The 72,089-nt window shown below is 40.3% G+C and overlaps 1 long non-coding RNA gene across 1 annotated transcript; it reads left to right on the top strand.

Moving 5' to 3' along the window:
* The first annotated feature begins 39,156 nt into the window (after nt 1-39,156).
* LOC103095192 (uncharacterized) lies at nt 39,157-64,717 on the top strand. The gene is made up of 3 exons (XR_008917286.1): nt 39,157-39,315; nt 57,886-58,062; nt 61,671-64,717. It is a non-coding gene; the product is annotated as an uncharacterized LOC103095192 (long non-coding RNA).
* The last annotated feature ends 7,372 nt before the right edge of the window (nt 64,718-72,089 follow it).

The following is a 72,089-nucleotide window of genomic DNA, read 5'->3' as shown; positions in this document are numbered from 1 at the left end:
TGGTGGGTCAAAGAAGGCTTCCGGAGGCTAGATTTCCTCATCTGAGCCTTCATGGAAAGAAGGGGCAAGAGGAGAAGTGAGTATGGGTCAAGGATGTGGCCAGGTATGTGATTATGGTGGTGGGAAGTGCCCTATCATGTTGGGTTCACATCAGCGTGCCCAAGGTGGAACAACCTGTAATTGGAAGAGCAGAGATTCGAATCCAGGGTTTCACATTCCAAAGTCAGTCTACTGTCTACCAGTATCAACTATAAATGTGAAGAGGGATGCAGGGAAGTATGTGTGTGACTCCCAGCCCTTGTCTCTCTCCTACCTTGGCACCGGCAATAGCCAACTGGAGCCTCCCCACCTGGGTGACACACTCAACACATCCCAGATGGACTCATTATATGCCTCACTATACCCACCCCAATCACTTTCCCTGTTCAGTCAGGGGTGCCATCATCACCCTTCCAGACCATCCAGTGGGCATCCTCAGAGTCATCTCTAACTCAGTGATCTCCATCCTTCCCCACATCCCATTGGTTCCCAAGGCTTGTTGGTTTCTCCACCCCCCCCTCTCCCTCTCTCTCTGTCTCTGTCTGTCTGTCTGTCTCTCTGTGTGTCTCTCTCTGTCTCTCTGTGTATCTCTCTCTGTTCCTCTCTCTGTCTCTGTTTCTGTCTCTCTCTGTCTCTGTCTGTCTGTCTGTCTGTCTGTCTGTCTCTCTCTCTCTCTCTCTCTCACACACATACACACACACACACACCATTTCTCACACCCATCTTATTTCTACTCACATAGAAACTAGGTCCTGATCCCCTCTCATGGGACTATTACTATATAAGATCCACTAAGCCTGAACTGCAGCTGCTTCTCTAGTCCATCCTTCATACAACTGCCAAATCAATGTAACAAAGCATAAGCTGGACCATTTCCCTCCCTCACTCAAGAAACTTCAGTGACTCCCTATGTCCACTATTAGAAAATATGAAATTTCCTCTCGGACATTTAAACTCCCTCATGATGTGGTCCTGACCTATATTTCCAGGCTTATTTTGCATTATTTCTCCCTCCTCATGCATTCTTTTTTTTTCAATAGCAAGGCAAAATTGAATCACATTACACAATCTCAGCTATTACAATGATTTCCTACCCCCCCCCATCATACATTTCCCACAGAGGAAGACTTGGATAGACTCTCTGCAACCTGAGTCAGGGATAGACACTTCAGTGAAGGCATCATTTATATTCTTGGATTCGGCTGTTTCATGGAAGCTAAGATCTCATGCATTCTATATTCCAGTCCCTAGATGTGGCATTCTCCTCTGATATCTTTGTCCAGGCTGTGCCCCATGTTGAATGCCAGGCTCTACAGAGATTTTTCCCAATAAATTATTTTGTGCACATTTCATATTTGCCTTTCGGTGTACTTCCTTGCTATTTTCTTCAGTAGAATATAATGCTGCTTGGTTCAGTTGGCAGAGTAATAGGCTTGAAGTCAAAGACCTGTGTTCAAATCCAGGTTCAGACATTTATCATCTGTGTAACCCTGGGCAAGTCACTTAATCACTGTCTTCAATTGCTTTATCTGTCTGTTATGAGATTTCATGAATGCACATATCACCTAAGATAGAGGTGTCCTGGGAGAGACATCAAGGACCTGCTTCTTGGAGAAGACATTCTAAGTTTCCTTAAAATGTTGAGAGATTGAGGAGCAAACTCTTTCCATTTCCGTTTCCAACAATAGATCCATCTTAGCTTTGTGTCTACTTGAAGAACCCTCTCCTTTGTCCCAGGTGCATCCAGGAGGAAAGGTTCCATTCACCCACAGCACAGACACAAGGCACTAGTTGTGTGACCCCAGAAACTGGGTTTGGAGCTTTGAGGTTTTTTTTGTTATTTTGTTTTCCTCTGGATGTTATCAGAGGAGTCCTAGACCTGCAAGCTCAAGCTATGATGCCCTTGAGAGCAGGATCTGGGCCAGATTTTGCTGTCAGCTTAGTACCCCCAAATGAGTTTAAGCCCCCCTGCAGAAATCTGTCAGTTTTTTTGACCCTGGAAAATCAACCTTTCTGGACCACAATTTCTTCATCTGCAAAGGGGAGGAGTTGGAATAGATGGCATCGAAAAGGCTTTGCACCTCTACATCTTTGATTCTCTGACAGATGGAGGTGCAATCAAAGACTGATGCTTTAGAATATAAGCTGGACTGAGAGCCAAAGGACCTGGTTACCTCTGTGTCCTCCGGTAACTCTTCTCTTGTTCAGTTTACAAATATCCCCAATCTAAACAGAGCTGAGCCCTCACTGGGAATACTGGGGGATTGGTTAGACAGAGTTTGGGGAAGAATCCTCGTCTAATTTATAAGATTTCTGCCAAGAATGAACTTTATTTGGCCAGAGGAAAACACTGACAGGCTTGTAACTGAGGCAACTGGTAATATATCCATTGATCCCAACTGATTTTCATCAGGATTTATGAATGACCCGCAAGAGGAAGAACTCCTAAAGAAATCATGTCCCCAACCTCTACTCCCCACAGGGACCTATGCTTCAAGTAAGGAGAAGGCATTAACTAGCTCAATGGGAAATGGGCAAACTCCAACCTGGTTTACTTTGGGTCTGGGGCCATCCCACCTCCTGCACAAGGGCTTATCCATTAACAGCAACTGGATCCAGAGCACCCAGATAGAGCTCTGTCCTTTACTGTCTGAAGGGTCTTAAACAAGTCACTCTTCTCTGGGACCCTACTTTCCTCTTCTACAAAATGAGGATGTCCAGGGAGGTTAGATGATTCCGAAAGTCCTTTCTAGACCTTGTAATCACATCTTCCTCCATTCATCCCTTTACCAGGCAACACTTCCCAGTGCATTCCTGAGCTTTTGGCAAAGAACTTATTGTTCAGTCATTTTCTGATTGTTCCAAGGAGTTTACTTTTGTCTTCTTGATTAGATGACAAGTTTCCCCAGGCCAGGGATATTACATTTTAGGATTCTCGTATCTGAAAAGACCCATTGAACAGACAAACGTTGAAACTCAAAGCAGGACAAGAACAGAGACTATCAGAGCTGACAAGAACCTTAAAACAGGAAATGTCAGAGCTGTGAGGGAGCTTAGAACACAATGCCAGTGCTAAAAAGGACTTTATGTCAGATAAATATAAAAAAGAAAATATAAATAAAATAGAGACAATAGAAATAATAGTCTAACTACATCATTGTATTTGTTGTGTAGTTGTTTCCAGTTCTGTTTGACTCTGGGACTCACTTGGGGTTTTCTTGGCAAAAATTCTGGAGTGGTTTTCTATTTCCTTTTCCAATTCATTTTACAGATGAGGAAACTGAGACAAGCAAAGTTAAGTGACTGACCCAGGGTCACACAGTTAGTGTCTGATGTCATAAAAATGTGTTTCTGATTCCGGAGTAGGTGCTTAATCCAATGTGCTGCCCATCTCTCTGTACAGATGAGGAATTTGAAGATGAGAGAAGGAACACACAGAGTTAAGATGGAAACTTAAGTCCTCTGACTCCAGATTAGGTCACCAGGGAAAGCCTAAGGCAGACTGGCTCAAGTCCAGACACAGATAAGGTTATAGTTTGCCAATTTGAGCATCATAATAATGAGTGTGTACTTCTGCCTTTAAGCTCATGCCCCCTCAGGGGAGTATAGGTCAAAGAAATGATCTCGCTAAGAACTCTCTATCTTACTGGCCATTCATAAACACTGACACATCTATTGATCCCAACCAACTTCAGACACCTGGGTTCAAGCTATCTACTGACTTTTTCCTCCTCCAATTAAAACTAACCCTTGGCAAAAATCCTATAAATCGTGGTAGAATCTTCAGCATGCTGTGCCTCACTGATCTTGTAGCATCCTGAACGAAGGCTTAGCTCAGCTTGGGGATGTTTGCCAGTTTGGCACAAGAAGAACTATACATGGCACATTTTTCCTTCATCATTTTCTTTCTGCTGAATAAATTATCCCACAGCCTTAGTGGAATGTAGGAAATACAGGTTTTCTTGCTAAAAAAGAGCCTTTAGTTGTAGCAGCTGGGATACCTCCTTTCACATGCAGAACCCGGAAAAGCTATTCCAGGTTTGAGGCATCTCATTAGTTAGCACCCACTCAAAACCCTATCTCAGGAGACCCCATTAATATATTTACTTTTCAGGCCAGATTGGGGAGGAAAACATTAAACACAAAGCATATCATCAAACAGCATTGCAAATAATGTAACCAGAGAAGATTCCTGGGAGATGGTACATTCTCCCACAGATTAGACACTCCCGATGCAAGAAGACAGACACACATACACAGAGCACATATAATCAGGAATTACACAAAGGTTATATTGAGAGGGACCATCATAGAGGACACATAAATAGCAATGATGTGTTGCTGAAGTATAACTCCGACCTCTAACAGTATGGAGCTTCTAATGTATTTTAGTGATGTTATCTCCTTGTTTCTTGCTGGACAAATTATTTCCACTGGATAGATGGGAGGGTGAACAAGCATCTCTCTGCCCATTTCTGAGCTCCACAACTTTAGGGACATTTTCTGGCTATCTTGGCTCCCATTTTCTAAAACAAGCACAGTGACTAGGAAGCCTCTCCCTGATCAAGGCAGGCTGAAATGTCTCCCAAAGCTGATGAAATCAAAATCAGGATATTCAGCAAAGGAAGCCTCAAATAAAAGCAGATACTCTGTCACAAGGCTAAGATTCTATCTATTCTTTTGACTGCCTGTGACCACTGCTGATTCAAAGTCCAGCATCCTTGACGTCTTCATTTTAAGTTCATAATAATTCCCTGATAGATATTTTTGTATTGTCATTTCCAAAGCAAGAATCATTCTTCTTAGGATAGAATACAAGAAAAATAAGAGTTTTAGAAGTCTTGTCTTCTTTCAGTCATAGGTTATCATCCTTTATTTACTCCTCAGCAAGAATCCAAACTCCTTTCTTCTTCCTCTTTCCCCCAGGAGGAATAAGGGCTGCATCTGTGATTTTTCCCTAATTCATGATTTCTTCCCCAAGCCCTACCCTCTTCCCAACTTTCATAATATCATCTAAGGCAGTGGTATCAAACTCAACTAGAAATGGAGAGCCATTAAACTATACAAAAGTAGCCTTGTGAACTGCATGGGACAGCTAGGTGACATAGTAAATAGAGTACTGGACCTGTTCCGGAAGAGTCATCTTCTTGAAATAAAATCTGGCCTCAAAAATTTAGTAGTTGTATGACCCTGGACAAGTCACCTAAAAAAATTTACCTTCTTTTTTCAAAGATATTTTATTTTTCTGATTACATGAAATAACAATATTCAACATATGTTTTCCAAAATTCTAAGATCCAAGTTGTTTCCCTTCCTCCCTCTTCCCTCTGTCCTCTCAGAGATGGTAAGCAATTTGATCTGGGTTATACATGCATTATAATGCAAAAAAATAAATCCACATTAGTCATTGATATAAAAGAATCTTCAGCCTAAGCATGAATTCCAAAGGAGTAAGACAGTAAGGGCTAGGCAACTGAGATTAAGTGATTTGCCCAGTGTCACAAGCTAGGAAATTCTAGAGTTAGATTTGAATTCAGGACCTTGTGTCTCTATCAGCTGAGTTACCTAGCTACCCCTTGGGCAAATCATTTAATCCTGTTTGTCTCGATTTCTTCATCTTCAAAATGATCCAGGGAAGGAAATGGCAAACAACTGCAGGATCTTTATCAAGAAAACCCCAATGGGGTCACAAAGAGTGGGATGCGACTGAAAACAACTGAACAACAGTGTGGACTTCATATTGACTTGGAAAACAAGAAATGGATATTTCCTGTGTTTTCTTATCTTTTTACTTATTTTGGTAAATGTCTCATCATTACATTTCAAATACCTTCAGAACATCACAGTGCCATCAGTGGGAGGCTTCTGGTTTAAGGCTCCGCCATCTTCCCTGCTAATGAGGTTCTCGAGCTTGGTGGATGGGCTTACATCCCAACACTTGGGTTCAAGTACAAAAAAATGAAACCAAGAAAACCAACCAGTTCTTTTGTCTGGCTGCATGGAACGTTAAACATAAAAGAATAATAGCACGGCAACTTGTCCTTGGACCATTTCTATATGAGCTCCATTGAAAAAGATGAGAGATAAAAATAATACCAATCTCTTCTCTTTCAAAAGCAATGCCTTCAAAGTTTTACTAACTAAGCTCATTGCATTGAACTGACTTCTCCCAACAACCATATCGAGTAGGGAGTGCAGAGATTATGAATCTCACCATACAGCTAAGACAGCTGAGGCTCAGAGACTGGCCAGTGGTCACACAGCTCATAAGTATCAGAGCCAGGATTTGAATCTATATCCTGATTCAATTGGATCAACATTAAAAAAAAACACCTGTTTTAGATCACCCTAATGCAAATATTAATAATATGGAAATAGGTCTTGATCATTGACACCTGTAAAACCCAGTGGAATTGCTGGGTGGCTACGGTGAGAGGAAAGAACATGAATCATGTAACCATGGAAGAATATTCTAAATTAATTAATTAAATCCTTTTTTCAATTAAAAAAATAAAATGAGATTGGACTAGATGATCTCTAAACAAAAATAAAAATTCTTACCTGTTTTAGTATCAGTCCCAAGACAGAAGAGTAGTAAGGGTTAGGTAATGGGGGTTAAGTGACTTGCCCAAGATCATATAGCTAGGAAGTGTCTGAGGTCAGATTTGAATTCAGGACTTCCTGTTGGTGCTCTATAAGCTGTACTACTTAGCTGTTCCTCATTAAACATTTATTAAGCACTTACTATGTGTCATGTACTGTTCTAGGCACTGGGGATACAAATAAGAAAAAGGAAAGATAGTTCCTGCCCTCAGGGAGCTTATCACCCAATAGAGAAGACAACACAAAAAAAAAAAAACAGGGGGAGCATCCAAGGCAACTTTGGTGGATTTGTTCATTCATTCAAACCAAGGAGAGCTGCTAAATGACAGTGGAAAAGTTCTTATCCCAGCCCTCTAGAAAGGATAACTTTGGGAAGAGTTCATGGTCCAGCCTTCAGCCCTCCAATCAAGGAGGAGAGGAGGCTGAGAGAGTTGACAAGGGACTGAGGATCCCAGGAAGAGTCAATTAGCATGCTGATGAGGTGACAGGGGGTCAGCCTATCCTGAGTGGGGCATGATATTCCATGGAGTCCAAACCAAGGGTAGCCACTGATAGAAATTGATGGGATGTCTTCCTAACTCCTGGTCCCTGACTCTGTCACGCCAGAGATGTCAAACATGGGGTTGACCTGATTTGTATTAAAATTGGATTAAAATGTAACAAATTTAAGAAATTAAAATAAAACATAGGTTATGCTAATATGTGGTTTTCTAAGTCAATATGCAAACCAAAGAGATTTTTGTGTACAGTTTAATGGCCTATTTCTCCTTGAGTTTGATACCACTGGGCTATTCCACCATGTTCCCAGGATGGAAGATCTGAGGCCCTGAGACACTGGGCAAAGTTGCTCAGGTTCACCTTATCCTGAGATTTGAACCTGGGACCCTTGACTTTCAGCCACAAGGCCTTTCCATCACCACCTCCCCCATTCCATGAGCCGACTCCCAGAACAACTAATGACTGTGTCTTACAGCCTTGTCTCCAGGAGCCCAGCGGAGCCATTCTGAACAGCCAGATAATAAATATTTATATATTTTTTCTAAAGGCAAATGATTTCCTGGAGATGCTGAATTACTTTCAAAGGAGCCACTCCAGCCTGTCGTGTAAATACATGAATTTGAGTATTTGAGGACACCCTATTTACCCAGCAGACCAGAACCCTGGGACTTGCAGAATATAAATATTCAGTACCAGGCTTTGTTTCTTGGCATCTGGCCCATCTTTATGACTGAGCTCCCACCCATCCTCTCAGCCATTCAGGGCCCTAGGCTGCAGGGCCTTCCAAATGCTAGCATCAGCAGACTTGGAGCTGGCAGAGGTCTTAAGGTCCTGTCCAGCACCCTGGCCTCAGTTAGTTAAAGAGGCATTGTGGCTTAATGGACTGAGGAATAGATTTGTCCTTACATGGGTTCAAGTCAAGTCCTAGATTTGTCGCTTATTGTCTCTGTGACCTCGAGCAGGCTGCTTCCCCTCTATTGGCCTCAGTTTCCCCATCTATAAAATGAGAGAGTCAGACTAGCTAGTCCCCAAGGTTGCTTCCAGTCCTAGACTTTTGAGCCTGCCTTCCAGCAATTATTGTCTTAATTGGAAAACAAGTGCAAACTCACTATATCTAGGCAGGTCCAGAATATTCTAGCCCACTGTCAGCCCTGACCATATTGCCCCTGCATCCTCCTCTTTTTCTCCATTTCTCCATTTCCATTCTCTTACATTAGGCACAGTAATCAAATAAATATGACCATTGTTTTGGAAAGGGTCTGAATCAACTCACCATTCATGTGACTTCCCAGGCTAAAACTCATCTCCTTAGCCAAATGTACTCTCTCCCTGTTGGAATATAAGCTCCCTGAGGGCAGTGGCTGTCTTGATTTTTCATTTGTATCCCTAATGTTTACATTACATTCATTCATTCATTCATTCATGATCATCCTACAATCCTATTTTCTCTCAGCATCTTCCCCATCATTAACCTATTTACCCAAAGGCAATCAGTGCCCAGAGAAAAATGGACTTGTCCAAGGTCACACATTGATGGAGATCCCGTGAACCCAGATTTCTGAAGTGTCTGGGAGTTTTAACTCACTGCTATAGTGAAGTTCAAAGATTTTAGTTTTTCAGTTGCTTTGATACACAGTGTGGGTGGGGAGTTGGTCAGTCAGCAGACATTTAGTAAGTGCCTACTGGCTAGGAATTGTGCTGGGGATGCAAAGAGAGGTAAGTGAGACAGTCCTGAATCTCAAGAAGCTCAATGTCTCATGGACTGTGGGCAACTCAGTCACTAGGGCCAACCTGTCTAAATCAAAGATCAAAGGCATCGGGAGGCAGTAGACTAAGGCCCATGGGGTCCTTTGGGACCTTCTGGAATGGGCACCATGTCTTTTTCCCCCCTCTATGCACTCTGTGTTCCAGTTAGAGTAGATTCCATTCATTCCTCTCAAATCAACACCATGAATTTTCTTGGTGTGACAGATAGGATTCCCTCCCCATCTTCTCCTGTTGAATTGTCACTAGACCTAAAAGCCCACTTCAAATACTACTTCCTCCAGGAAGCTGCCCCTTACATTCTGAGTGGTCTTCCTGGACCCCATGGCCCTACATAACATTTGTAGCTCTCCCATGAACTCACAATCCCATAAGGACTTCCATTATTGCATATATGTTTGATTTTTATTTTCTCCCATTAGATTGGAAGCTCCTTGAGTACAGGGACTATCTTTTTACCTTTTTTTCAAATATTCCTAGTATTTAGCATGGTGCCTGGCATAGGGTAGGTGTTTAATAAATGTTTATTGAATTAAACTTGAACTGAATCTTCTGTGTTAGAGTTTATCTACTTATTAGACAGAACTCCTGAATGTAGGGAACCAGTGAATAAAGAGACCAGTGTTTAACCTACATTTTTCTCTCCCACAGACCCAGCTCAAATTTCTGTATACAGTAGACACTCAATAAATGTTTGTTAGTGGAGGTATAGTGACAAGAGCACTGAATTTAGAATCAAGATACCTGATATTTACCACATCATTATTAAAATTGTCCAACATTATAATGGGCTGCCTCAAAAGGTGGTGGGCTCCCTCTCCTTGGAGCTCTTCTAGTGTAAGAAAAACACTCTTTCTGCAAATAATATACCAAACAGTTGAAAAAAATCCAGGAATAGAGGTAGTTTCTATCCCTAGAAGCAAGGAAAGAGCTTCTTCCAGTCCTCAGGTCCAGGAAAGAGTTCCCCTTGAGAGCCACTGTCACTCTCCAAGTCTCCCCTAACCCCCTCCAACTGCCTTCATTGTCAATCTTCACTCCAACATTTCAAACCAATTCTAGGCAATTTTCCCCACACAAGCAGGATCTGAATGACCATTTATGAAGGATGTTATAGTAGGGATTTCTTTTATATGAGTTGGATAGGGAAGCTAGATGGCACAGTGGGTAGAATGCCATCCTGGAGTCAGGAAGACCTGAGTTCAAATCCAACCTCAGATACTTACTAGCTATCCAACCCTGGGCAAGTCACTTAACACAATTGGCTGAAATTTCTTCATTGACAAAATGAGCTCTAGGCTCTCTGCCAAGAAAACCCCAAACAGAGTAATAAAGAATTGAACATGACTGAAAAAATAACCAAACAACAGCATGGGTTGGACAAGATGGCTTCTGAGGTCCTTTCTAATTCTCGAAATCTATAATACTTGTGTGCCTGTGGGCAAGCTGCTTCCCCTCATTGGCCTCAATTTCTTTCTCTGTAAAATGAAGGGAGATGGACTTTCTCATCTTCCAGCTCTTGATCTTTTCCAGATCTTGACCTTTTGATTCTCTCAGTTTTATCTGTAAAGGATGAAATTGGGCTAGATGTTGTCTCAGGGTCTTTCTAACTCTGAATCAGTGATTTTATACTCTTCCCATTGAAGCCACCAGAGAATAACTTACCAATCCTCAGCAAATATTTTCCTTTGATCTTCCTCTCCTTTTCTCCTACTTTCTGGGTGTTTATGTCCCAAAGCTGAACCTCCCAAAGTTCAGTTTCCCCTGGATCCCATTATGGTATCTGAATTTCCTTCCACTTGAAAGTCAAACTCTGCTTCTGTGACCCTGGGCAAAACATTCTCTTCCATGATCGAGGAAAAACTCTAAGATTATAAGGGTCAGAGCAGGTCCTGCCCCAGGATTGGGAGAGGAATTTCACTGGTGAGAAGTTCCTGGCACCAATGAAATCACATATCTGGTCAAAAGAATAATGAATCATAATCATAACAACTTATATTTACATTATAGAGAAGAGAGGATGGAGAAAGGACTGATCCATGGAGGGGAGATTTAGAATAATTGTCTTCTGTCAAAGTAGGGACCAGAAAGGCAAGGATCCAGGTGGGGAATTAGTATAGTTAGTAGTAGCAGTGGTAGTCTCTCGGTGACCGAGAATGACTATTGTCTTTGTGCAGTTTCATCTACGGTGTACCCTCATGTGGCTTTGGAGTCCAAAGGCTGAGGCGCACTGTTTGTGGCACATGGGGCCTGGGACGCCAGTTGTTACGGGTGGTGTAGTTGTGGCCTGGTGTCGGCGTTCACGGGCAGCGGCAAGACGTCGACGTCGCTCATCTTCAAAGGTGGTGGCGGCATGGTGAATGTGGGTTCGCCAGCTGCTTCTGTCAGAGGCAGCGAGTTCTAGTTGCTTTGGTGTCATGCCAGCCCACTTCAAGTTGGACTTTAGCTGATCCTTGAATCTTCTCTTTGGTCGGCCTTGTTTCCCGAGTCCAGCTGACAGTTCACCATAGAATACCTGTCTTGGTATTCACTGTGGGTCCATGCGGATGGCGTGTCCAGACCATCGGAGCTGGGTTTTGAGGACCAGGACTTCGATGCTGGTGGAGTTGGCTCTGTCGAGGACTTCCTGATTGGTGATTCGGTCCTGCCATCGGATGCTCATGATTGACCGGAGGGAGTGTTGGTGGAATTGCTCCAGCTGTTTCATGTGCTTCTGGTACAGTGTCCATGTCTCACAACCATACAGGAGCAAGCTGAGGACCACTGCGTTGTACACTTTGAGCTTCGTCACAGTGCTTACACCGCTGTGTTGGAGGACTTTGCAGCGCAGCCGCCCAAGTGCCTGGCTGGCCTTTTGGATCCTGGCATTGATCTCATGGTCTAGGGACCCGTCGTTGGTGATGGTGCTGCCCAGGTACTTGAAAGTGTTGACGTTGGAAAGCTGCGTGCCGTCGATTGTAATGCATGGCTAGTTAGTTGGCCTCCCTGGTACAAGTTGGAGCAGCACCTCTGTTTTGCTGAGGCTGATAGTCAGGCCAAACAGTTTTGTTGCGGTGGAGAACCTGTCCACAATGGTTTGGAGATGATTTTCTTGGTGGGCCATGAGAGCACAGTCATCTGCAAAGAGAGCTTCCAGGAGGAGTCTCTCTGTTGTCTTTGTTTTTACAGTCAGGCGGCGAAGGTCGAATAGTGAGCCATCCAGTCGGTATTTGATGTAGACGCCCAGGTCTAGATCCATCACAGCATGTCGTAATACCTGGGTGAAAAATAGGTTGAATAGTACCAGAGCGAGGACACAGCCTTGTTTCATGCCATTGGAGATGTTGAAGCGATCAGAAGTCTCTCCACCAGATAGGACTTCCCCTGTCATGTCGACATGAAAGAGCTGGATCAGTTTGATGAATTTTGCTGGGCAACCGAGCTTGCTAAGGATCACCCACAATGCGTCCCTGTTCACTGTGTCGAACGCCTTTGTCAGGTCTATGAAGACAATGTAGAGACTCAGGTTCTGCTCAAGGCATTTTTCCTGCATTTGCCTCACTGTGAAGACCATGTTGATGGTGCTGCGATCTGGTTGGAAGCCACATTGTGATTCAGGCAGGTTCTGCTCTGAAACAGATGACAGGGGTCTGTTGAGTATAACACGGGTGAGGACCTTTCCGGCAGTGGAGAGTAGTGAGATGCCTCTGTAGTTGTCACAGGCTGCTCATGTGCCTTTGTTCTTGTATAGGGCTATGATGGAGGCATCTCTGAGTTCTGGGGGCATGTCTTCCTCTTCCCATATGCTGGTCAGCACTATGTGGAATACCTGGAGCGCCTTTCCATTTAAGACCTTGTACACCTTGGTTGGGATTCCGTCTTTACCTTGCCTGCACTCATTTGTTTGATGGCTTTTTGGACTTCCTCTATTGAAGGAGGGACATCAAGTTGTTCAATGGAGCGGTTTTGGGGGATCTGGTCAAGGGCACTTTGGTCGACTGAAGAGGGTCGGTTGAGAAGCTGACTGAAGTGTTCTTTCCACCTGTTGCTGATGCCTTTTTTATCTTTTATGAGAATGTCACCGTCAGAGGATAGCAAGGGAGTGGTGGTGGGTTTTGATGGCCCATAGACAGTCTTGAGGGCACTGAAAAATTGTTTGTAGTTTTCATATCAGCAAACCACTGGATTTCTTCTGCCTTTTTTTCCCACTATCGGTTTTGCATCTTCCTGATCTCACGCTGCGCCATGGCTTGGAGAGACTTGAATCTGTCCTTTTTAGGAGCAGAGTTTGGGTTATTTTGCCACTCCATAAAGGCTTTGTTCTGGGGATGGAATTGAACTCATGGACATGGCTAGTAAGTGTCTGAGGATGGAATTGAACTCACATCTTCTTGTCTCCAGGGCCAGCACTCCATGCATATGGCACTACCTAGCTACCTCTACCAATACAAGTGGAACTTCCCTACAAACTATCCTCCTTGAGAGTTGTCTGTAGCATTGAGTGGGTAAGTGATCTGCCTTGGATCGCACAGGAAGTATGTCAGAAGCATGACTTGAATTGAGATCTTCTTGTATTCAAGACCAGTTCTTTATACACCTCCACCCTCTAAGCTGCTTCTCCTGATACACAGCAAGCATTCAAAACAAGCAAGCAATAAAAGTTTGGCAAATTGAATAAAGTATGCCAAGGACTTTATACCCATTACCTTACTGGACCCTCACAAGAACAATGTAAGTTATCATCTCCTACTTTACAAAAGAGGAAAGGAAGTCTTGGGTAGTCAAAGAACTTCACAGCATCAAAGCCTGGAAGAGCTGGAAGGGATTTTGAGAGCTCATTGTTTTTACAAGTGAGGAAACTGAGATCTGGAGAAGATCGATAATTTTCCTACAATCACACAAATAAGAAACAAGAGGCAGGATTTGAACCCATGTGCCCTAATCCCAGAGCCAGTGGTATCCTTCCATTGTACCATGTCAGTCTTCATCACTTTCACCCCCATTTGGCAGGATTGATCACCAGTTAAGGAAGTGAGAAAGGAAGAACATTAAAGTCACCTGGAGAACATGGGAATACTGGGCACCATGGGGGATGGGGAGAGTGAGACAGTTATTGAGACTTGCAGGCAGAGGAATCTTTTCCACTGAGCTCCAAAGGATTCGGGATGATTCACAATCAGATCCAATCAGGCACATGGGAGCAGCTCATGGCATTTTGGGTTCCATGATGCAAATGGAGACCCTGATCTGTGGATCAGGTATGCAAGTACAAATCTCTAAATGGAGAAAGAAAGAACAGGCAGGGGAGGGATCCAGGTGGGGAAATGAGTATAGTTACACCATACCCAGATCACAGAATATTATAGATGAAAGGGACCTTCAAACATTTGCCAATGAAAGCCAGAACTGGAAGGAAGCTCAGAACATAGAACATATTAAATTAGACCTGGGAGGGCCCTTAGAACCAGGAATGTTAGAGCTGGGAGGAGCCTTAGAACCTAGATTACTATCACTGAAAGGAAGCATAGAACATAGAACACAATGTTCAAATTCAATAGTAGTGTACAACAAGGAACTTCCTAAATGGAGTAGACATTTACTCCAAATGAACAGATGTGGAACTTGATGGCCATACCAGATCCTACAGAGGAAAACTAACCCTGAACGTTATCACCATAATCAGTCAAGTTGGCATCATGCTTTCTTTCATGTTGGTCCTATGCTGGAAACCTATCCATCTCACCAACCTCTCCCACACGTTGCTGGCAGGGTCAGGAAGGAATATCATGATGGTCTATGGAGCCATATATGAATGCCAATTCTCCCTCTCAGCCAATGGATGGAGAAGGCACAGAGAATGGAAGGGAGAGGAATTAGCATTAATATTCCAGGAACTATGCTAAGTACCTTAGAAGTATAATCTCATTTAATCTTCAGGATATCCTTGAAAGGTAGATGCTATTATTCTCATTTAATCTTCAGGATATCCTTGAAAGGTAGATGCTATTATTCTCATTTAATCTTCAGGATATCCTTGAAAGGTAGATGCTATTATTCTCTCCACTTGAGGAAACTGAGGCAAACAGAGGTTAAGTGGCTTGCCCAAGATCACACAGGAAATATCTGAGGTAAGATTTGCACTTTGGTCTTCTTGGCTCCTGCCATCCCTCTGTCACTGTGTCCCTTAGCTCCATCAGTGGGCAGGTAGGCAGGTGAGTTTCTCTAAATCATATAATAACTTACTAGCCAAGTATGAACTAGAATTCAGTCCTGGCTTTCAGCCCAGGGTTGTTTCTACTACACAGCTCTTAGCACAGCCACAAATAGATTCACATAAATAATGAGAATATAGCCAAGATGCTCCTTAATGTAGGTTGAAATTTATTGGCTGCATAAATGTTCCCAATCAAACAGCTGTTGAATCTCCATAAATAGACTAATAATAATAAATTAATACATAATGAAATCTTAAGTGCATTCATTATTCAATAGGACTTGGTTCCTGCGTGGAGGTGTGCCTGCTGGTTCAAATATGGGTCAGTCAGCAGCAGAGATGTATATTTTCCCAGTTAGATTTGGGAGAGCTTCTAGAGAAAGACACCTCCTAGGGTTTCCCCAAGAAAACCCTCTCCCATGCCTGGAATGCTCTCCTTCATTAGCCCCATAATTTAGCATCCCTTTTCCTTCAAAGCATAGGTAAGGCACCACCTCTCTATGTGAAGTCTTTTCTGTTTCTCCCTATTCTTCACCATCTCCCCCAATTCAAACTGCCAAGTATTTCTTCATCTGTAGATATGACTCATCTCTCCAAGAGAATGCAAGCACCTTATGGTGGTTGTTGGTGGGTTTTTTTTTTCATTTTTGTTGCAACATGTAGGACCTGCCTTTCCTCACATGAGATATTTTCAGAAAAGTTTGCCCAGTTTAAAGATACTTTGGGGCCACACCCACTAAAAGCCCCCACCAATGCACTTGCTTCTGTCAACCAGAATGATTAGTTCAGTCATTTAACAAAAAGGAATAGTAATGGATATAGCAATGGACTATCTTGATGTAACTGTTAGCCACTCTCCCACAAATATGGATGCCATTAGTTGGAAGAGTGGACAAATCTAAGAAGTACACAAGGAGGGAAATCGGTAAGGAAGAAATATGACCAGACACACTTATAGGGGGACACATATTTAGGGAAAGAGTATGGCTAAAGTACAAGCATAGGGGTGCAGAAAAAGAAGGGAATCTGTGTGGCTAAAAGAAAGGCAATTCATATTTCTAATGCTGCAGGGTTGCCAATTTCCATCTGGAGATATCAGTGCTTTCATTTTGGGGGTATATTCCCCCACCCTGATCTCACAAGGGATGTAGTCTCTACCAGATATGTATGGTATGCCTGGGCCAGTTTGAGAACCAATCATTAAATTTTCAATGTGAATATATATATACATTGGAAACTGGCAAATGTTACAAATCAAGGCTTACTTTGCTGTTTAGTTGATTGTCTAGGCTTAAAAAAGAGAAGGAAAAAATGTAAATACTGAGAACTCAATTTAAAAGCATGCTATGTGTTATAGAGAAATTAGCAGGAGCAATGCAGAAAGACAGAAGCAGGAAGGTTCCAGAACTCTGGAGAAGTGGCAGGGGCTGTTGCTGCTTCTCAGAAAGACAGTTAAGCAGGCAGGAGGAGGAGTTTTCTGTCTAGTCTCCTGGGGTGGACTTGGAGAGCTAGATATTCTCTCTCCTGTGGCTTTCCTTGTCATCCAGCCTGTTCCTGTGTATCCTATGGACTGTCTGAGATGTTCCTGCAGAGCTGCTTGAGACACCTAAGCCAGCTGTCAGCGAGATGTTTCCTTTGAACCCTGCTCCTGCTACCTTCAATTCCTTACCACCTTTGTATATTAACTAAAGGGGGTTTCATTTAGCTAGTTGTAGGAATTAGATTTGTAGGTAGAGAAGTATTAAATAGGATAGATAGCTTATCAACTTGATTTGGGGGGGAGGTTATTTATAGTTTTAAGATAGATCATCCCAATTCCCTTCCCTTCCTCTCTTATCTTAAATAAACAATTATTTGTGTTATTTATATATATAATATATATGTATATGTATATCTATCTATCTATCTATCTATCTATCTATCTATCTATCTATCTATCTATCTATACATATATTTATTTATTTATTCACGTTACTTTTTCACATGACAATTTTTTTTTTCCTGGAGAGCCATTGTTAAACATTTACGAGCAAAATCCTTCATGGAGGACAATATGTATGTAATCTCTGCTAGGCACAGGTCCCAAATGGTCCAAAGAGGTTGATGCTAAATGGCATTCTTCTGTTCTCATAATTACTATTTTTGTCTATGCTACTTCTTCTAGGTTCAGTTCTTCAGAACATCTAATGACTATTTAAGCTTCTGCCAGGATTCAGTGACCAGAAAGCCTCTCCTTGCTAGAAGTCATAGCCTAAACTGCAACAATTTGGTCACAGTTAAGGTTATGAGTCACTCAACCTATTTGAGGGTCAAAAGCTGGAGAGCATCCCTTGGCTAGGATTCAGTTTTTTTTTTTTTTAATTTATGGCTTGGTAGGAGAATCTATATCAGTGTTGGCAAAACTTTTGGACACTGAGTGCCCAAACTACAATTCTGATGCCACATGTGAGCCTTACTCCAGACAGAGGAGGGAGAAAGCTCACATGTGGGCTTTCCCCATTGGGCTGCTGGACAGAGGGACAAGAGATACGAGAAATATCCTCAAGCATGTGTGAAGAGGGTGAAGGAAGTAGCCCCCTCTGGCATACATGCCATAGGTTCACCAATATGGACTATATCCTTGCCCCAAACCAGGATCTGATTTATTATTTAAAAGTTATTATGACTTCTGATTAATGCAGATGGCCAATTGGCACCCCTTCAAAATAATTTTAGGGGCTTCTTTTTCAACCATCTACCAGAACTTTCTTGCTATCCTTCCTAATTCTTAAGGCTTCCATTAAATGATCAGGTATGTGGTGTCTCTGAAATAGCTTTCTATCTTAGCAAAATACCTTGCACAAAATGGGTGTTTAATAAATGTTCTTTGAATCTAATTAACTAGGAATGTCAAAAGTGGGATTGGAATCTTGGTCTCAACTGACTAAGTATTGTGATCTCCTTATACAGAGAGTAGATTCTTTTATTTTTTTAACCCTTACCTTCCATCTTGGAATCAATACTGTGTATTGGTTCCAAGGCAGAAGAGTGGTAAGGGCTAGGCAATGGGGGTCAAGTGACTTGCCCAGGGTCACACAGCTGGGAAGTGTCTGAGGCCAGATTTGAACCTAGGACCTCTCATCTCTAGGCCTGGTTCTCAATCCACTGAGCTACCCAGCTGCACCCTAGTGAGTAGATTCTTAATAAATATCCATTATCTAATTTCCCCTTTCCCCAGAGCAGTTCTGGAGATTAGTGTTATCTCTGTCCCTTCAACTGAGATCTTTATATTGAGGTAAAATGTAAAAATAGGGAGAAAAGGGGGGAAAACTGTTCTCATTTTTTCCACAGTGGCCTAGAATTTGATATTGTGATTCTTCTTGACAGAAAAAAAATTGTTAACCATCTAGTAGAATCTGAAAGCCAATTAATAATATCATACCATTTTTAGAGCTTTGAGAGACAACAAGATGTGGTAGAAAGAGAAATTCTGTGGACTCCAATGGTATAGTGGTAGTCTCTCATCCCTGACATTTACTACCTTTGGCACCTTCCACTCAGTCATTAGTGCTCATCTATTCCTTAAATTATCTTGTATCATTCATTACATTCTACTCTGGATTACTCCCAACTTTCTACCAATACCTTTCTCACCCTGGAGGTGCTTTTATTCACTGGCATTCTCTTCTGATTTTTGAGTCCTTGGTCAAAACCATCATTTTTTTTTCAAAACCATCATTTTTTGAGGTGCCCAGGACATGGTCCCTAATACCCAGTTCCACTTTTCACTTTCTGGACTTCTCCATTTTCTTGCCAGTAGCTTTGTCTTACTTCAGGCATCTCTTCTTTCTTATCCCTCTCTATGTATTGTCTTCCCTCCTTAGAATACAGGGTCTTTAAAGGTAGGGACTATCTTTTTTGTTTGCCTTTGTATCCTACTACTTAGCGCAATGCCTAACAACAAAGATTGAGTACTAAATAAATACTTTATCTTTGTCTATCTGTCCATTCATTAATCTTTTTATCTATTCATTCATCTATTCATCTATCCATCCATCTATATATCTATCTATCTGTCTGTCTGTCTGTCTCTTCATGCTTGCAGGTGATATCCTCCCAGTATGATAAAATCTCATTGAGATCAAAGACTTACTTCCCCCTTTCTATCTCCAGTGCCTAGTACACACTAGGTGTTTAATAAATGTTTATTGATTGATTGATTGATTGATTGATGGTATTACTCCCTGCAATCAAACTGCAGGGGGAGGATTCCATTCCATGAGATTCCTGCTACATCCTCTCATAAGTCCCACACAAGAGATACCACCCCTATGCTGAAAACCTCTTTTGATTTCTCCATGAAACAAAGAGTAAGGGCACCTTAAGAAAATTCAGAGATGAGTTTGTAAAGTTTGGGTAATGGACTATCTGTGGCCTGAAATGGGCTCCCAGATGTTCATTGGATATGACAATTGCCAACAATTTGATGTGCACCATAGATATAAAAATCTGATAATGATTTCACAATAACAGCTCGGAAATGGGCAGCACAGGGGTGCATTATCTGTGGGTGGGTGATTACAGCACTGTTAATAGACTGAGAACATACTGGGCCAGGTCTGGGGAAGGTACTGTCATTTCCATCCCCAGACACTTAATCTGCACATGTGATTATGGTCATTTAGGGGAAGAAGTAAAATGAATCTCATTAGACAAATGAGATTTCTTGGTGAGGCAGCCTGACTCATCACTATTAATTTGGTGCTTCCAGAAAAAACAATTTTGAATTTCCAGAACACAAGTAGACTTCTTTTGCCTTTTAAGTCAACTTTCTATTAGCCATATGTATGGATAATCATAGAAGTGCTGTACTAGAAGAGACTTCAGAGACCATCTAGTCCAACTCTTCATTTTACAGATTAGGAAACAGACTTAGAATTGTTAAATAGTGAATAAAGATCATAGTATCAAATATTTATTGCTAAAAGGGACCTCTGAAGTAATTTAATCCAACTCCCTCATTTTAAGGAGAAGGCAACTGAAGCCCAGAGAATGGAAGCAACTTACCCAGTGTAACACGAGTAGTAACAGAACCCCAATTAATCACATATGGCATTTAACATGCAATGGGGAATTGGCCAATGAGAGCCCTGGGAGCATGCATATGGATGTTTTGTGAGCCTGCTTTATGAAGTTAGTGATGACATACAGTGAATGGGTTCCACTCCCTACAATAAAGCATACAGAAGTAGTGATGCTCTTTGACTTTTTCCTGCTTGATTATTCCATATTGATCAACAGATTTTTTTGATTGGCTGTTTAGCTGAAATTAAGAGAGCATAAAGAGAGAGGATAGAAAGGGAGGAAGGAAGGAAGGAAGGAAGGAAGGAAGGAAGGAAGGAAGGAAGGAAGGAAGGAAGGAAGGAAGGAAGGAAGGAAGGAAGGAAGGAAGGAAGGAAGGAAGGAGGGAGGGAGGGAAGGAGGGAGGGAAGGAAGGAAGGAAGGAAGGAAGGAAGGAAGGAAGGAAGGAAGGAAGGAAGGAAGGAAGGAAGGAAGGAAGGAAGGAAGGAAGGAAGGAAGGAGGGAGGGAAGGAGGGAGGGAAGGAAGGAAGGAAGGAAGGAAGGAAGGAAGGAAGGAAGGAAGGAGGGAGGGAAGGAGGGAGGGAAGAAGGAAGGAAGGAAGTTAAGAATGAAGGAAGGAAGGAAGGAAGGAAGGAAGGAAGGAAGGAAGGAAGGAAGGAGGGAGGGAAGGAGGGAGGGAAGGAAGGAAGGAAGGAAGGAAGGAAGGAGGGAGGGAAGGAGGGAGGGAGGAAGGAAGGAAGGAAGTTAAGAAGGAAGGAAGGAAGGAAGGAAGGAAGGAAGGAAGGAAGGAAGGAAGGAAGGAAGGAAGGAAGGAAGGAAGGAAGGAAGGAAAGAGTGAAGCTTTCTTATTCCTTCTGGATAGTTTAATCCCTCTTTTTAGAGGTTCCCTCAAGACTCAACCATAGACTGTACTTGATTCTCAAATTTCCCATTCCTACCCCCGAGCCTCTGCTACCCTCCAACACCATATCTTCAACTACTTTTCAGATATCTTGAATTGGATATCCAATAGAAATCTTAAACTCAAATAGAACTCATTATTTTTTCCTATAAAACCTTCCTTCCTCCTACCTTCCCTTTTATTGGAGAGGACATCACCATTTTCCCAGTCCATCAGGCTCCCAGTCAACTCCTCACTGTCTCTCACCCTGTCCCATATCCAATCTATAGCCAAGGCCCATAGATTTCATCTCTGCAATACCTCTCAAAATACACTCCCTTCTTTCTGGCACTGCTTACACCCTGGTATAGATTCTCATCACCTCCCACATGGTCTCTTGCAATAGCCTGCTTGTGGGTCTACTTGCCTCAAGTCTCTCTCCATTCCAGTCCATCCTCTATTCAGTCACTGAAGTGATTTGCCTAAAGCATAGATCTGAATCATTTCAACTCAATAAATACCAGTGGTTCCCTATTGCCTCTAGGAGCAAGTACAAAATGCTCTACTTGGTATTCAAAGCCTTTCATAACCTACCCCCTACCATGCCCTCCCCACCTGCTTTCCATTCCTTTTATACCTTGCTCCCAAATATATACTCTTTGGCCCAGTGACGCTGGCTTCCTAGTTGTTCTAAAAAGAAGACACTCCATCTTTTGACTCTGGGCATCTTCTCTTGGATGTCCCCCATTTTGGGTGCTCTCCCATCTCTGCAGCCACTACTGATTTCCCTGGATTCCTTTATGTTCCAGCTAAAATCCCACCTTTTATAGGCAGCCTTCCCCAACCCCTCTTAACTCTAGTGTCTTATTTGTTTGCACATTGTTCTCCATCCCTTTATTAAATTGTAAGCTACTTGAGGGCAAGGACCATATTTTGTCTGTTTTGTATTCCTCACTCTCAGAAGAGTGCTGACCACATTGTACTTAATAGATTTTTTTATTGATTGACTTGAGCTCAGAATTTGGGCCATATAATGGGAAAGGGTGTTGTCAGCTCACCTGGGCCAGTACACTTTTTTTTTGTTATATTTGGAGCCTCCATCTGGGAAATAAGGAACTGATTCTGATCAACACTGAGTACTTAATCTCTTTGAGGTAGCCCCACACATGCTCTACCTCATTGGAATTTCTTTTTCTTTCCTCTTCATTAAGCCTACTTATCTTACTTTTGAGTGAGTTGGGGTTTAGTTTGTGCTCCCAGACCTACATAGGAATTACTTGATGCATTGTTTAAGGATTCAGCTGGGAGATGTATAAGTTTCCATATGTACTTCAAAGATTCTGGAAGACATTTTAACCCAACATAGTTTGATTTCTCACCTGAGGATCAGGGTAGAAATTCCAATTGTTTCTGACTGCCTAATCTGTGCTTGGAGAGATCAGCACACTCATAGATTTCATTTGGTACTAGTCTTAACTTCAGAGAATCAAAGGTAATTTCTCTCTTTCTCGCTATTTTTTTTGTTTTATTTTGTCTTATTTCCATTCTTAATTTTAGATTTCATTTTTTCCCTCCAGTTACTTGGGCTGGAATAGACTCTAATAAGAACTAGGTAAAGAATAAACTATGATTACACTTTGTAAAATGTCTTTTGTTGAATTTGCATAACTTTATATTTGGGAATGAAAGATTGCTCATTGTGGGATTATATAAGAACTGTACTAAATGGATTATTACTGAAACTCCTCATATATTATTTAGTAGGCCATTAGGAACCAGTTGAAATTCTTAAATAAAGAACTAGAAGAGGCACTCAAAAGACAAAATCTGAATGTCTAAGAGTACTTTCCAGAACTGGAGGTATGGACAAATGTGCCAAATGTATTCCAGTGATTTTGTGAGGACCTGTAAATATTTAACTGGGGAGAGAGCATGGCAGAGGGTGTACCATGGAGCTTGCATACAGCTAAGCTGAACTTCCCAGGACATACCAAGTGATACATATTCCTCAGTTCTGAAGGTCATAAATGAGGCAGAAGAGTAATGTGAATATTAAAAGGAAGTAGTTTAACCTAGCTTCCCACTATCCTTTCTCCTCAACAACCTAAAAATGTATTAGATTGAATTCTGATCAGGAAAGCCATGAGAAAAAAGAGTCATAGTGAATCATTTTCCAGGCTTAGAGCAGAAGAGAGGACAGTCTGTGGACATGAGGATGGAGTTGAACAAGGAACATGTGCTACATGGAACACTTCTAGTGTCCAAGGATCTAAAAAACAGAGCACCAGGACAGAACACATCAGGGAGGAAAGAAATCTCATGGGATCTCTGAACAAGTGTTAGGTATAAGAATGGGTCTCTCCAGCAGCTCTGTCAGCCATCACCCAATTCTAGGTCATAGATCCAGGACTACAAGGTGTAGTCACTAGCATTGCCTCTAGCTATATACTGAGCGAAGGAGAATATAGTTCCAAAACACCTGTGTTACTGATCCTGTAGCTCAATTCTAGCCTATAGGCCAGCATGTAAGCCCACAGTGGAATAACCAAGCCTGGAATCCCAGACTGAAGAGGAGCCAGAAGGTCAGTTGCTCTTAATCTTCAAAGCCTCACTATGGACTAATAATGATTGAGCTCAGTAACAATCTATTGACATTCCCTGGTCTAAACCTGGGTCAAGAACTAGCAGAGCCCAGACCAAAGGGGCAGTGAATAGACCTTGCCCCAGAGCACCACTTGGGAACACTGAAAGGTCCCCAGACTGAGCTGTGAAGGCTGAAAAAGACAACAGCTTAGGACAAACATTTCCCTCAAAAGTACAGAGTCCAGCATTAATGTTAAGTCCAAGGAAGCTGACTGGGAAAATGAGCAAATAAAGAACCTCAACATAAAGAATTGTTTTGATGCTGGGGAACCTCAATACATAAACATAAAAGAAGAGAATGACTCAAAGACACCTATAGTAATGACTACCAGAAAAAAAAAGGAAAAAAATAAAAATGTATCTTGGGCACAAGTTCAATAAGAATTCTTAGAAGAATTATAACAAGAATTTTTTAAAAAGAGCTAAGCAAAAAAATTTAAAGAGAAATAAAAGAAATATTGTTTTAAAAAAGAAATGAATTGACAGTTAAGAACAAAGGCTCTGAAAAGGGAATTAACAGTCTGGGGGTGGGGGGAAGGAACTAAAACCTTACTACAGAAAATAACTCCTTGAAAATTAGGATTGGCCAAATGGAAGCTAATGACTCCATGGGGCATCAAAAATAATTTTAAATAGTCAAAAGTATAAAAAAAATAGAAGAAAATGTGAAATATTTCACAAGAAATATTTCAATATATCTCTTAGCTGGACTTGAAGTCAGGAAGACTTTAAACTCAGGTTCAAATCTGGCTTCACATCTTTACAAGCTATGTGATTCTTAGTAAGTCACAACCTATTTGTTTCTGTTTCTTCATCCGTGAAATGGAAATCATAATTGAACGTTTCTCTCAAGGTTATGATGAGAATTAAATGAGATGTGCCTGGCACATAGTAGATGCTATACAAATGTTAGCTATTATTGTTGGTTTTGTTAATTATGAATCCATTAAACTTCCTGAAATTTATGAATACCAAAAAAAAAAGAGCCTAGATATCATACTCCAAGAAATAATACGAGGAAACTATCACTACACCTTAGAACCATTAAAGGGTAATGTAAAATTTTAAAGAATATACCTGATACCTCTTAAAATAAATCTGAAAGATGGAAACTCCCAGGAAGAGTATAACCAAAATTCAGAGCTCCCTGGTCAAGGAAAAATTGCTAAAAGCTTTATCCTTTAGGATAATGAAGAAATCTTCTTACTGGTTCCTTGATCCCCATGCATCTCTGTCTGCCCCATGACAGGATCCTGTGTCAAAGATGATGGACTACTAAACTGAGAACTCCCCCCTCAGTGTGGTATTTAAAGGGAGAAACCACATCTGTTATCATTTTCTTTTTCTTTTCTCTATAAAATTTGGCACATGGCATTTTCTCTTTGGCACTTACTCTTCCGGGGTGTATTTCCCCAGGGTTGTAAGGTAATCCAGAGAAAACTAGAAAAAGGAATCTGCCGCCATCTTTTTTTCAAATATGCAGAAGAGTGGTAAAGGCCAAGTAATTGGGGCTAAGTGACTTGCCCAGAGTCACACAGCTAAAAAGTATCTGAGATCAGGTCTGAACCAAGGACCTCTAATCTCCAGACCTGGTTCTCTATTCACTGAGCCAGCTAGTTTCACCTTGCCCTTATCTTTTTAGAAGCTAGGTACTCCGAGATCTGGATCCAAGATAATATGAGACTAGAGATATTATCTCCTAGGGAGATAAAGTGTTCCTAGCCTTGTTACACCTGGAGATGACCAGATAGCTACTAGAAGGAACCTTAGGAAAGATGTTTTCTAACCCCTCCATTTTATAGACAAGGAAGCTAAGATACAGAGAGAAGACACAACTTACCCAAAGTCAGATAGGCTGTAAGTAGCAGGGTCAGATTTGAACCCATGTCTTCTGACTCCAATGCCTCTTGCCCTGTACAATGCTACCCCTGTTTTGGGTCTCTGGGTCTCAATAAATAGCAACAATAGCTGATATTTATTCAGCACTCTTAGATTGTAAAGGTCACATAGGCAGGACTTGTATCTTGCCTTTCTGATATCCAGGATGCTTCCTCCCACAGACTAGACTGTCTCTCAACCCTTCAAGCCTTCATGACACAAACCCCTCTGCCATGAGGATAATTTAAGCCCCTCCCAATTCCTGTAATTGCCCATATCCTCTAATTTAGCACTTTATTATGTGCTAGTGATTAGTTCCCCTGGTTTGGCCAGCTTCCCTTTGTGGTAAGCCCATCTCTGAAACCTTGAAACCTGCACTTCTATTCTTCCTGCCAAGCCTGGTCCCTCCAATCTGGAGGGAAACACAGCCACCAGGCAGCTGTATCAACACCCCACCCCAACCAAGCAGGAAAGGCAGCCCCCTATAGATATGATTAATTTAGATAAACATATATCAGGGAAGCAGCGGAGAAAGAGTTCTCCTCCTCCTGGAATTGAGATGAGTTTTCCTTGAATTGCTTTCACTCAGGGGGAGTTCTGGGTAGTGGGAGGAGGATGATAGAATGACCTGGAAAGAGGGCTTTGGTGATTGGATGGATTGTCTGCCTCATTCTGCTATACACTGAACTCAAGAGTTACCCATCATCCATTTTGAGATCATTCCATGGATGTTAGCCAGTGGTGCTTTCCTGCCAGTCTGAACCCCAGGACTTCCTACTCGTGATAGAAGTATTCAACCATTCTAACAAACATCCTTCAGCATACACTATAGTCCTAAGAACTGGCATTTCTATCGCCATTGGAGCATCACAAAGGGATTTGACATCCATAGTCTTATTAAATTCTTGTAACAATCTTACAAAGTGGGCATGGTGGGCACGATTGTCCCCATTTTCCAGATGAAGAAATTGTCTCAGAGATAGATAATGATTTGTCCATGGTTACATAGCTAGAAGGGTCAAGAGAAGATCCCTCCATGGTTTCTCTTGAGTGCAGGTCCAATTTTCTTTCCATTATACTATGTTTCCTCCTCTGCCTAGAATTCAATTAAGTTCAGCAAATATTTTAGCTTTGTGACCTTGGGCAAATCCAATCCAAACCAGTTCAATCCAGGCCACTCCAAGCAAACAAGAGTTTTAAAATCTTATTTGTATAGATAAGAGGCAGCTTAGTGTGATGGGAAAAGAAGTGCCTTTGAAGCTAGGAAGCCTTGGGTTCAAGTCTCACCTCTGATAGGCTGTCTTGGAAACCCTAGGTGAGCTATTTAACTGTCAGGGGCATCTCTTAAAACCATAAGTTGCAGAGAAGGTGACCCCTTTGGTGGAACGTTTCCTCACTGGGGAGCTCCCTAGACTTTGAAGTTACAAGACTAGTCTGTATTTTCTATCTTTCCTATTTATATCATCGTCATGATCAAATATGCCCTTCCTTCCCCTACGTGGCGAGATATCCTTTGTGACAAAGATTAAACAGGGAAGCAGTGAAAGGCATTCCAGAAAACCAATGATCATGCCAGCTGTATGGAACAGCAACATATGTACTATGACATACCCATAGTCCTCCACCCCTACAGAAAGAAAGGTGTATTTTTTCAACTCTTCTGAGATCAAGCTACCAAGCAGCATTCATTAAGCACCTACTGTATACCAGACACTGTGCTGGCCTTGGGGAATACAAAGCCAAACAGAAAACAGTTCCTCATTTTAAGGAATTTGCTCATGGAGCAAAGACATGGATGTATACAAGCATAGTAGTGCTGTGGATAGATTGCCAAGCCTGGGGTTCTGAGTTCAAATCTAGACTCAGATACTTACTGTGTGACCCTGGGCAAGTCACTTAACCATTTTGGCCTCAGTTTCCTCATAGGTAAAATGAACTGGAGAAGGAAATTTAAACCACTCCAGTATATTTGCCAAGAAAACCCCAGATGGGGTCAGGAAGAGACCAATATAACTGAAATCATTGAACAAAAACAGATGAGTAACTATGGTGTGTGTGACACTATTCTGGGTATAGAAGCAAAAATTAAATTAGTTTGACAGTCTTTTCCCCCATATGGTCATAGGTTTAGAACTGCAAGAGACATTCACAGTCATCTAGACCAAACCCTTCAATTTACAGATGTGAAACTGAAGTCCAGAATGGACCAAGGATATATCTATTATCACATAGGTAGGACACGGAAGAGTAAAGATTCAAACTCAGGTCCTCTTGCTTCCCCAAGCCATCTAACTTGCTACTGTACTACACTGACTTGTGGGATTTACTACAATCTATTAGGGAATGAAGACACCAATACAGATGAGTAAAATACTCCCTGGCCATATACCAGGACCGAAGGAGCACCAAGTCCTTTCATTTTTGGAATTCCCTGACTCATCTTCATTATCAAATGCCAGAGCTACTATCAAAGGGTTGCCTCTGCTCTTGCATGGCTGTACTCACTATCCCTGTGACTTTCCAAACCAAAATATCCCTTCCTGGCCATCATTCTCCTTCATGTGATGTCTCTTCCTATCGCAATGTATGTTCCATGAAGGTAGAGATTGTCGTCTATTTCCCTGGTGTTTGCCACACGGTAAGGGCTTAATGCTTTCCCATTCATTCATCCAGTCAGTCATTATTTATATAGTCACATCAGAGACGTACAGAGCCCAGTTCAGAGCTGTGTGAGGTCCAACGAAGAGCGGATCATCCAGCTTGGAAATGCCATTTTATGTGAACTTTAAAGGATCCCTAGAAAATTCCACAGGCAAAGAGGCTGAAGGAGAGAGGGCATTCCAGGCTTCAGATACAACCAGGCAGAGATAAGGAGGCATCAGGGAGCTGGGTGTGTGTGTGTGTACACAAGCTAAGAAAGACCCAATTTCACCAGAGCAGAGCATGTGTGGAGGCACAAAAGCCTTTCAACATTCCTCTGGAAGGGATAAAGAGAGACTGAAGAATCCAAAAAATATATATTTGGTGAAAAAGAGTAACAGGATTAGTTATGAAATCTCAAGGGCTGCAACCCAAGGTTTGAACCAACTTCTACCATGCCTCAGGGCCTAACAGAGGTGGGGACCCCAGAGAAATGACTTCTTTTGCCTGCTCTCAGGTTTTCTACAAACTGAGGCTAGAATGAGTAATTAGGAAGCCAGTGCTTTTCAACTTTCTCTGTGCATGAAGGGCAAGAAGCAGCAGTGCCCAGTATAGCCAATTCCTTATTGAATTTGAGAAGTCGTGTGCTATAAGGGAAAGTTATAGATCTGCCACTAATTTGCTGGGCCCCTCAGGCTGTTCATTTTTGTCTGGGTCTTAGTTTCCTGTATCAGAAGCCATCCAAGGCCAGCTCCAGCTCTGAATTTTCTCCCTTCTGATGTCTTTCCTCCCTTCTATCCTTATGGTGCTGTTGTGTGTGTGTGTGTGTGTGTGTGTGTGTGTGTGTGTGTGTGTGTGTGTGTGTTGGGCAGTGGGAGTCAATGAGAGAAGTGATGTAGAAACATGTTAGCATCTTTATTGTACTATCTAGGCACCTGTCATTATGGTGAATACTCACAGGATCCCAGAGCAGGAAGGAACCTTAGAAGCCACCTGGACAGGAATTCCCCCTCCAATTCATCTAAAACATGGGCATCTAGCTTCTGCTGAAAGAATTCCAGCAATGCGGACCTCTCTCCCTTCTGAGACCACTTATTCTACTTTAGGACTGCTCTGATTAATAGAGTATTCCTCCTCCCATTGATTCAAAATAGGTTTCTTTGCTACTAGAACCACAAGTATAGAGCTAGAAGGGACAGTCAGTCATCTGGGCTCCCAGATGATCAGAAGGCATCTAGTTCAACCCCCTCTTTTTTTTTAACTGAGGAAACCAAGGCCCAAAGCAGGGGAAGGACTTTTCTGAGACCAAATAGCTGGTGAGTGGCAGAGGCAGGATTTGAACCCGAGATTCTTAACATCAAATCCAGTAAATACTTCATTGTACCCTTGTCCTGAGTCCTACTTCCATGAGCCACAAAGAACTATCTTAATTTCTTTGCCATGGGACAGCCCTTCAAATACCTGGAAACATAGCTATCACATTCCCCTTTGAGCCTTCTATTGCTCAGCCTAAATATTCCCGGTCCCTTCGATCTATCTTAATGTAAAAATAAAGTTAAGGCCCTTTGCCATCCCAGCAAAGCACCCTGGAAACTTTCTAGTTCTTTGATGTCTTCCCTCAGATATAGAACTCAAAATAGAATCCTGTACTCAAGATGTGATTCTTCTAGGACCAAATACAGCAAGAGTGGGTCAGATAGTAGGTCCACAAGAATTTATTAGGTGTTTCTTTGCTCTGTACCAGACACTCTTAAGAAACTAAATAACTTAGATTCTGGAAATACAAATTCTGTTTGTCCTTTAAAAAAAAACTTTCCTCCATCTTAGAATCAATCCTATGTATTGGTTCTAAGGCAGAAGAGTGGTAAGGGCTAGGCAATGGGGGTCAAGTGACTTGGCCAGGGTCACACAGCTAGGAAGTGTCTGAGGTTGGAAGTGAACCTAGAACCTCCCATCACTAGGCTTGGCTCTCAATCCACTGAGCCACCCAGCTGCCCCTTGTCCTTTGTTTAAGTGAGAATCCATGTGAATGATGTCTTGTATGCAAATTATATTTGAGTGACACAGAGTTGTGCAAAGTCAACAGCCTCACTCTCTTCCAGAGTCACTGCATTTCAGTGGCAAGATAAAAGTCAGGATGACTGCCAATGTCTGGGATGCAGTAGAAGCAGAAAGATAATGCCTGCCCTCAGAGAGCTTACATTCTAATAGGGGAAGACAGCATATAAAATGGAGCAGGAAAAGTGGATGGAGGGGAAAGGACAGATGGACATGGTTGACAAAATCCTGTGGAGATGAGTCAGCTGTGCAGTCTAGCGATGGATGAAGACATATTTGTGGGGTTGGGGGCTTTGCCTCCTCTTAACTGGAGTGTCTATGAGGAACCAGCTTGTTATGGGGTCTTCTTCAGGGGCAAAGGGTACTTTGAATAAGAGAAGCAGTTCAGGGGTGGAGTGAAATTCCAGGAAGAAGAGGTTTCTATGACAAGTTAGAAAGATTCCTGAAGCAATGACTCATCAGTGCAACCTGGAGAGAGGTAAAAGCAATATTCAGACTCTAGAGTCCCAGACGCTATGTCTCTCTTAGCCTAAGATCCCATTGGCTTTCTTGGCTATCCCATTTCCCCATTGTTTCATATTGACATGCGTGCTTGTTTATAGCTAAAAATAGACATAGATGGACTGAGGAACTCCCTAACTCCCAGCCCCTGAGTATAATTTGCAAATTGCTTAATAAAGAAGATCCAAGTTCTACAATTTCTGGATATGTCTGAAGGCAGACCGAAGGGATGCTATAAGCTTCTGGGTTGGAGGATGTAAGGGGGGGAAAAGGGATTAAATTATATAAAAAGGCTTGGACTTGATTATTCAAGAGTATGGTCACCAGGAATTTATTTTATTCCAAAGAGATTTATTTACAATGTATTTACAAAATATAGTAAGAATGAAATAGGAAATCAGAGAGAGGATAGGGTAAGATATATAGCCTAAGCACTAAGTAATTTTACTCCTAGCCCCTGGCTCAACTCAGGCAAGGAGAGTTAGTTTTTAGCTGGAGGGGCCTCAGCCTTTATAGCTGAGGCCCTGGGGATGCAGGGAATCTCTCTCAAGAGGATAAGTCTCTCTTGAGATTAGTCTCTTCTGAATATCCTACAGTTAAAAATAAGCCTTTCACTCACCATGTGTCAATCCAAAGGAATAGATTTAAGGACAGCCTCACCAGGAACAGGGTCTCAGGTCCAGTCAGTAGATGCTTCTTCAGCCTCCACTCAAGTAGAACTGCCAGTAGCCCTCCTTCAGGAAGTTGTAACTCCCTTTTAAAGACACTCTCTCTTGTGTCACTTCCTGTGCCTTCCCCTAATTCTATGTCTACCAATCACAGTTGAAGCCCTGCTTTAGGATTGCCCAGGAGGCAGTCAGTTGATTCTGATTCATCACCCACTGTCACATGCATGGGTCACAGACCTCCCACTTAATGATTAAGTGGGATATTTACACTTATGGTGATTAGATCTAAAAATGGGCAGGGGTTACAATTTAATCTTCACAAACAGGGAAGAGTTAATTAATTTCATTTTCACAATCAGAGGAGAGTTAAATAATTTAATATTCACAATTCCCCCTGATGATCATTGGGAGACTAGTCTCCCCATTGATCATTTAACATAATCATCTTGTACCCCTTAAAATTTCTAACTACAATGTATACAATATTGCACCTTCTAAGAGGAAAAGTACAATAGTTAGAGATAAAAGGAAAATAGAAGAGATAGAAAGTAAAACCAATGTTTTGCTAGGCACATTGACAAAAAGCCAATTAGGGGGCAGTCCCCTTTGGCATAAAAGTGTACATTTACAATAAATGTTCAACCCCCTTTAGTTCAATCAATTGCACCCAAAAGTTCATTCTGGATCTTCTTGATGCAGTGTAGGTTTCTGCAGGCATCTTTCTTCAAACAGTTCATTCTCTGGATTCAAGGAGTTAGCAAGCTTCTTTTCCTGAAATTTTTCTTGAACAAAATTTAAAATCTTGGATTTTTATGAAAATACAATATAATCATCTTGGATTTTTTTTATGAAAATACCATACAACCCCCTGAAGAGGGTATTTACTAACACCCAGATCAACTCAAAAGTGGTTGAGTTATGGGGTGTATGAGTCAATTATCAAAAGAAAAACCCAAAAACATAAAAAGAAATATAAATGGAAGAAAAATTAAACTTTGGGAGAAATAATCATTTCAAAATCAGAATCAAAATATCAAAACTATGTATATAAAATTTCTGAATAAAACAAGAAGAATTCCATAACAGGCCCTTGTATTAGGGTTCAATTAAAGTAAATTTCCATCCTACAAATCTGTAGGGAAAATGCAGTAATATTGTATTTACCCATTATGAGCCAGGGCTACAGGAAATTGCCATACTATAAGAGAGAAAAAAGACTAGATTTTTGTATAAAAGAGAAGTGTCATTCCCTGGTCTGGTCTGATCTTTTGTCTTTTCTCAGGAATAGGGCAGCCAGAACAACCAATTGTTAGGTACTTTCATAGAAAATTTTTCACAAAGAGTGTAGTTCAAGGAGTCCTGCATCTTAACATATGCCAAGCACCTCAACCTTGAGTCTCATACTAGGTTCAAGTCCTTTCATATTGGCATGTAAGTTCACCAATCCCACCTGGATTGGCTTCTTTTTTGACCTGTGTGCTCTTTTTTGGCACTATCCAGGTTATATCTGTGCTTCTATGCCATTGTGTTTATGAAGTCTGTGCTCCATTTTTAATCCTATTTCCTAGAATCAGACACAAACATTAATCACAGTCCCATAATATTTGTCAATAAATGGCAGGTTTCCATAGTCTAAAGATTTTGGGAGTGCATGTATATGCTAGGCAAATTGACATCTTAGTGTATTCTGTTGCAAAATTCAAAAAATAGTTAAAAGAAAATCTCAATACTGGTGACATACTTTAAATGAAAAAAGAGAGAGAGAAATACTGTATGGCACAAATAAAGTGCAACAAAATAGTACAGATCCATCAATAGGGAAGTCATCATAATTGCTGATCATACAATCAGTATAAGTAATTATTCATTATCAACAGAGGGTACTTGTTTTACATGCCTACAATGAATCCATAAGTCCCTCTCTCCAATTTTAATAGCTGTTGGTGTAGTTAATAGGAATTGGAATGGTCCATCATAAGAATGTTCAGTTGACCCAGTATGTTTGAAATTCTTTATATACACACTTTCACCTGGGTTTAAATTATGAAGTGAAAAGTCTCTGGGGCCTGCTTGAACAGTAGCTTCAGAGTAGTGGCGTTCTCAAAATTTTGTTTGTAATTGTCTGATATATGTAGCAATGGTTGTATACCCTCCTAACAATGAGGTATAGGCAGGGGTAAATGGTTGTGCCTGAATAGGTGGATGTTCAAATAGCATCTCAAATGGTGAAATGTATAAATCACCTCTGTGTCTGCTTCTGATATAAAATAGGGCCAGAGTTGAATTTCAAATCATTTTAAATGAGTCTCCATACACAATTTGCCAATCATAGTTTTAAGTTCTTTATTCATTCATTCAACTTGGCCAGAGTTCTGGGGATGATATGGTGTATGAAATTTAGGAGTTATCCCCAAACATTAATAAATTTGTGATAAGATTGAATCAATAAAATGAGTTCCTCTATCCAAGTCAATATGTGCTGGCAGAGCAAAATGAGGAATAATTTAATCTTCACAAGGAGAAGTCTTGGGTCTTTCTCCTCTCACTTGGGCCATTGTCATATGACCCATGTTTATATAGCTTTGCTTTTAGTGTCTCTGTGTGGTCTGTTCTTTCCTACTCTTAGATGATGGGGAATTGGATACAGAATGGACTAGGCTGTGATCTTGTGAAATTTGAAAGGTCAGAAGACTAGAGGTCCAGTGAAAGCATCAGTGAGGCCCTGAAGGGTAATCTGTAGGCCTCAATTTAGCAGCAAAGCAGACCAGGAAGGGAAGATGTTGCTTTCTGGAGCAACTTGATCTATTAAGTCATTTCACCCCTGTCTGACTCAGTTTCATCAACTGTAAAATGGGAATAATAATAGCACCTATCCCTTAGGGTTGTTGTGAGGATCGGATCAGATAATAATTGTAAAGTGTTTAGCACAATACTAGGCATGTAGCTGACACTTAATAAATGCTTGTTCCAACCCCCAGGAATTGATGCAGACTGAGAGGAGCAGAACCAGGAAAACATTATACACAGAGACTGATACACTGTGGTACAATCAAATGTAATGGACTTCTCCATTAGTGGCTATGCAGTGATCCCAAACAACTTGGAGGGATCTATGAGAAAAACCACTATCCACAATCAGAGGAAACACTGTGGTCGTAAAAACACCTAAGGAAAACAACTGCTTGAATACATGGATGGAAGGAATATGGTTGGGGATGTAGACTCTAAATGAACATCCCAGTGCAAACATCAACAACATGGAAATAGGTTCTGATCAAGGACACAAGTAATATCCAATGAAATTGCAGTGGGCTGCAGGAAGGGTGGGTGGAAGGGAGGGAGGGAAATAATGTGATTATTGTAACCAAGGAATAATGTTCTAAATTGACTAAATAAACAAATTCGAATGAAAAAAAAAGAACAGGTCATGTAAAACTAAAATAAATAAATTAAATAAATAAATAAATGAATGAATGAATGAATGAATGAATGAATAAATAAATGAATGAATGCTTGTTCCCTCTCCCCCAATAAACTCAGCTGACTTTGGAAGTGAACTTGGTGGGGCAAATGTTTGTAAGTGGTTGAATCCACAATCCACAGGGACAGATATGGAAAATGGAGCAAAGGGTTGAGGGATGGGGTTATGTCCCTTGTGTTGCTGGAAAGTATTCTTAATTTTATTGTTGCTATATATCTTCTGCAAATATCCTTTTGTTGAAGCTAAAAGAGAAAGAGAGAGAAAGAAGGGGAATATTGTATTGACCTCCCAAGAGGGTATTTTCATTTACACTGAGCATTTGGAAGTCACAAAATTAGAGTTGAGCGTTTATTGAAGCAATGACAACAATGCTTTTCTGAAACCTTTCAAAACTACAGTTAACTATATCCCAGTGGAATGAAGTGCTTTGTTAACAGACACCTGATACAGATACCTACCCTGACATGAGTTGTGTGGTATAGTGATTAGAGAACTGGACTTGAACACTGGTGAGTTATATGACCCTGGTCAAGCTACCTAAACACCTTGAACCTTAGTGGGAAGGAAGGAAGGAAGGAAGGAAGGAAGGAAGGAAGGAAGGAAGGAAGGAAGGAAGGAAGGAAGGAAGAGAAAGGAGGGAAATATGATAGGGAAAAAGGAACAAAAGGGAAGGAGGGAGGAAGGAAGAGAACATAATAGTAACTGAATCAATTAATTACCTAGCAGGGGTATTGTGAGGATAAAAGGAATTAATCTATGTTAAATTCTTTGCAAAATTTAAAGTAAGGTTCTTAATCTGCTTTCAATGCCCCACCCCCAAAGGCATCTGTGAATAGATTTCAGTATATCCATGAAAATGTTCTTTAATATTTTGATAACTATATTTCCATATCATTAGTTACCTTGAATCCTAGGTGTTTTATACATTTAAAGACATTATTCTGAGAAGGGGTCAAAAACCTGGCTTTCCTAGGCTGCCAAAGAGATCTAGGAAACAGAAAAGGTTAAGAACCTCTTTCTTCAAATGCCCTAAAAAAGTCAGCTATTAAAGATTCATAGGTTTAGTTCTGGAAAGCACTTCAGATATTACTTAGTCCATTCACTTCATTTACATCTGAGAATACTGTGGCCCCAAGACATTGAGTGACAAGATCACACAGGTAATAAACATCAGAGGAAGAATTTGAACCCAGGTCCTTTAGCTCCAGTCAGGATTCTTTCCTGTTGTCCTATTTTAGGGATGATGTTATTGAAGCTCAGCAAAGTTCAGTGGCCTAACCTGAATAAGTTACAAAGATCAGAACCAGGGCTTATACCCATGTTTCTTTACCCTCCAGTCTGCTCAACTTTTCCTGCTCCTGACCATAGATATACACGACTAAGAAGAGTTAGACCTTGTTATAAGACATGAAAAAAGCAGAGGTTCTGTTAGCCATCCTCCATCTTCCTCTTTGAACATCTCTTCCTTCCACTCCCTTGTGCCTTCCTTCTGTCTCTGATAACTCTCTGGTTGGTCCAACCGGCTCAGACAATTTCCTATGGTTTTTCTTCTTCCCCTGCTTCACCTCAAGACAATCTGTGAAACAAGGCTACATAGTTAGGAAGGATCTATGAGTGCTGCATTAATGCTATTGGTGAGCTCTCTCCTGGGTTTGATAGGAGTATTTAGCCCAGGGAAGAGAAGACCCCGGAGGACCATATCAGCTCTCTTCAATTATTTGAAGGGTCATCTGGGGAAAGAGGGATTCTTCTTGTTCTCTTTGGACCTAGAGGGCAGAACCAGGAACAAAGGCTGCAAGTTACAAAGAGATACTTTTTTTGCCTAGAGGTCAGGGAAAACTTTTAAACTCTTCAGTTTAATACATTAAATCTAATTGGCAATTAATGAACAAATGCAGAGCACTGTCCTAGGTACTGGGGAATACATATACCAAAATCTGAACATTCCTTGCTCTTTAGGACTTCATATTCTACACATGTTCAGAAAAATAAACACAAAGTAATACAGAATATTAAAATGATACAAAATAATGTAGCTAGATGGCAGAGTGAATAGAGTACTGGGTTTGCAATTCTAATGTTCAAATCTGGTCTCAGAAACTTGCTAGCTATGTGATCCTGGGCAAATCACTTAACCCTCTTTGCCTCAGTACTCCTCATAAAACAAGCTGGAGAAGGAAATGGCAGACCAGTCCAGAATCTTTGCCAAGAAAAAGCCAAATGGGGCCAAGGAGTTCTGGATACCTCTGAAACTATTAAACCACAACAAAATAAAGAATGATTTCAAGAGGGAGCATCACTAAGAGCTTGGAGGATGAGGAAAGGTCTTATGTGTGCAGATGATTGAACCTGAGCTGTATTTTCAAGGGATGAAGGGTTTAGGCAGCAAGCTTCTTAAGAGCACGGGCTGCTTTACTTTGTTTTGCTTTTTTAAAACATTTTCTTTGCTAGCCTCAGCAGTTGGCACAGTGTTTAGAACATAGTAGATGCTAAATAAATGCTTGTTGATTTGATTTGACTCTGAGTTAGGAGGGGGTGGCACTTCAGACAGGGATAACCTGTACCAAAGGCAGAGAGATCAGGAGAAGTAATTTAGTATATAGGGAAAGATGGGCTGGAGCTGGACTGTGAAGGGCTTTACATACTAAAAGGAGTTGTTATATTTTATCCTAGAGTCCAAGAGGAAACCATGGATGCCTCTTCAGGAAGGGAGCAACATGGATAGATAAGATTGCTTTAGAATACATTTGGTGGCTGTGGGATGGATTGGAGAAAAAAAACAGAAAGTAGGGGCAGTGAGGTGGCTCAATGGACAGAGTGCCATGCCTGGAGAGAAGAGGTCCTGGGTTCAAATTTGACCTCAGACACTTCCTAGCTTTGTGACCCTATGCTTAAGGCACCTAACCCTCATTATCTAGCTGTTACCTCTCTTTTGTCTTGAACCAATACACTGTATTGATTATAAGGTAGGAAGTAAAGATTAAAAATAAAAGAGAGAGAGAGAATGAGAGAGAGAGAGAGAGAGAGAGAGAGAGAGAGAGAGAGAGAGAGAGAGAGAGAGAGAGAGAGAGAGAGAGAGACGAGAGAGAGAGAGAGAGAGAGAGAGAGAGAGAGAGAGAGAGAGAGAGAGAGAAGAGAGAGAGAGAGAGAGAGAGAGAGAGAGAGAGAGAGAGAGAGAGAGAGAGAGAGAGAGAGAGTGAGAGAGAGAGAGAGAGAGAGAGAGAGAGAGAGAAGGGGTGGCTGGGTATAGGAGACAATGTGGAAGTAGAGTTGAAAAAATGTCATCATCATTATTATTCTGATGATGATGAGTGAGAAGAATGACCCAAGGAAGACTTCAAGGACATAAAACTAGAAGACTGGAGGGAAATGGTGATGACTTCAATAGAATTAAGAAGTTTAGAGGAAGAATGGCTTTGGGAAAAGTATAATGAGTTTCAGTTTGGTAGTTTTGAAGTGCCTCTAGAACATGTGGACTGCCTTAGAAGGTAATGAGTTCTCCTTACTGGGGATCTTGAAGAAAAGGATGAATAACCACTTCTTAGGAGATATTTAGTCTGTCATTAGTTGAAATGGCAGCTTAGAGTTGGAAGACACCTTAGAAGTCATATATCTAATCCAACCTCCTAATTTTAAAGATGAGGAAACTGAGGCTACAAGGAGATACAGGGACTTGCCTAAAGCCACCCAGGTGATAGACATAAGAGGCCAAATTAAGTATCATGGCATCAAAACTGTAGGATTGAAAAGAGACTTTAGAGGTCAGAAAGTCTAAGCTTTCTCATTTTATAGGCGAGGAAATGGAGACCCAAAGTGGCTTGCCTGGGGTTTTACAGCTATTAAGGATCTGAGGCAGAATTTGAACTGAAGTTTTGTCTGACTCCAATGCTCTATCCCCTGCACCAGGATTTAGACTCAAATTCTATGACTCTAGAGGCAGGCTTTGAACCTTGATTTTTCAATCAGTACTTTCTATCCTCTATCACATTGCTGTGATCTCATCCACATCTGAGATTGTGCTTAATGATGCTTTCCATCAACATTCCCTTTCCTTTAGTCATTGTAGAGAAACTCTGTCTATCTCTGTTCCAAGAATCTTGTCACATTCCACTTAAGTGTTTAAAAAGTTGTGTTCCAGTACAGGCTGAGGTTTTTGTAACCCAGAGCCCTCTAACAGAGAGATCCTTTGTCTGTAAGCCTGTGAGATGGTTGCCAAGGAGATCATTGTTTTATTCATCAGTAAACACCTACCAGCTGGTAATGCCAGCTTAGGGGGAAGGCAGCCTCCTTTGAGAGGGGGAAAAGGGCAGAATTCTGATTGGAAAGGGCAAAGTGGGGATTCATGCAGCTGATTGAGCCAACACATGACAGGAGAGAAGGAAGCCAGTGAAAACACAGCAGGGTCCTTCAGGTGGGTTAGGAAAACTTGGAATGCGCTTGGTGTTAGGAAAGATCTGGGTTCAAATTCTGGCTCCAACATGTACTTGCCAGGCAAGTCAATTAGAATCTCTGAGCTATTAATCTCCTTATCTGTGAAATGGGAGTAATGATATCTATTGCACTAGGCTGTTGGGAGGATGAAATGAGAGAATGCATAAAAAGCACTTTGTAAATCAATGGTGTTAAGTTGTTTCAGTTGTGTCCAAACCTTCATGATCCCATTTGGGATCTTCTTGGCAAAGATACTGAAATGGTTTGCCAATTCCTTTTTCCAGATCCTTTTGCAGATGAAGAAACTGAGGCCAAGAGGGTTAAGTGACTTGCCCAGGGTCACAGTGCAAATGAGTGTGATTTGAAATCAGTCTTCCTGACTCCAAAACCAGCACTCCTCACTGTGCCACCCAACTACCTCCTTATGTCCTTTGTAAATGTCAACTATTATGTATAAGGCAGCTAAATGGCACAGTGGACAAAGCATTGAAGTCAGGAAGCCCATAGTTCAAAATCCTCTCTCATGTACTCACTGGCTATATAACTCTACAGAAGTCCCTTAATCTCCCTGAGCCTGTTCCTCATATGTAAAATTGGGATAATAGCACCTAACTTCCAGGATGATTATAAGGGTAAAATCAATATCATTTTGGAAAATGCTTTACAAATCTTAAAATGCTATCTGAATTCTAGCCATTATTTTTAACTCATTAGATATAATACCTCATTCAAAGAGTTTGGACCTTTGTGAGAGTGATAAAAAGAAGTCACTGGCACCCAAGAAAACCCCAGGAAAGGGCTTTAGATTCCAAATCCCTTTACATCCTGGGCAAATGTCAAGTTCCAGGTTCAATCGGTCCTTAAGGCATATTTTAAAAGAAATGTGTTATTTTTGTAAAGGAAGGAAACAGAGATTAGGTAAAGCGAGGATTGATCATTGTTACAGATTATGGTGTCTTAAATAACACAAGTCAAGTCACTTTCCCAAATGACCCTACATGGAAGGTATTGGTGGTGGTAGTGATATATGTGTGCGTGTGTGTGTTCATGCATCTGGGTGGCCATGGATGTAGTACAGTGGGAGATAATGTGGTACAGAGGGAAGAGTTTCTGAACTCAGATGATGTGTTTCTCTTCCTGATTCTGCTTCTTTCTGCAGATGTTGTAATTGAGTCATTTTTAGTCATGCCTGACTCTTCATGACCCCTTTTGGGGTTTTCTTGGCAAAGATACTGAAATGGTTTGCTTATTTCCTTCTCCAAATCATCTGACAGAAAAGGAAACTGAAGCCAAAAGGGTGAAATGACTTGCTCAAGGTCATACAGCTAAGATACTGAAGTAGTTTGCCATTTGCTTCACCAGCTCATTTTACAGATGAGGAAACTGAGGCAAACAGGGTGAAGTGACTTGCCCAAGGTCACATGGCTAGTAAATGGTAGAAGCCATATTTAAATTCAGGCCTGCCTGACTCCAGACCTGGCACTCTATCCACTATGCCACATAGATGCACTTTTCTGCAGAAATGACCTGGGAAAGTAACTTCTCCCCTATTGGCCTCAGCTTCCTCATCTCCACAAGAAGGACATTGGACTAGATAGCTTAAGACTCCAAATACTCTGATTTCACTGCCAAGTGAAAATACCAGAAAAGCAGATGCATTGACTGCACCTACATAAAAAAGAGCCAAAATAAATGAATTTTAAAAAAGAATCAGAAGAGGGAGAAAAACATCTTTATTCATTGATTTTGTTCTACTTGGCTTAAGTGTTCAGTGTCTGGAGGCTCTATAGGAATTACCATCCAAGAAATAAGCAAATGAAACCACATAAAGGTTTTAGGATGGTTCAATGGAAAGAACTTTGATTCTGGAGTTAGGGGACCAAGATTCAAATCCTGTCTTTCATATTTACTACCTTGTGTGACCTTGGGCAAGACAGTAAATCTGTCTATGCCTTGGTTTCCCCATTTGTAAAATGGAGTTGGACAAGATGACCTCTGAGGTTCCTCCCAGCTTGAGAGTTCTGGTCCTGTGATTCTCCAATGTGTCTTCCATGTCTTGTTAAGAAGTAAGTCACCATATGCCATTGCCACTTCCTTCTGCCTCCTTGCTATGGCTACATTCTCCAACGATCTCCCCTCCCTTTGAAACTTGGTCTTCACCCTTGGTTCCCTCCAACTCTGCTAGCTAAGATTTCCTTGTCTTGTTAGAGACAATGCCCTCTTCCAACATCTTGCCATTGGAGTGTAAATTCCTTGAGGACAAAAAAGGGGATAATTCATTTTACTTCTCAGACTCCAAGCAACTTTGAAAGGCTAAATAGTGAAACAGACTCAAGCCTTCATTGGAAGAGGGGCTTTCCTCCTTTTGGAATTTATTCCAATGAAATCACAAGCCTGGATCTGTCCTTTCCCAGATCACTCCCATGGGTTACTGTGAGGAAAATGCAGCTGGTTTGCAGACCTCAAAATGTGTGTGTTTGGTTTTGTTTTTTGGTTTGTTACATATCAGAGTTGTCATTCTCAATATGATTACCACAGGCAATGCATAATATCCCTATGCTTCAGTTTGCTCATCCAAAAAAATGAGAATTATGATTCCCTTCACTGTCAATGTCACAGGGCTTTTGAGAAGAGTTTTGCAAACCTTACTGAGTTATTACTATTAGCATCACTAATGACATTTGATACTATTGGGGAGGATAATGACAAGTAGTATGATATGGTAGATAGAGAGCCAGAAATCAAGAATGAATGAATGAATGAGTGAATAAGTGAGTGAATGAATGAATGAGCATTTTTAAGTACTTATTTTGTGTCAGGCACTATGCTCAATGCTGGGAATCAAAGTATACAATAGTGCCCCATTCCCTGCCCTAAAGAAGTTTATATGCTGATAGAGAAGGCACCAGACATAGGACAAAATGGAACCAGGGAAAAAGGTTGTCTACAAAATCACAAGTCACAAAGATGGAAAGTGGAACCATTTTTTCCAAGACTTTCTGGAAACCTCCTGACTGTATGACCTTATGTGAATTTTTTTTCTCGCTCAATTCCCCCAGACAATTCTCCAAGTTGGTAAAAGGGCATTTCCTCCCATAAAGTTCCCTAGAACTCAACTAAATTACAGGTTCTAGAAAAAAAATAGTGCCCAAAAGCAACATCATTGAGCATTTAGAATTGGAAGTAGCCCAGAGAGATAATCTAGTCCATGTCTTTCATTTTTCAAAGGAGAAAATTGAGGCCCAGAAAGGACTTGTTAGAGCCAAGAAAATAAATCAGTAGAACAGAATATGGCTCTCTTTATTCCAAGCCAAATGGTTCATTCTTTCTGAGTACTTAGTTCTAGACACTTCAATGAAATGTGTACAAGCAGACACACATGCATATATAAAAATATATGTCAATCTAAATAATCCCCTTGGCTAGGTCACTTAACCCTGCTTGCTTCAGTTTCTTCACCTGTAAAATGAGCTAAAGAAGGAAATAGCAGACCCAAAACCCCAAATGAGGTCATGAAGAGTCATACAAGACTGAAATGACTGAACAGTAATATAAATAATACATATATGTGTGTATGTATATATATACATAGTTATATTTATTGGCTTGATTGTATTTGCAGCAGACCATTCAATTAGCTTAATTTGAGTCATGCCATGCCTTTGCTCTCAGTCCCATTTTATACTCTCTGTCCCTCCAAGGGACTCCACATCTAGAAGGCCAGATATACTATCTTCTAGATCCTAGAGACTCCATCTTCATCCAGAGCCTTGATAACCTAATGATTTCCTGACTATAATATTGCCATAGAGTTGGCATTGGTGAAGGGGGGTGGTGGTGGAAGAGTGTGGGAGGGGGAGAATAGAGGGCAGAAGAAAGCAATGTGTGATTTGGAGGCATTTTCAAGGAAAGGATTAAGAAAGAATGATTTTTTAATAGCATAAAGACAAGCCAAGAGAGGCATGTGCTCTCTGTGACCTAATGAATATTCCTTCCTTTCTCTCACAAAGCTCAAAGCCTGTAATTGGCTCATCAGGGTACAAAGTGTACACTCAGGCTTGGATTGTGGGGGACAGAAACTTCCCATGTGACTCCATCTCCTCAATGGGGATGTCTGTGTTCCCACACTTGTTCAGAAACATGTTCTGCCATTCACAGACTCATAGAGGGGAGCCATTTAGGCTTGATGTCAGGAAAAGAGGTAAAAACAACTTCCTAACAATGAGAAGCATACAAAAGGGAAATCGACTACCTGGGGTATGGTGGAGGCTGAGTGGGAGAGGAAAGGCAAAATCTTGGCCTCTCTTTTACTGGAGGTCTTCAATCAGAGGTTAGAGAAGCGGGGAATGGAGAGGGGCATGTGGGAAGAAGGATTTTTTTTAATATATGGACTAGACAAGGTAGCCATGGAGAAACTTCCTAACCTTATGAAGCTATGGTTACATTATAGAATATAAGAGATGGTAGGAATGTAGAATCTAGAGAACAGTGAATGTCAGTGTTGAGAGAAGCCTTAGAACAGAGAATGTCAGAACTCTGTGGAGCCTTAGAACATAGGATGTCAGAATTGGGAGAGTCATGTTAGAACAGAGAATATCAGGGTTGGGGGATGGACCTTAGAACAGGTAATAAGAGAACTACAGGGGCCTGAGAACAGAGGATATCAAGACAGAAAGAGACCTTTTGGAGGTAACATTTGGATGTAACAATGTGCTCCGGTCATTGAAGAAGCCATTTTTTGTTGTTAGGGAACATAGATTTCAAATGTGACTCTACTTGCTTTTTGGGTGACTTTGGGGGTTTCCTTCCTCCTCTCTATTCCATAATTTCCATGGTTATAAACTAAGTGTGATATGCTAGCTGACCTCTCAGGTTGTCTCAAGATTGATATTTCTGATCCTATGGATGCCTGAGCTGAGATGAGTCTTTAGAGCTTAGACTCTAGGTGTTTCTAGCTGAGGATTGTGGATTCACACAATGAACAGGTCAAAATTATCAGAGAGAAACAGATTTCAGAGATGGGAATAATCTTAGAGATCTTGGGCAAATCATATAATCATTGCCTGCCTTCGTTGCCTTGTTTATAAAATAGGGGAGATATCACCTAGTTCACATGGTTGTTTTGAAGATAAAATGGGATATTTGTAAAGCACTTTGAAAACCTTGAAGCATTCTATATGCCAGCCCCATGTTGGTGAACCTATGGCACACATGCCAGTCGGGGCTCCTCTCCTCCTCAACTCCACTCTGCCTTAGGACATTTTTCACATTACCCACCCCTATGCCTAGCAGTCCAATGGGAGCTCTTTCTCCCTCCTCAGTCTGGGGTAAGGGGGCAAGCTCACATGCTGCATGAGAATTGAAATTTGGATATTTGGTCTCTAAAAGATTTGCAATCACTGTGCTAGTCATTATTATATTATTAGACCTTAGAAACCATCTATTCCAACATTCTAGTTTTATAGATACATTTTGTAGGTATTGCTTCTATTAAGTAGCTTCTTAAGAATCATTCATCTAACTAGTAAATAATTGAGGCAAATTTTGAATTGAGCTCTTGCAGTTCCCTAGATAAGTTATTTTGGTTATAATTCCTATGGAAAATCATAGAGGAAAGAGATCATCATTAAGACCCAAAGTAGGCAAGAAAGAATTTAGGGAGGAAGTTAGACTTTATTCAAGCCTTGAAGGATGGGATGAATCTATATGTCTCTGAAAATTTAACAGAAAGCCCAGATTATTTTCCTCAGATGAGAACAGTACATACTGATGGTCTGAGCTGCAGCATCTTCTCTCCATGTGATTGGCCCAGTAGGTCTTTCTATAATTGGTGTCATTTTCAACCATTTCTTGATTAAGTCTATCCTAGGGACAGTTCTGAGGGAGCCTCTTGGGAAATTACTCTGAAAATTCCACACGCATTATCAAAAATTCTAACTGAATCAGAGACAACTTTTGATGGATATTTTGTTAGGTGTAATTTCACCCCATTGATTGGGCATCTCCTTTGCAAGTTTCCAAGAACCATGCTACGTAGGTAACACAGCTTTCCCAAATGCAAGAATGCATCATAAAGCTAGGTGGGCTGTGGGGGATGTACTGTAGCAGTATAAGCAAACATTGAGTGTGAAGCCTGAATGAATGAACATTAATTAAAATGTTTGCAAACCATCTTTTATTTTAATGTTCAAGCACCCATGATGTCCCTAGTATGGATGATCTGTTATTACTAGTCCAATCATTTCATTCTGCAGAAGAACTTGAAACTCAGAAATATTCATAGGGTCATGTATCTAGATCTATAAGGGACCTCAAAAGTCACCTGACCCAACTCCTTCATTTTATAGATGAGGAAACTTAACCATAGGGAGGAGAAGAGACTGGTCCAGTCTTACACAGCAGAGATAGGATTTGAATCTAGGTCTTCTGACTACAAATCTAAGCCTTTACATTATGCCATTTAATTCAATCAATTTCAATTCAATTCAATTTTATCCAATCTATTAGTTAAGTGATTAGTATGTTCAAGGCATTCTGCTTAAGCTTTTGATGTAAAAAGGCCAAAAAAGGCCCTATTCTCAAGTATTTTACATTCTACTTAGAATTGAAAAGTGGTATCCAATGAGAATACAGATGTGTAAGTGCAAATTCTATACAAAGAGAATGCAATGTGATTTTAAGAGGAAGGATAGAAACCAGAGAAAGGGCTAGTATAGTCAGAGGAACCTGCTCCATACTTGGAAAGATGGTAGACTTTCTAAAGATGGAGGTGGATCTCATTATTTAGTCTTTGGAAAACAAGTCTATGTTCTCTTCATGTCATATTTTCATAGTCATTCATCATTGTTCCTCTCAGCTTTTGTCATAATCTAATTCAGCAAATACTTATTAAACTCTTATTATTTTTTTCCAAGTGCAGAGGGATTTTTGTTTTATTCATCTGGCCCCCATTTCATCAATATTAAAAGCTCCCAGTGAGGTGCTTCCTCAACCAACATCAACAGACACTTTTCTGCAACATGTCAACAGAGATATGTATCTATATTGATTTATCTTGCTAAATATGTATCTCTATATATTGATAGATAGGAAGATAGATAGATAGATAGATAGATAGATAGATAGATAGATAGATGGATGGATGGACGGATAGATGGATGGATGGATGGATGGGTGGGTGGGTGGGTGGGTGGGTAGGTGGATGGATGGATAGATAGATAGATAGATAGATAGATAGATAGATAAATAGATAGATAGATAGACAGAGACAGACAGATAGATAGATAGATAGATAGACAGAGACAGACAGACAGACAGATAGATAGATAGATAGATAGATAGATAGATAGATAGATAGATAGACAGAGACAGACAGACAGACAGATAGATAGATAGATAGATAGATAGATAGATAGATAGATAGATAGATAGATAGACAGAGACAGACAGGCAGATAGACAGATAGATAGATAGATAGATAGATAGATAGATAGATAGATAGATAGATAGGCAGAGACAGACAGACAGATAGATAGATAGATAGATAGATAGATAGATAGATAGATAGATAGATAGGTAGGTAGGTAGGTAGGTTGGTAGGTAGGGTCTGAGAGATTTGCCTGAGGGCAATGAGAGATTAAGTGCTTCACCCATGATGGGGAACACATTACTTCAAATATCTCATATGGCCTTGAAGCACTCTGTAGGCTAGTCATTAGTGTATTATTAAATCTTAGAAGCTGTATATTCCAACCTTCTCATTTTACAGATAAAGATCACATAACTAACAAGCAATTGAGGCTAAATTTGAATTCAGCTCTTGCAATATCCTAGATAAGTGATGTTAGTTATAATTCCTATAGGAAATCATAGAGGAAGGAGATCACTAGGACCCAAAGTAAGCAAGAATGACTTTGTGGAAGAAGTCAGACTTCATTCAAGCCTTGAAGGATAGGATGGGTATATGTCTCTGTATATTCAATAGAAAGTCCAAATTATTTTCCTCAGATGAAAGCAGCATACCTCCCCAGCTCTCCAGTTTCTATCTTCATAAGCATGACAAATATCTTGCTGAATATTCTCCAGCTCTTAAATCTCCTTTCTTTTATATTTTTTTAATATTTACCTTCTATCTTAGAATCAAGATAGAAAAGTGGTAGGAGTGAGGTAATTGGGGTTATAACTTGCCCAGGATTCCACAGCTAGGAATTGTCTGAGGCCAGATTCCAACCTGATTCCTGACTCCTAGATTGTTGTTCTATCCATGATGCTACTTAGCTGCTCCTAAATTTTCTTTCATATGATCACAAGAGTGAGTTCTAGATAGGACCTCAACGGTCATCTGGTCCATCCCTCCCCAAATTTATAAATGAGGAAGATGTGTCCCAGAGATGCCTAAGTTGTATATGTAATTTCACGTAGATAGTAAGTAGAAGACCTGGAATTTGAACTCAAGACCCATATTTCCAAGTTCAGTGGTCATGAAACATTCTTTCCACCATACCTAAAATGAAGTAAATTATTTTTTTAGGATATACCAGAGGTGGACACACAATGGTTTGGTACCAGGGAAGTTGTTTAGAGCATTTTTTATGCCTCCATCAAGTATTCTCCCTTCCTATAACAGAACCAGGATCTCTCCTGTCTCTCTGTCTCTGTCTCTGTCTCTGTCTCTGTCTGTCTCTCTGTCTCTGTCTCTGTCTCTCTCTCTTTCTCTCTCTCCCCCCCTCCCCAACTCCTGATATTCATCACTCTTGGAACATATCTCATCTTCATGTTCACCCAAAGTGTGTGTTCCAAACTCTTTTATGACTGTCACTGACCAAAATTGTCCTCAGCAAAACTAGAAAACAAAACAGGGTGATCTGAGTGCAAGATTATTAAATGGGGAAATCTAAAACATCCCAACTGAGAAGTTTTTTGATTCGGAAGTTAGTCAATTATACAAAAATATTTATAGCCACACTCTTTGTGGTGGCAAAAAAAAATGGAAAATGAGGGAGTGCCCATTGATTAGGGAATGACTGAATAAATTGTGGTATCTGATGGCGATGGAATACTCTTGTGCTCAAAGGAACAATGAACTGGAGGAATTCCATGCAAACTGGAACAACCTCCAGGAAGTGATGCAGAGTGAAAGGAGCAGAGCCAGGAGAACATTGTACACAGAGACGGATACACTGTGGCACAATTGAATGTAATGGACTTCTCTACTAGCAGCAATGCAATGACCCAGGACAATTCTGAGGGACTTATGAGAAAGAAATGTGGAACCAGAAATGCATTTGAAAAATATATGCTCAATCATTTAGTGAGATAGGGATATGATTAGGGTTTTGATGTTAAAGGATTGCTCTTCTGAAAATATGAATAACATAGAAATATGTTCTGAACAATGCTATATGTATCACTCAGTGGATGTATAACCCGGTGGAACTGCTTTTAGGCTTTGATGGGGGGAGGAGAGAGCAGGGGAGAGGGGATTATGAATCATGTAACCATGGAAAAATATTTTAAATAAAAATTTAAAAATTAAAAATAAGAAAGTTAGTCAAAGGAGAGATCAAAAGGCTGACTCAAAGAAGGTAACTGAGATCATACCCACAACAGAAGCAAGGAACTAAGGAGCTATGAGTTTGTGAAGGAGCATCATGAATTCTGCTTAATTGAGATTAAGATGCCTACAGGGCATCCAAATAACACTATCTAAGAAGTGTTTGGTAATGTGGGACCAGAGCTCAGGAGAGAAGTTAAGGCTAGATATGAAGATTTGGGAGTCATCTGACTAGAGATGACAGTCAAATCAATGGGAAATTATGGGGTCACCAAATGACATGGTATGTAGCTCTATTATATATGTGTATGTATGTATGTATGTGTGTACATACATATATATCTTCTCTAAGGTCTAGGAGCTCTGGGGTTCACTCATTCATAAGATGCAGGCTATAGATGATGGTGTTAAAGCTAAATTAAAAACTCTGGTTCTTAGTTTCCATAGAGTTCATTAATATTTACTTGAAATAGAGTATAGAGATAGAGGGAGATTATCCCTATTCTAATCTTGCCAACTAACCAGCGACGTGGTTCTCCATCTCATGGCTCTCAGCCAGTGCCCTACAATGCTCTTTCCAAGGGAAGAGAATGCATACTTCCTGGAAGCCCCTCTTTTATTTCTTCTCCTTTTCCCCTAATCAATTTCCCAATCTTTTCTGACTCAGGTGCCTAGGTCACAGGTGCCTGTGACACACGCTGGAGTGTAGAGATGGAGGTATGACCCAAGTACGTGATTTCTGGAGGAGGGGGTACCCTTTACACAGAGGTCCTACAGGACCCTTTCCTATCTGAGGTTTTAGGATTCTAAGTTCTAATTCTGAATATGTAGAAGAAAGGGTCACCATGGCTGTCCTGGCAGGGATATTACATTGGAACACATTGTCAGGCCCCTTGAGGGCCCTGGAAAATTTGGAGGGGCACAATTCTTGTACATAGTTGGCACTTAATAAATGCTTTTCAGCAAACAACCTATGTGCCATCTTGTCCTAGCTTTTCGTGATCTTCCTAGTTGTCAGTGCTTTCTCCCTTCCCCCCAAAATAATTCTGTATTCAGCTGATATGAACAAACAACTGTTGAGTGCCTGCCAGGTGTAAAACACTTTTGATAGGTTCTGGGAATATTAATACTATCAGTCAATCAACAAACATTTATTAAACATTTGCTTTGTTCCAGGCATTGGGTTAGTCTCTGTGGATACAGAGACAAAACTGAAAGAATGAAATGTGATCTTACTGGATTTATGTTCTCTTTGGGGAAGGGGTGGAATAGGAGAGATAATATAATGAAAAACAATATGGTATAGTGGCCAGAGTGCTGGAAAATCTGTGCCCTAACATTTACTTTCTTCATGACCCTAAACAAGTTTCAGCAACTCTGAATCTCAGTTTACTCATGTGTAAAATGAGAGGCTTATATTTGAAGATATTTTAGGTGTTGTCAAGTTCTAAATCTATGATCCTTTGCATGTAAATGAAGATATGACCTACCACCATACACAAGGCATTTTTCTAAGCCTGACCTTCTGTTTTATTGGAACCTATCAGTTCTAAAGAAGATGAAAAAGATAGTTAAGGCAATTGAGGTGAACTGATTTGTCTAGGATCACATAGTTAGGATGTCTGAGATCACATTTGAATTCAGGACTCCCAGGCGTGTCTCTTTATTCACTAAGTCACCTAGCTGCCCCCTTTTTTTTTCATACACAAGATGTCTATGAATTAGCCCCAGGCTTTGGGGAGCTACTATTCTTCCCATGTGGTAATATGTACACACAGATAAGTGTGCATATATGTATATACACATGTATACACACATACATATATACACATTCATACACACACACACACACACACACACACACACACACACACACACACACACACATATATATATATAAAGAGTAAGTACAAAGGAATTCCATGGGGCAGGAGAGAGCACCAGCTATTGAGGGGAATAGGAAAGACCTGAACTGTGATTTGAAGGAAGGCAGGTACTCTAATGACCTGAAGATGAGGAGAGACAATATGGTATAGTGGCTAGAGTTCTGGGAAAAGGTGTGGTGAACAGTCTAGAAAAATGTTGTTTATGCCTAACTCTTTGTGCTGAAATAGTTAAGTAGATTGCAAGCTTCTTGGGGACAGGATCTGTTTTTTGAAATCTTTACTTTCTCTCCTCAGTACCTTGGACAGCACAGTGCACGTAGCAAGTGTTTTAAAATGTGCAGAATAGATTGGATTGGATTAGAAGTAAATTGCATCTGGAAGAAGGTAACTTGGGCTGTTGGCACAAAACACACCAGATTTGAAGCCAAAGGGCATGGGCTTGTAAGATCAGAAAGCCATAAATTGAGAGTCCAAGTATGAAATATCCCAATGGTGAAATTTTCAACAATTATAAGTCTAAGGAAATTTGAGGTTTACAATCAAGATCATCTTACTCAAGGTGTTGCAGGTACTAGGTTACAGAGATGGGATCTAATTTTAGAATTTCTATACTATTTGAGTGGTATTGGGGAGCTCAATTCCTTGCTCTGGATCTGTGTCTATATAATGTGGGAGCTGTAATAGCCAATCCCCAGGTTCCCTTCAAACTCAATCTATGATCCTATGATCCACCAGCTGAGAGTAGAAATTCTATTCTTGTTGAAACTAGCTTCCATTTCAGACACATACTGGGGTGACCCCAGACAAGCCATCAAATTTATCTGAGCCCCAGTTCTCTCATCCAGAAAATGGGCACAATGATACTTGTAAACCTTGCTTTGCAAACTTTAAATCAGTATAGAAACAGTTTTGGCTATTGTTATTAGTTCTTCTAATCTTTATGTTTGATGGAGTTCTCATAGCAATGGTTCTGGAATAAGTCACTCACCTATTCTTTTATGTTTAGGATTCAGCAACATTGTTTATAATTGTTCTCTTTGTGCTTATTATTAATATTACTATCTTGTTCTCATGTTTTTGATGGTGCTCAGATAGAAAAAGGTCCTGGGACAAGGCATCTATTATTATTCATTTATATTCAATATCCTATAGATTATTATAGCATAGGTGGGGAAAAAGAATTGCTTCTCTATATAAAAGAGCAAGATCATTGGATGTCAGCTCATCCTCTCTAGGCTCCCTGGAAGCATTCTTAGTCCAATAGGAAACAGGGACAAGGATGACAGTTCCTTTTCCTATACAAAGCTGGTCTTATCGGCTAGATCTCAGATATTTTTAAAGCTTTTCTTTCCAGGAAGCTTGGAGATTATGAGCGTCTGGGATTGTAACATCTATCTGACATGTTCTTAAATTTTCTGAATCAGTCAGTGCCTGACTGAGCAACAAGCAGTTTAGTCTGTGATGATACTCTAGATACAGTAGTTTATTGGTTGAGTTCTCAGGATATTTTGAGATCTGTTTGTAATATAGGGATTTGCTGACTGACAGTCCCTTAAAGATAGAGGGCTTCTAGCCACCAAGACATAATTAACTTTTGTAGGTTGAAATGATGCCTTTCATTGTCTTATATAATTATCATTGTTATTGTTGACAATAATGTAATTCATATAATGAGACTCTGCACTTATTCTTCCAACCACAGGAAGTAAGATCTTCATGATATGACTGAATATATCATCCTTTTTTTTTTTTAAACCCTTACCTTCCGTCTTGGAGTCAATACTGTGTATTGGCTCCAAGGCAGAAGAGTGGTAAGGGCTAGGCAATGGGGGTCAAGTGACTTGCCCAGGGTCACACAGCTGGGAAGTGTCTGATGCCAGATTTGAACCTAGGACCTCCCGTCTCTAGGACTGACTCTCAATCCACTGAGCTACCCAGCTGCCCCCTATATCATCCTTTTAAGGCTCTAGAGGTACCCCTGAAGGGAAGTTGGGATTTTCTAATACTGTTGGCTGAAGTCCCCAATCTGGTAGATTCCCTCTAATATAATTTAACTCATTTTGCATTTGCTGTTCTTCTTGGTTTCAACTCAGTGGAACAAGATATTCCTAAATGTTTACCCTTGATATACCCTCCTTTCCTGTCCCCTTTTGTATGTTGTCTCTCCACGTTAGACTGTAAGCTCCTTGAAAGCAAAGACTGTCTTCTTTTTTATTATTATAGTCCCAGCATTTAACACAGTGTCCAACACATATTAGGCTCTTAATAAATAGTGGATTGGATTAGAACTGGCTTCCGCAAGCATCCAAATGTCTTGGCATCAGGCAGAATAGATTCGGTATTCTTGAAGAAATGAGACCCTATTGGCCAGTTCCCTGTTACATTAATGCAGTGATTTCTCTGCTCTCACTATCCCAGAGGAAGGCTGGCTATTCCTTCTCTTTAGGATAGTGGGGATACTATTAGGGAGCTGAGTTTTCTCTTTTCTAATGCTATTGGTTCAATATGTTCCCCTCCATTGTTAGGCATCATTGACCTATATACTCAAGTTCCATGTCACCAATTAAAACCAATTAATTTTTATAAGTGGTATTTATTTGGAAAATATGGCAAGAATGGAAGCACCACCAATATTCTTCCCTCCCCTCCCTCTTGGGAAAGCACTTTCCTTATACCACCTTGAACCCTGGGTGGGGAAAGGACTCAAACTTAAAGTAAAGCATCTATAAAGCATCGGTCCTCAAAGCAGCCAAGAATTTTCTATATGCTTATAAAGGTTGGGCTTCTGGGTAGTATAGTGGTAGTATATCATATAGTGTATAGAGACTTCTCAGAACCAAAAAGCCTAGGATTTAATTTCTACCTCTGCCAGGTATCATCTATATAACATTGAGCAAATCAGTTAATTTCTCAGTGTTTTAAGCCACTCTTTTAAGACTATAAGATGCTGAGAAGGTGTTGAGCAACATTTTAGATGGAGTTTCCTCACCTGGAAGTTCCCCTACACTAGTGCAATCATAGGTCCAGTCTTCATCCTTCATCATCGTTGTTATCACTATCCTCTTCCTCTTCCTCCTCCTCCTCCTCATCTGGGCCCAGCAGTTTTTTTCTCAGCACCAGTTTGCTAAAAGCAAAGGGTGGGGGTAGTAACAGAAAACCAGAAAATCTCATCTTTCTCTTGGCCCTTTTCTTGCAAAGGAACCAAACCCTCCATCCCCACACAAAAGCATGGACAAGCTTTGATTTGTTCTGAATGCCAGCTCTCCAGACTAGAAAAGCAGGCAGGTCCAGGAAGCTGCTAACAAAGGAACATTTTCAAGGCTGCTAATTATTCTGCTTCTGAGTAAATAATTATGTGCAAGAGGAAAAAAAAAACACAACAACTAGGAGTCCCTGGCTAAAGAACTGGCAAGCAGAGAGAAGATGAAAAAAACGGTTGATGGTTTGATGTGTCCCAGGGAACGTTTCTTAAAGGGGAGCCAGGCTTAGCAGAGGCCCTTTTGATTCCCTCTATTTTAAACACCTAGCTTTGGCTTTTTGAAGTTGCTTGCCTTGATGGTGTAATTAAATCATTGCACTGGGAGCCCTGATGATTATGATCCAGCTGTGTCCCTGCCCAGGATCCTACTGCCCAATATGTACTGATGGATCTCACTGGTTTCACTAGGTTTTCCTGTCCCTTCTACATCCTACCCATTCCCCAAACACACACAGACTAAATAAATCTGATCCTTCTATGTCTCTAAAACCCAATCTTATTAACAGTTGAAGCTAGATGGAACTACATTAAAATCAGAGACATCTTAATCTAGCTGAGGGTGAGGTGCTCTGGCTAAACAAATACTGGGAGCAGTTAGGTGACTCAGTGGATTGAGAGCCAGAATTGGAGATGAGAGGTCCTGGGTTCAAATTTGACCTCACACTTCCTAGCTGTGTGACCTTAGGCAGATCATTTAACCCTTTTTGCCTAGTTCTTACTGCTCTTCTGTCTTAGATCCAATACACAGTATTGATTCCAAGAGGGAAAGTATAGGTTTAAAAAAATTCTGTCACTAATTTTCCATGTGATTCTATGATGGTACCTGGTAGTAACTGGTAAGTTCTTAATCAATGACAATTAATTAATTGATTGTGATCAAGCCCCATTGTCCTCATGGACCTGAGTTTTATCTCCTGTAAAATGGGCTAGGTCATCTCTAAGGTCACTTGTCTACCCAAGAATTCTATTATTCTGTGAAATAATAAATATTCATATAGAGCTCTAAAGTTGGCACCACATTTTATGTACATTATCTAAGAAGCAACAGGGAGCAGTGGAAGCAATGGAATGAGAGTACTTCTGGAGTCAGAGAGCCTGGATTCTATCTCACTTCTGATAATTATTGACTGTTTAACCTTGGACAAGTTTAAGTCTCCTGGGCCTCAAGAGGTCTCTTAAACAAGAAAATTGGACTAAATGGTTTATGAGGTCCCTTCCAGCTCTAGATATAGAGTGCTGTGACCTTGGAAAAGTCCCTTCTCTCTAGGTCTCATTTTCTTCATCTGGAAAATGAAGACCTTGGATCTGATTGTATGTTCCTATTTTAAATCTATTATTTAATCTAATCCTCCAATAGCCCTAGGAAGTGGTTGTCATTATTATCCCATTCTAAGAGGTTAGAACACTGGACTGACTTGGAGTCAGGAAGACCAGAGTTTATTTCCAGCCTCTGTGTGACCTGGAGCAAGTCATTGAACTTCTCTCCACCTCAATTTCCTCATCTTAAAATAGGACTAATAACAGCATCTGCTTCATAGATTTTTGTAAGGTTAAAATGAATTAACCCACTTAAAATGTTTTAAAACCTTAAAGAGCTATATAAATGCATAATATTATTATAATGGCTGCTAGATGGCACAGTAGAGTGCTAAGCCTGGTGTCAGGAGGAACTGAGTTCAAATTTGACTTCAGACACTAGCTGTGTGAACCTGACTTAATCACTTTAACCTGTTTGCCTCAGGTTCCCCATCTGTAAAATGATATGGAGAAGGAAATGGCAAACCATTCTAGTATCTCCACCAAGAAAACTACAAATGGGGTTACAAAGACTTCAATACTGACTGAAACAACTGACCAATAAAAATGTATTATTTATTATTAGTGTTGGTATTCTTACCATTACCCAGGAATACTTAGCTATTAAGTGATCCAGGCTGGATTTGATCCCAAATCTTTCTTACTCCAAGTCTCACCCCTTAATCACTGAATCATAAATGTAAAGCTAGAGGGAAGCTAAAAGGTCATCTAATCAAATTTATACAGGTTAGAATTTATCCAGGCTTCTGTAGTTAGCAAGTATTTGAAGCTGAGTTTCATTCCAGGTCTTCCTGACTCCAAGCCCAGATCTACCTCCTTTCAAATGCTGATGGAGGTGTTTGGAATATCCTACAATAGTGTTATCAGTTTCCTGGTGCCCTGGTTTTCAGAGCATATCCTCCCACTTCTCTCCCACATATGGGCTCCCATTCACTCATCCTGCCTCCCTCCTCTCTGTATCCCCCTGTGCTGACATACACAGTCCTGATAGTGTTAAGTATCCACTAGGAAATAGAGGCTCACTGTCCAGCCAGACCTGACAGTGGCTTGATCTTCTTTCCAAGAAGGGAGAGAATGGAGCAGTCTGGGTCTTCTGCTAAGGGATTATGGAAGCTGGAAGGGGGGGGGGGGCGGTGATTCCATCCCTGACTAAAGCCAGGGGCCTCATCAAGAGGGTTCATTCTGTCTTCTATCCCCTCATCTCCAAGTCAAAGAAGAGCCTTTCAGCAACCAGCTTTAGGGGGAAGAGGGAGAGGGAGGAAGAGAATGGGAGGAAATTCAATTCAACAAGCATTTTATTGTGGCTGATGAAAAATGGCAATGCAAAGGAGAAATCAGACACTAAAAGCCCCCAGGAAGAGACCTCAGAGACTTTGTATTCTTCTCAGATGGTTTGGAAGGAGCTGTCCAAGTGAGCCTTACTTCCAATCAGCATATCTGTGAGCTATTGGAGAAGGCCGGCATATGAATGGCCTTTTCCGGAGTCTCTTAATCTGTGCCAGATAATTAGAGCCCCTGGCTTTGTGTGCTGGAGGGAGAAGGCCCTCCCCCCATCTAGTTCAGATAGGAAGACAGATGCTCTTTGACGTTCCGACTGGGCTTACATTTCAGCCAATTTTCAGCAGTGTCTGCAGAGCGCACGGAGGGAGCTGGGAACACATTTACATGTCATGCCAGTTGGCTAGGCCTCTGGTGAATAAGGTGGTCACTATCCATCAACCATAGTAAGTGGGAAATGACAAGACATGCCTTCTGAAGGCATTAGCGGGCCTGTTTGGACAGAGTTATTGATGAGGGCAGTGTAGGGAATTAGCATAGAAGCTAAAGAAAGAGAAAAGGTTGGGGGCTGGGGGCTCTTGCAGTCAGCTTCTGGTAGAAAGGAATTGAGGCAAGCATCCCTGCTTGATGCTGGTATCGGCACAAAGATCCAATTCACTCTCTAGCCTGGGCATCCAATTTGAGACTCTCAAGACAAAGAAGAGAAGCAAGAGACTTTCAATACCTCAAGGTGTTGGACAGAGGGCCTGAGTAGTGGAGGCAGGTCTAGTTTGTATCTCACTTCCTTCACTAGGTGACCTTGAGCAAATTTTTTCATTTTTTCTGGGACTCAGTTTCCTCTTCTGTGAAATCAGAATAATGCCACTTTTCCTCCTTGCCTCATGGGAGTTTTTTTTTGTTTGTTTGTTTGAATATCATCCTAGATCTAGATTTAGAAAGGGTACAAAGCCCAGAGATCATCCAATTCAACCTCTTCCATTAGAATGGTAGCTCCTTGACAGCAAGACCATGTTTTTTTTGCCATTTATTAACTAATGGATTGACTGGAGAAAAATTAGCCATGATTTAGGATCTATATCCTGGACAGTGCAATGAATTGACTTGTTTCCTCATTTTACAATTGAGGAAATTGAGTCTAGTGTCTGAGGCAGGATTTGAACTCAGATTTCTCTGACTGCAGGTCCAACATTTAATCATGTACCATTTAGCTATAATCTTAATCCCTTTGGGTTTCCTTTTATTTGCCTGTAAAAAAAGGAGCAATGACAGAGGATGACCATGAACAAGGAACTTTTATGGAATTGCAGAATTTTAGAACTGGAAGAACCCCAGGAGGTCATACAACAACAAGAAGAAGCATTTTAATTAACACTTTAAAACTTCAGAGCATGTTACATAGACTATCTCATTTGACACTTCTAATGACCCTACAAGGTAAGTGTAGTCTTATTAACCCCATCTTAAAAATGAGGAACCTGAGACAAAGTCAACAAATTCTGTAGATTCATTTCCCACCTTTCTTACCTCTTGGACTTCATGATCTTTAGAAAGTTATCATTCTGCAGGATGAAATCAGCTCTGAAATTCCCACTTCCTCTATATCCTTTGCCCCAGGTCCTTTTCTCTCCCATTATTGGGTTTAGACATTGTAGAGTTCCCCCCAGATTCCCCCTACCACCGATGGAGGGCAGCTAAAAAATTCACCTCATGATTTCCTGCCAGCTAATCTCCTGGATTTCAGGATCTCCAGAAACTTATCATTCTGTAGCATGAATTCAAGTCTATAATTTACACCTCATAAGATCATTTCCCACCCTTGCTATAGGACTTCATCTCTTCCCCTTCCCACCCCTTCTCAGCTTCTTTTTATGTTATCATTCCCAGTAGACTGTGAGCCCTTTGAGGACAGGACTCTCTTGTACCTTTCAGTGAATCTCCAATGCTCATGAGACATGGTGCCTGGGAAATTGCTTAATAAATTGTTCATTGACTCTGACTCATGGTAGTATCTGAGGCGAGATTTAAACTCAGATCTTCCCAACTCCATATCCAGAACTCTGTCTAATGCACCACTCAGTTAACTACTCCCATGCATACCTGCTAATTCCTTCAGTGTTAGAAAATGGTATTCACCTGGGATGGGGACACTGGCTCAACCAAGGAAATCTCTTATCTTCTACCTTATCTTATTAAACATCATCACACCTCTTTTAGCTATATTCCTTTGTCCCTTCTCCACCCCCACCCTGAGCCCAAAGACCATTGTCCCTAACAGAGAAAACAGAAGCACAACAGTCCTGTTTTCTGGCCTTTGCCTGTTATGAAGTTCTGATTGCCCGTCCAGACATCCCATCCCTTCTTTGATTTCTGCTTTGTGTTCAGTGTAGCTAAAAACAAAAGAAAGCACCTTTTGGTTGTCTTCAGTTTTCCTTCCTTGACTTTGCTAATTTGGGGATTTAGCATAGGATATTCCACATTTTTATATCCATCCTTTCTGATATTCTCTGGCTTTTTATATAGGCTTTTAAAAACTCTAACTTTATTAATGAGCTCACTCTTCCTTATTACTGGATTGTTTCATCCACCATCTATGGAACTTCATTCCCAAGAACTTCCCATTTCTCTATAGAATTTTAGTACAATGGGTCTTACCTAAAACCTTGAAGTTTCTCAAACTTATTAAAAACTACTCTATCAAAACCAGGACTCAAAGCCAGATGATCTCTATCTTTTTTACTTGTCCTTCATTGTGTACTCTAGATAAAGTGTTTGCTCCTTTCTCCCCCCCAAAAGAAGCTCATTTCCACCCAAGCTTCCAGTTACTCCATGTTGGTAAGAATCAAATCCAGAAATGAATTTATCTTTGTTGGTTCTTCCATCTTTGGAAGAATTAAATAATCATCAAAGTGATTTAAGACTAAGGAGAGTAGGTCAGACAGGGTTGTCAATTTACTCTCAAATTATTAAGGGGTGATGATTGACTATAAAAGTCTTTTACTTATATTTAGGGGCATGGTTTAAATAGCCCAAAAGGATAGGGACTGGACCTTTGATTTCCTTGGGAAAAGGTTCTTAACCTTTTGTCATGTTCTTTGTTCTACATGTTAGATGAAGTCTATGGGCCCTTTTATCAGAATAAAAAAGTTCAGTATTTATATAACAGTTCAAGGTTTCCAAAATACTTTGCAAATCTTTTATTTTTTTATCCTCACAGCAAACCTTGGAGGTAAGTGGTATATTATCCCCAATTTACAGATAAGGAAACTAAGACAGACAACAGTTATTTGCCCAGAATAATAGGACTATTTATTTTAAGTGCATAAAATATATAGGATTATAAAGAAAATCAATTATATTGAAATAAAGTTTTCAATATTTTAAAACCAAGCCCATAGATCATAAATAAGGATCCCATAGGGAAATATTGGTTAAAAATCTCCTTCTATCAATGTAAGCCAACACCTTTTGTGCGAAATATAATTTCAGAGAATCATCTAGAGCAATGAGAGGTTAAATAAATTGCACAGGGTCACCTAGATGGTACATGTCATAAATAGGACTTGAACTCTTTCCATCATGCCATGCTGTCTCTCTAAAAGCCCAATCACAAATAATTTAAAACAACAACAAGATTGGATATCTCCATGAGTATGAAGACTAAGTTGATTTTGCAAAATGGCTTGCACTGAGTGTAAGATGTTTGTATTTCTACCATAGCCAAATTGCTGAAATCTAAGTTCCAAGGGTAGATTGCTTTATCTCCTGAAAGATAATTTGAAGTCAATCAAGGAATCTCTTCACATTCCTGGCTCTTATGGACAATTAAGTTTTGGTGAAACAAGCACAAGTGAGCCTTAGTAAGGAGAAAAAATGATTTGAGATATAATAAAGGAGAATTGACTCTTGTTAGGAAGTATAAAAATGGAAGAATGCCCATCTTAAATTTAGCTTAATTCTATAGCCTGTCAACAGCAAAGGAAGGAAGCAAAGAATATGGCAGCTGTATCCTTAGAATAAAATTAAATATTATATTTGTGGCTCTTCTGGAAGAGAAGAACGTTAGATGTTCTAAGGAGAAGGTAGCTTTCTTATCCTTTAAGGACAAGACACCGAATGTATCAGATGACAGATTATCTAGGATGGGCCAGAGTAAGAAGGGGAAAAAGTAGGAGTATGTGGTGATTCTTTTCTCAGAGGTGTCAAAGATAAGTCTGACAAGTTGACCAAAGATGCTGTGGATAGAGCAGTTTTGAAATAGACAATAAAGGACAGATTAGCCACAAGCTACAGCTGTTGGTCTGATACTATAAAACCGATTGGAAACACCTAGTTTTTCCTGTGCAGAAGGGTAAATTCTAAATCTTTTTTTTCCTCCCCTTTAACTGAACAGTTGAATGCTTTCTGCTGCCTGGTAAGGTGAGTGTTTTTAGCAACAATAAGCCCCCTCAGGGCTTTCACCTGGGGGGACACACTTTCACCCTCCCCCATTACTGCCTCCTGGGGAGGCTAACCTGTCCCCACAAGCTACCTCCTCAAAGCCCAGAATTCTGGAGTATTGGAGGAAGTTAATAAGTTCAACTCAGGTTTTTTTTTTAATCAGAAGGTGTTAATTATTGAGTTAAACAGCTAAATTGACGAGTTTAGCTTTATCTTACTCCTGGGAGTCTGCTCTTTCTTTAAGGCCCTTCCTGAGCCTTCTAACATTAGCCAAAAAGGTGGAACCCTGGGAAGAGCAGTTAGGGAGAGCAGCAGTAAAGATAACTAAAACTGCTCCCTTAACCTTAGAAATTTTCAGAGCCTACTAAGAGAAAAATCCCAATAGCCTACAGTCTGTGCTCAGCAAAGTGGCTCCCTGCCCACAGGCAGTGGAAGCACATGGCACTGGCATCTTTTTTACCCCTAGGGGGGAGGGGAAGAGAGAAAGCTCTTCACATCCTCTTAGCCAAACTCAGACTATACCCTGTGGAGTTTTACCTACAAGAAAATGTGTTTTCTTTTGCCTAAAATAGAAAGTTTTTTTTTCTTTTTCTTGCCTTCTGTAGAAAGGAATTTACAAAAATGCAAGAGGAAGATGCAAGATCAAAATTCCATTTGGAATTCCAATTACCTGGGACTAGACAGGAAGAGACAGTAAGATACAGTAACTGAAAAATCAGTTAACAGTTGGTGTTGGACTCCTTAGGAGACAGAAACTGTGTCCTGCTTTCTGCTTTCATGATACTGAGAGGGTAGCTGATTTTGGTACTCAGGTGGACCAAGGAAAAGCCTTTCTCTGTGGCTGTCTTGAGATACCTGCCTGCTTCCTGCTGTTCACACTACAAAGAGAACCTGGATTTCTCCTGGAGGTGTCTTTATTTGGAGCAAAGGAAGACTCTTGTCTGTGAGAATCCCTTAAGGTCCTTTCCTTTACCAAATCCCTCTCCAATTTAATTAACCCTTTTGTAGTCAGATTAAGTTAGATTAGAAATTTTAGTGAGTTAATATCTGGGTGGGTAATAGTAAATTGGTTCCTCATCCCTTGCCCTTTTTGTTAATAAAACTGTTTTATACAATTGTGTGATTCCCTTCCCCCAAATCCCCCTATTTCATTTCCCTAATAAATTTAGCCTGGGGCTAAGCCTTTTAGCAGCCCTCCATACAGAGGCTAGTTAATTAGGTGGTGTCTGTACTTATATCAAATTTTTTTCCTCTGAAGTCTTTAGAACACCCTGCCCTCTAGCCTTGTGAGACTCTGACATCTATCCAGTACATACTGGGGTTGTGCCATCTACAGATAGGAAGTAGAACTACAAGCAATTTTATAATTAAATTTAAAATAGGCAACTGAGTATGAAAAGCATGGCCCACATTGTGAAAGAGAAGTTTCCTGCCTATTTCAAACAGGTCCCATTCTCATAGAACATTATTGAGCCCACATAGCTCACAATTTTAGATGGCCTTCATTTTTTTACCATTTTTGAGTATAATTGTACTGATAGGAGAGCTTCAAATTTATCAAATAGTTTACCCATTCCTCCCCAAGGGGGAAAAAAAAACAATGGGAAGACAGTTGTACTTAGTCTCCACCTCACCCTGTCTGACCTATTTCTCTTCCTGTCCAATGCATTTCTTGTCCAACCCAACCCATCCCTTTTCCTGTCCAACTCACCTCTCAAACTACCTCTCCTCCTGCTCAAACTATCCCTCCTCCTGTTCAAACTATCTCTCCCCCTACCCAACCCATCTCTCCCCCTGACCCTATCATTCCTCACCTTACCTACTCCATTGCAACCCAAACAAAAAGCCAAACAGCAGTAATTGAAGATAATTCAGTTAAAGGCCTATTTCCCATAAGGGAAGTACCCACTTTTAATAGTGGAGGTTTAGTGACCATTAGGCATCATATACCTTTCACTCCACAAGATATAGAAAGATTCAAGGTAAATACCCTTTCCTTTGAAGATGAGCTCATTGTGATTATAAACAAGCTTGAGAGCACTTACTATGCTTATAATCCCACATGGACTGAGGTGAAAAATTTGTTCCAAGCCTTTCTAACAGAAAGAGAAAAAATTAAATTGTTTCTCTTGTTGATCAGGCCCAAGGAAAGGGAGCAATTCATTGGCCAAAGGAAGATCCAAAATGGAACTCAAATACAGAGGAAGAATTTTGCAGTTATGTTTAGCTATGGATGCAATATTAGATGCAATGAGAGCTTACTCTGATAGACCTGGTACATGGACAAAATTTGAAAATCTTAAACAAAAGCATTATTAAAACCCCTCCCAGTTTATGGATAGGCTTATTGACCTGGGAGGTAGATATAAAGACCTGGATCTTTCCAGAGAAAGGAATGTCATGCAAATAAGAAGGCAGTTTGTAAAGAACTATTGTAAGGTGATCAAAGACTAATTTAAAACTAACTGCCCAAACTGGGCTACTATGGATCTAGAGGAATTAAGAAAAGTGACAGTTTACATTTTTGTTGGACATGAGAAGAAAGATGATGATAACAGTGACTTAGTGGAGGCATTAAGGAAGGAAATGAGAGTACTAACAGAAAAAAAATTAAAAAAAGAAAAAGCAAATCAAGGAATGGCCATAGCCGCTTTGCAGGAATCCACAAATCAACCATTAATTTGGTACTTCTGTGGAAAAAGGGATCACGTAATGATAAACTGTAGGAAGTAGAATCAGGTATACAAAAATTTAAATTTTAGGAAATAATAGAAACATTAGAAATAACAATAATAGGAACTTGGATAGAAATAATAATTCAAATGAAGTAAATCAAGACCCACAACAAAATACCCAAAATGGGGTTTGTCCACACTATATTCAGGGAAGAAATCCCCCTCAGCATGGGGGACCCCAGAGGCATGACCAAAGGAATCTAGATAAATGATGGTACTGGGGGGGGGGGAAGAAGGAACCTCAAAGAGTCTGGTGGTAAATTTTAAGTCTTTTCATACTGTTCCCCTCCCAATAGTGAAAAAGCTTCTGTGATGCAGTTTTTTAAAAAAATTATATTCTTCCTATGACTAGACTAGAGATAATACCATTATAAAAGTCCATAGACAAGTTGGACACTGTTTTGGCTAACACATTGTCATGGAATGTGAACTATGAATTTTTTAAAATTTTCATTATTGTTTTTCTTTTTATTTGCAATAAGATATTTCATTTTATTAGCCATTATACCTATGCATACTGTAAGGGTTAAAATTAGTGGTTTGACTAAACTATATGATTCAAAGTATTATTGCTCAAAGTCACAGTGACTTTTAATAGCTTTTATTTACAAAAGAGGTGGAAAGAGTTAAAGTAAAGAAATACAAAAAGGTAGAGAAAACATTAACCTACTCAGCCAGGACTTGTTGACCTTCAACCAGAAAAGCCAGCTATCCACTCACCCAAGTTCCCTCCAAGAGGCAGGTCAAGATAATAACTCAAGCTGAAGATGATTCCTGATTCCGACTTTCTTCCTTGAGCCAACCTTCTTCTTGAAGTTGAATTCCTTCTTGAAGTCAACTTCTTTCTTGGAGTTGTCTTTCTCTTTAGCCTTGGAAATTCAGGGACTTTTATAGTGACTTCTTATCTTCTTTCCTCTTCACAGGGGCCAATCACAGCTTCCAAATTGTCTAGCATTGCCCAGGGGGAAGAAGACCATCCAAGAGAGTCTAGATGTAAGTGAATGTAGGTAGTAAGTTTGGCTTTTATTCCTGGAAACATTCTAGAAAGGCTCATTAAAGAGATAAGGAGTAGGAAGAATGAATGTTGAAAAGGCAGATTTTACATTCCTGAGGGTTGGAGAATGAACTTCTTAATGATAAGAACTATCAAAAAGTGAAATGGAAGGTAGCTAGTGCCTTCTCATATCCAGTCTTCAAGCATAGGATACTGTAGATTCCCACTTATCTAGAGAAATTGTGTAGGCAAAACTCCTGTTCACAGCATACTGAATAGAAGAGTTCAGTATGATCTCAAGACTGTTTTAGTTATGTTTAGGTAGGACTAAATGGTTTCTGAGATTCCCTCTAGCAGTGAAACTATGATTCTGTGAAATGGTAGCTTACCGAAGTCTTAGACCCATTGTGGAAAAACAATCACACTCACAAGGTAAGTAGAATAAGGATTATTCTCATCTTAGACTTGAGGAAACTGAGGTGCATGGATCATCTAGTAAATTAATGGCAGAAATAGAATTTTGTTGTCATTATCCAGTTGGTTTTAGTCATGTCTGACTTTTTACAACCTTGTTTGGGATTTTCTTGACCAGAAACACTAGAGTGTTTTGCCATCTTCTTCTTCATACAATAAAACTAGACACCTGATTCTCTGACTTCCAGTCTAACATTCTTTCCATGAGTCATGTCTGCCATGGAATGACCACATAATTGACCTAACTGACTCCCCTGCTTTGTTGATGGTGCTCAATGCTTGGTGTACAGAAACAAAAAAGACTGAGAGATGGATCCTCAGAGTCATTCTTCAAGAATGAGTCATTAGAGTTTATGGTTATTCTGCTTGAAATTGGGTCTCAATGACTGATGTATCATTTTACCTGTGTCCCAGTCTGGGCTTACCACAGCTTTCTAGCAAAACATCAGATACTTCAAGGCAGTTAAAAATTGTTCATTAATAGGAATCAGGACTGGATGTCACAATTACAGGACCTGACAACTCAAAAAGGAGCAGCCATCTGGTACTAGAGTGACTTGAGGGAGAAGAGTCATGGTGGCAGTTGTAGACAACCTTAGGATCATAGAGTAATGGAATGTTAGAGTTGCAAAGGATCTTAGAACTTAGATCAATGTAAAAACTGAGAGGAATCCTGGAAAAGGTAAGATATAGCTTTTAATACAAGTTAGGTCCTGTGCTAAGCACTTCAATATTGTCATCTCATTTGATCCTCACAACAATCCTAGGAAGTAGATGCTATTATTATCCTCATTTTACACATGAGGAAATTGAGACTACTGGAATTTAAGTGTTTGACTAGGGTCATACAGCTAGTAAGAGTCTGAGGCTAAATTTGAACTCAGATCTTCCTGATACCAGCCATAGTACTCTTTCTACTACACCACCTAGCTATTCCTAGATAGGTCCTTAGAATGGAAAATGCCAGCATGTATCAGCACTGGGAGAGATCTTAGATCAGAGAATGTCAGATCTGGGAGAAATGGGACATTAGAACAAAGACCACAGAATGTTTGAAGGGAAAAGTGACTTAGAAATAACATAATCCAACATCTTTATTTAACATATGAAGAAACTGAGGCTCAGAGGAGTTACAGAACTTGTCCAAGGTCATCCAATGAAGTGATTCTAGATTTCCTTGAACTTTGTTTCACAGCTCTTTCTCCCTTGCAATGCTGGCTATATATATATATATATATATATATATATATATATATATATATATATATAAATTTCTTTCCCACCTTCCATAGCCCTTTGTATCTTCTCCAAGAAGCCACTTAAATCTATTGGAAAAAAGCTCCTTCTGGCAATATTTCCACCTGTCAGCACTAGCCAGAAGGTAGACTGGGCTGCAACTGGGGGCATTTAGAGGTGAGAACAACTGGTCACCATGGAGACCAAGGGACAGGAATCTCAGAGAAATAGAATTTTCTCAGCCTTAAGATGGTTAGACAATTCAATATGAAAACTCTCTTAGTCTCAAATACTCAGGTAACATAGATCCATATGGGATTTTTAGTCCATTGTATATAGGGGTAATGCATTACTATATGAACAGCCTTCATTATTGCCTCCATAGTTCTACAAAGTTAACAGTATGCTTGGGTGAGGGAGATATAATGATTCTGACTGAAGTAGTTCTCAAGGATCCTGATTTCTTTAGAAGTGGTGTCTACTTATCTAAACTACATGCCCATTTACTTGAATTTCAGTCTTTTGATTGCTCTTGGCTACTATTGTTTGACTGATAGCTCTGGATCTCTGATTTTCAGTCTGTTCAGAACCAGAGAATTAAAGAAAACTTCTATTGAAGGTACTTTCAGTGTTATCTAGTTCAGGCTTTACCTGAAATCTTGAAAAGCTAAGAATGTTCCCTTACATTTATCCCTAATCCACTTCTTTGTTACTTCCACTCTTTCCTCCCAACTCTTCACTCTTGGACCAATTACCAGTCTATTTCCCCCCAGATATTAACTTTTCAGATACTTCAAGGCAATTATCATATCCTCCTTAAGTCTCATTTTAAGACCAAACTTCAATTAAAGATACTTCCACTAATCATAGGGTATAATCATTAGGTCCCCAAACAAAATGGCAACTCTTATATAGATGCACTCCAGCTTGTCAGTGTCATTTCCTTAAATGGTATCCTCTCCTTTCAAATATGAAGCATTCCCAGAAAGTTCCCTCAAGGTATTTTGTGGGTTTATATCCACTTGAAACCATAGTTCACAACTTCTACTTATATGTTTACTTGTACTAATCAGAGTGTGTTACTGGTTTAAAAAGTAATTAATGAAAAGTAATGTCATTCCCCTCTCCCTTGCCTCAAGCCTACAAATATGTATGCCATCAGTAGAACCAATAGGTACAACACAGAGGCCTGTGAAGGGGATGAATGAATCCAAGACATACACAGAGGACTAAGTCATGTATCCTATGCTGTGAGTCTGGCAATGTCTTTTGGTCATGCCATGGTGCTTTTCCTGCTAGCCTCACTTGCAAGTAGTCTCTCCTAGCAAATAGGTTCTATCAATCAATACTCTAGTCTTATGGTCACTTTTAGGTGTGCTGTAGTTTCTCTCTGCTGCTGACATCTGATTTCAGCTTAGATCCTCAATGAACATATTCTTTCTTTCTCATAACAGACTCCCTTTCCCCCTCTCTCTTGCCCTCTCACTCCCTTCCCCCTTTTCTCTTTCTCTCTCCTAGAGGCCTCAATTTTTAGGGAGAGATGTAGGTATATCAATACATCTAATATTACATTAGAGAAGAACCATTAGCTTCTCTCTCTTCAGAAGAGAAATATGTCAGTTCCAAAAGTTTTTGCAGTGTGAAGTTATCTCCAATCTTGCCCCTAGAGACTAACATGTTTTGGAACACAAAACAGCCATATATTTAGTTAATCAAAAACATCCCTGTTTCTGAAGCTGATTTGTGGTGTATAGACCCAGACAACTATATGATTTAGGGTTAGAAGTTCCTTGTAACTCTTGTTAACTCCTTGGGAAGATCTTGTGCATATCAACACCTTGAAGATTATGGATCTATCATAGAAACCTGATATAAGCTATGTGGTTCTCAGACTCAGAAGATTCCCATTGCCTAGAAATTTTCTGGTTCCCCAATGCAAAGGGAATGAGAGAAAAATGCAAGAATAACAATAAAAAATCTAAGTTGCAATATTGTATGTGTGAAGTTTATTGATTTGTTCCAAATCCATGCTTTTATTACGATTATGTAGTCAGTAGAACATCTTCAAGATTTTATCTCTAAAAGAGGTTTTTGGTTAGTCTTAAGAGTATAAAAGCTCACAAAAAGCAACAAGGTTGGGTTGGGGTTTTACTTAAACAAAGTACAACTGGATATACTCAAATGTGAAACTGGTCAGATTTGACAGAAAAAGGACTTAAGAGGCCAGAATTGAAATTTAATTTAAACTCCTTTATTGAAGTTGCTGTTACCATCAAAAAGTTGATTTCTCTTTTTGAGTCTGTTTCATCTATAAAGTAAGAGGATTGAACTACATAATTTCTAAGCTTCATTCTAACTCAGCAGTCCAAGTCCTAAGGTCATTTCTAGACCCAACATTCTCTGTTCTAAGAGTCTTCTTAACTCTGATACTCCCTGTTCTGAGGTCCCTCTCAGCTCTGACATTTTCTGTTCCAAGTCCTCTTCCAGATCTGATATTTCCTGTTCTATCAAGATTCTCAGATCTAACATCCCCTGTTCTAAGGCCCCTATCAGCTCTGATATTCCCTGTTCTGGGTTCCTCCTAGTGCTGACATTCCCTCTTCTGACATATTCCCCGCAACATGTCTTCCAACTCTAGAGCTATTATTCTATGATTTTCAATCATTATGCATGCCAATGGATCATTTTTGTGCAACCCTTTGGCAGACAACTACTCAAAATTAGAGTTTAATAAGTACCTTGGACAGCAATCAAGTTATATGTTTTCAGATAGTACAAATATTGCCTCTCTGTGTTATAGACTTACCAGTTCTGACATTCATTGTTCTAAGAACCATCTCAGTTCTGACATTCCCTACTCTAAGCTCTGATAATCCCTATTCTAGGTACCTCCTAACTCTGACATTCCCTGTTCTAAGTCCCTCCTAGCTCTGACATTTTCTGTTCTAAGGCCCCTCTTAGCTCTGACATTTTCTATTCTAAGGTGCCTCCCAGACTTGACATTCTCTTTTCTGAGGTTCCTTCCAGTTTTGAAATTTACTGTTCCAAGCTTCCTACAGGTTATGGCATTTTATTTTCTAAGAACCCTACCAAATCTGATAGCCTATATTTTAAGATCCTTTCTACCTTTAAAATTCTGTCATGAAGGACCATTTTCTTCTACTTCTGACTTTCTATAATTCAATTAAATCAAAGAATTGGCTATGATAACTCATTAACTATGTAGTCTTTGAAAATCTCATCAGCTCTGATGGAAGAAAAAAAGTGAAACCCAATGCAAGCCCATCTTCTCCCCATTTAAAAACAATACAATCTGCAGTCTTGTGGTAAGATAATGAGATGAAAAGCTGTTCTCCATTTTAATGTGTTTTCCCCTTCCAGATGATGTTCTTAGGGAAAGATGAGTTGATTTTAAAATGTATGTACTTAAAAGGTTTGGCAATAATAAAGGAGATGTAGGGAGGTAGATCCCACATGGTGGATGGCCTGGTCTGCAAGCTGCTTTGCTCTTTCATTGCTGGATATTTACATCTACCACCTTCCCTGATGACCTACAATAGCAGGAAAGTCCATGGGCAAAAACTTGAGGTAGAGTTTCAAAGGACACAAAGTGATAGAAATAAATGTCTATAAAAGAGCCTTCTTGAAACACTGGGCTAACATCTCAGACACATTCCAAGTTGAAGGGCTTACAAGAGCCACAATACTATAATATTTCTCTTAATCTCTGTTCTTTTTCTATTCTTTCCTCTTCCATTCACTCTCCACTACCCTTCTCACTGAGGAGAGAGAGACAGACAGACCTGAAAAGGACCTTCGAAGTCCTCTATCCCAACTACCTCATTTTACAGATGAAGAAACTGAGACCCAAAGAGGTTACTTACCCAAGAATACATAGATTGTAAATAGTAGAGGTGAAATTTGAATCTAGGTCATCCGAATGCAGAACTCATCCTTTTTCCAATACAACACATAGGCTTTCACCTCCCCTCTTCTCATCTCCTCCTCCTCCTCTTTACTGCCTCCTTTCTGTTATTTCTTTATTCTATTTTCCTCACTTCCTCTCCTTATCTCCTTAATTTTCCTTCCTTCCCTCCTTATTCCTTTGCTCTTAACTTCATTTGTTCCTTTTTTCCTTCCTTCTCTTTTCCTTAACCTGCTTCCTTCCTCCCTCCCTCCCTCCCTTCCTTCTCATCAGTAAACATTTACTGATCACTTACTCAGTGTAGAACCACTGTGGGGGCTATAAAGAAGAATAAGACCCAGTATCTGCCCTCATGAAATTTTCAATCTAATAATGAGGGATGAGACAAGAAATAAGGGACATGACTTTTCAGAACATTGAAAGCTATTCTCCATAAGAAAGGACCCAGGCAATAAAAACAGAGAATTTCAGAGGAAGGGGATATCATTTGATAGTTGGAGAAACTGGGGTCCAGAGACATTAACTGAGATACCCAAAGTCACACAGATATTTTGGACTTAAGATATTCCTACTCCCAATGCAAGGGTTTTTTTTTTCTGATGTTGTCAATAACACATTTTGCCTCCCAAAGCTAGAAATCAGAAGATAGTAGGGAAGGGAACATAGCATAGTGGAAAGTGTGCTAGCTTTGATGTTAGAGAACTTGGCTCAAATTCTTGCTCTATCACTTACTCCCTGAATGACCTTGGGTAAGTCACTTCCTCTACTATGTTTGCCTCACTTCACTCCTCTGTAAAATGAGGATTATGGACTAGATGAACACAAAGGTCATTTCTAACTATAAAACCATACTCCTCTGTTTCCATCTTCCTCCAGGTTTGAGAATCAGAGCGGCCAAACAAAATGATTTCACTTAATGGAGAAAATCTATAGCACAAATTTTTGTAGCTGGGGCCTGCCTCTATCTGAACTCTCACCTGGTCATTTCTCTCATTTTATCTCCAGCAGCTAGAATATGCCAAGCTTTTGAGTCTGAGATGCAAGCCAAGGGGAGTGCATGGAATGAAAAATGAAGGCCTTCATTTTTGTGATCACCCTTCCTCTGGGCTTAAGGAAGGCAGCCCACCATGTTTTTATCTTCATCTGCAGATGAATTTAAAATATGCTGCTTAGGGTAATGATGGATGAGGACCACTTTTCAATAGCCCAATTACTCCCCTAGAGGTTGGGGCCTCTTCTGGGATTGCAGATATATCATGGATAGATTCTGCCAGGGAAGCCCAGGTTTTATTGTCCCTGCCACGCATGAAGGAGCAGGAGTCAAGCTGCCCATCATGTTGCTTCTGATTCTAATCCAGAGTGTCATTTCTATTCAAAATGCCAGAGAAAAGGTCATGAGGATGACCTCCCTTCTCCTGCTCCTACAACCCTGCAATTCCATCTCCTGAGAGATACCAGATGTGAGATGTCCATTTTAGAAATGTTTAGAGAGAAAGAGAATGACCTTTGCAAGTCATGAACCCGAGAAGGCAAGACTTCATTCTGGTCAATGCTTAGGGCTTTAGCTAGTAGCACAAGGAGAATTTGTAATCAAAATCGACTTCTCCCCCCTTCCCACCCACAATTCCATCCTTTCAAGGTTCATCCTCAGATAGCCTCA

Source organism: Monodelphis domestica, chromosome 3 (genome assembly GCF_027887165.1).
Source record: "Monodelphis domestica isolate mMonDom1 chromosome 3, mMonDom1.pri, whole genome shotgun sequence".
Lineage (NCBI taxonomy): Eukaryota > Metazoa > Chordata > Mammalia > Didelphimorphia > Didelphidae > Monodelphis > Monodelphis domestica.
The sequence above is the reverse complement of the archived record's forward strand: the minus strand, read 5'-3'. Positions and strand labels throughout refer to the sequence as shown.